Source organism: Ochotona curzoniae, unplaced genomic scaffold, assembly GCF_017591425.1.
Source record: "Ochotona curzoniae isolate NIBS_2020 unplaced genomic scaffold, NIBS_Ocur_1.0 patch16, whole genome shotgun sequence".
NCBI lineage: Eukaryota > Metazoa > Chordata > Mammalia > Lagomorpha > Ochotonidae > Ochotona > Ochotona curzoniae.
This window is the reverse complement of record NW_024466706.1, coordinates 76,379-148,467: the sequence shown is the minus strand read 5'-3', so window position 1 is coordinate 148,467 and position 72,089 is coordinate 76,379. Positions and strand designations below refer to the sequence as shown.

General features: G+C 45.3%; 1 protein-coding gene across 7 annotated transcripts; it reads right to left on the bottom strand.

Moving 5' to 3' along the window:
- Positions 1 to 18,160: 18,160 nt before the first annotated feature.
- On the bottom strand, positions 18,161 to 55,066 carry LOC121166521 (nibrin-like). 7 transcript variants are annotated; one of them, XM_040995681.1, is made up of 16 exons: positions 54,943 to 55,066; positions 52,504 to 52,634; positions 51,312 to 51,460; positions 50,389 to 50,548; positions 48,285 to 48,388; positions 40,088 to 40,205; positions 39,338 to 39,531; positions 33,120 to 33,217; positions 32,319 to 32,448; positions 30,368 to 30,634; positions 28,086 to 28,530; positions 24,446 to 24,532; positions 23,171 to 23,323; positions 21,832 to 21,945; positions 19,386 to 19,435; positions 18,161 to 18,280 (listed from the first exon to the last, which is right to left on the bottom strand). In XM_040995681.1, exons 1-16 carry the CDS (start codon positions 54,977 to 54,979, stop codon positions 18,250 to 18,252), a joined length of 2,268 nt encoding a protein of 755 aa, XP_040851615.1. In that variant the 5' UTR covers positions 54,980 to 55,066; the 3' UTR covers positions 18,161 to 18,249. The 7 variants fall into 7 exon arrangements, with proteins under 7 accessions (XP_040851615.1, XP_040851619.1, XP_040851620.1 ...); XM_040995685.1 differs by lacking the exon at positions 54,943 to 55,066 and adding an exon at positions 54,227 to 54,561; XM_040995686.1 differs by lacking the exons at positions 51,312 to 51,460; positions 54,943 to 55,066 and adding an exon at positions 54,227 to 54,561 and having other exon boundaries at positions 50,389 to 50,507.
- Positions 55,067 to 72,089: the final 17,023 nt, after the last annotated feature.

Here is a 72,089-nt window from a genome sequence, read left to right as displayed (position 1 = left end):
ACCCCAAAACCTGAGAGACAGAAGAGGGAACCCGAGTTCCCCTTCAGGGTGACCTGCACCAAGTCCAACCCCAGCACCAGCTCCTACAGCTCCACCAAGGGGCCCTGGAGGCTCTCAGCAATCAGGGTCCGAGCTCCTGTGTGGGCATCAAAGGCCAAGACCACTAAGGAACGCACTCAGGGGGTCACTGTAGCCTCCAGGGTGCCCCACAGGGATATCCCAGAGGCCAAGGCTGAGGGCAAACCTCTCCAAACACCACATGCCAACACCTCTGGAGATGGGCAGGAGGACAGGGTCCCCTCCTCTACTGAGCCCTGCAACAACCAACAGAAGGCTGAGGGCGAACATGGTGGTAGACTACATGACAAGACCTGCAAAAGAGTTCAGGTTTCTCGCACCAGGATCTTCACAGCAGCACTAATTAAAATACTGCTGGAGAGCTCTGCAGCTAAACCCACCAGTGGACAACATGACAAGAACCCTGACAAAGGCCTGCCAGCAAGCACACACACCAAGGAAGCAACCCGCAGCTGGATCCATCAGAAGAGGAATGATATTGGCGTTCCTGCCACAGCACCACATATCAGGATCACTAATAAAGACATGCAGGGAATAACAACCCCCCTGAAAGACAAGGTAGAAAAAGCATTCCACTCCAAGATGATCAAGAAAAACTCCCAGAAAAGTGTGGGAATTCCTGCCAGGAAAACACAAGCAATGACAGCTGACATAGCACCACAGGATGGCCTCGTAGAAACCAGGGAAGACAACTCTTCAAGATACAAAACAATCTCACAGGGGAAGTCTGTGGCAACTCCTTTTATGATTCCACAGGCCAAAACACCCAGCAAAAACTTGCAGGCTGATGTCCCAGACTCCAAGGTATTCCACAGAGAAGGCAGGCAGAAAAGGAAGGCTGTGGCCGAATATGCATGTATGGCACAACATGCAGAACTGTCTGAGGGAGGCCAAGACAAATCTCCCACTTCTCAAGGCCCGTATTGGGCCATGCCCAAGAGGAAGGTCATGGGCTCACCTTCCTCGGCACAACACGTGCACAACTCAGGCACACAGGTCGGAGCCCCCAAATCCAGCAAGCTCAGCAACACTGTGTACCAGCAGATGGTGGACAAACTCGCCAAGCTGTCTATTGCCAAATCACCCGAGAAACACCCGAGGACCAGTGCCCCTGCATCCCGGAAGTGGCACAGAGACACCAACAGGAACAGGAGCAGTGTGGTCATCTCTGCCTCGGCACCTCTCATGAAGACTCCTGAGGAAGGCTCGCAGGCAGAAAGCAACACCCGGGAAGGCCTGCCAGCAAGGCTCCACACATGCCCCGGGCACAGCTCTATTGCCCATGCTGAGACTACAGGTGCCTCTGGCCTGGCACCACAGGCTGAGCATCCCCAGGAGAAACTGCAGCCTGGCACCACAGCCTCCACTGCCCTGCACAAGAACAAGAACACTCAGTCTAAGAAGCAGGCAACTGGTAAACTCACCTGTGGATCCCAGAACAAGAAAACCGGCAAAGTCCCAGAGGCCAGTGTTGTGGTCTCTGCTGAAAAAAGCCACGTGCCACAGGACACAATTGTGGACGACGGGTCCTTGGCACCATTTGCTGACATCTCAGAGGGAGGTCCTGAAGAAGCAGTGACCATCGCACAAGGCCAGGATGAAAGCGGCAACGCCTCTTCAGATAAGAGCAACATCCCACAGGAGAAGGCTGAGCGAGCTCCTGGCGTAGTGCCACAGGCCATGAGACCTGACGTAGGCCCACGGGCTGGGACCCCAGCCACCACTGTGCTGCACAGCAGCATTCAGGTTGACAAGGCAGTGGTGGGTGACCTCGCCCATGCACCTCACGGACAGGAATTCCAGAAACTCTCCAAGGCCAGTTCCACGGTCTCCGTGGAAAACAACCACGCACCACAAAAGACAGTTGCAGATGACTGGTCCTTGGCACCATTTTCAGACAACATCGACCAAGGCCTGCAGGAAAGGAAGAACTCCCTGCAAGGCCGGGAAGAAAGGTCTTACACGTCTCCACAAGAGAGCAAAATCCTGCAGGGAAAGTCTGTGCCAACTCGAGCTCTGGAGCCACAGGCCAAGGCACCTGGCAAACACCTGCAAGCTGGTGTCCCAGACTCCAAGGTATTCCACAGTGAAGGCAGGCAAAAGAGAAAGGCTGCGGCTGAATATGCATGTATGGCACAACATGCAGAACTGTCTGAGGGAGGCCAAGACAGATCTCCCACTTCTCAAGGCCAGTATTGGGCCGTGCCCAAGAGGAAGGTCATGGGCTCACCTTCCTCGGCACAACACGTGCACAACTCAGCCACACAGGTTGGAGTCCCCAAATCCAGCAAGCTCAGCAACACTGTGTACCAGCAGATGGTGGACAAACTCGCCAAGCTGTCTATTGCCAAATCACCCAAGAAACACCCGAGGACCAGTGCCCCTGCATCCCGGAAGTGGCACAGAGACACCAACAGAAACAGGAGCAGTGTGGTCATCTCTGCCTCGGCACCTCTCATGAAGACTCTTGAGGCAAGCTCGCAGGCAGAAAGCAAGAACCTGGAGGGCCTGCCAGCAAGGCTCCCCACATGCCTCGGGCACAGCTCTATTGCCCATGCTGAGACTACAGGTACCTCTGGCCTGGCACCACAGGCTGAGCATCCCCAGGAGAAACTGCAGCCTGGCACCACAGCCTCCACTGCCCTGCACAAGAACAAGAACACTCAGTCTAAGAAGCAGGCAACTGGTAAACTCACCTGTGGACCCCAGAACAAGAAAACCGGCAAAGTCCCAGAGGCCAGTGTCGTGGTCTCTGGTGAAAACAGCCACGTGCCGCAGGACACAATTGTGGATGATGGGTCCTTGGCACCGTTTGCTGACATCTCAGAGGGAGGTCCCGAAGAAGCAGTGACCACCGCACAAGGCCAGGATGAAAGCGGCAACGCCTCTTCAGATAAGAGCAACATCCCACAGGAGAAGGCTGAGGAAGCTCCTGGCGTAGTGCCACAGGCCATGAGACCTGACGTAGGCCCACGGGCTGGGACCCCAGCCACCACTGTGCTGCACAGCAACACTGAGCTTGACAAGGCAGTGGTGGGTGATCTCGCCCATGCACCTCATGGACAGGAATTCCAGAAACACTCAGAGGCCAGTGTAACAGCCTCTGGTGAAAAAAGCCGCGTGCCGCAGGACACAATTGTGGATGACTGGTCCTGGGCACCGTTTGTCGACATTCCTAAGGAAGCCCCACAGTCTGCAACTCCAGCATCCAATACACCACAGTGCAATATCCAGGTCACGACAAACGATTCTTTCGAACCTGCCAGGACACATGTCTCGTTCCCCAATGCTGGCACACAGTCCAGCCCCTCTCCCTCAATTACACATGGCAACATCCCACATGAAAAGTCTGTGGGCCAACAATTGATCTCTGCACCACTTGATAACACTCCTGAGCAATTCCTGCTCACTGGTGCTGCAGCCTCTTTGGTGCCCCAGGAGGAGAATAAAACTGCTGGTGTTTCTGTCTCAACACCACTTACACAGACCTGTGAAGAAAGCCCTAATGAAACAACGACCCCTGTGGAAGGCTGGCATGACGGAATCTCCAGCTCTGCAGTACACAGCAACAGCGTGCAGAAGGCTGCTGGCACACCCACCCGGGCGTCACAGTCTGAGACCCCTGGGGAAGGCCTGCTAGTTGGCTCCACCACCTCTGAGGGGCCACACAGCAACATTCGCAGGAGGAGGAAGGCTGCAGACAAATATGCCTGGGAGTCACTTGCAAACATCCCCAAGAAAGTCTCTCGGGGAGCAAAGATTTCCATGGAAGCCACACAAGAGAGAGTACCTGACTCCACAGAACATAGGGACACCACGCAGGAGAAAGCTGCTGCCAAACCCACCCAGGAGCCAGATGCCAAAACCCATGAGACAGGCTGGCTGGTTGGTGCCCAAGCCTCCAGGGCACCACACAGTGATATCCCCAGTGGCAGCACCTCATCAGGGTTTAGGCGCCTCCATGCCAAAGAGGTCCTGGCTTCCTTTGTGCCTGGGTCTGAGCCTCTGAGAAGAACCCCAAAACCCGAGAGACAGAAGAGGGAACCCGAGTTCCCCTTCAGGATGACCTGCACCAAGTCCAACCCCAGCACCAGCTCCTACAGCTCCACCAAGGGGCCCTGGAGGCTCTCAGCAATCAGGACCCAAGCTCCTGTCAGGGCATCACAGGCCATGACCACTAAGGAATACCCTCAATGGCGCATCCCAGCCTCCAGTATGCCTCACTGGGACATCCCACAAGGAAAGAATGCGGGTAAATGTCTCCAAACAGCATACACCATGATCCCCGGATATGGCCTAAGAAAAGCAAAGAGCCCTGAGCTAGGCTGGGAGGACAGGTTCCTTTCCTCATTGGAATGTAGGTACATCACACAGCAGGGTTTATGGTCACCCACCCAGGTGCCACAGGCCAAGTCCCGCAAGGAACATCAACTGCTTGGATACCCTGCTTCCAGATTGCTTCACGGCTGTACCCCCCGGTCCTTGGGCCTCAAGCTGCCCAAGATGGCTGGTGACAATGGTCACCTGGCACTCCTCGCACAACTGCCACAGATGCTGCAGCAAGGTCTGCAACAGACTCTGGGGAAGGTGCTGCATTCCTTATGGGTTCCACTGGCCCGCCGCCTATCTTGGGGTCACCAGAGGGCAGCAGTAGGCTGCACCTCTGAGCAGAACTTGAATACAGACAGCAATGAGGCAGCACCAAAGCCTGGGGGCAACCCCACAGTCCAAGATGGACAGGATACACAGGATTACCACACCCAGGACAGTGGCAGTGCCCGTTCTGCCTTTAGGCGCCTTCGTGTCAATGGGGTCCTGGCTTCCTTTGTGCCCAAGCCTGGGCCTCTGAGAAGAACCCCAGATCCTGAAAGACAGAGCAGGGAACCCGAGTTCCCCCTCAGGGTGACTTTCACCAAGTGCAACCCCAGCACCAGCTCCACAGCTCCACCAAGGTGCCCTGGATGATCAGAGCAATCAGGGCCCAAGCTCCAGACAATGAATCACAGGATGGACAAGATACACAGGATTACCACACCCAGGACAGTGGCAGTGCCCGTTCTGCCTTTAGGCGCCTTCGTGTCAATGGGGTCCTGGCTTCCTTTGTGCCCAAGCCTGGGCCTCTGAGAAGAACCCCAAATCCTGAAAAACAAAGCAGGGAACCCAAGTTCCCCCTCAGGGTGACTTTCACCAAGTGCAACCCCAGCACCAGCTGCCACAGCTCCACCAAGGTGCCCTGGGTGATCAGAGCAATCAGGGCCCAAGCTCCAGTCAATGAATCACAGGGCAAGACCCCCAGGGAATGCCCTCAGGGGGTCACCCCTGCGACCAGAGTGGCCCACAGGGACATCCCACAAGGGAAGTCTGAGAGCAAACCTCTCCAGACACCACAGGCCAAGACCCCTGATGCAGGTTGGGTGGACAGGGTCCCCTCCTGTATGAAACGCACCATCAGCCCTCAGAAAGCTTCAGGTCAAGCTGGTGGTACACCACATGCCAAGTCCCGTGAGGAAGGCCAGTTGGTCAGCACCCAGGCAGCCAGGGTGCTCCACAGCCACATCCCACAGGAGAAGGCTGCAAGCACTGCTGTGGGGAAGACTGAATTCCTGAAACCTCCTGCACTGCAGCGGGATCCATCCAGACCCCAGAAGCGGAAGGTCCCTCTGCCGCTGCCGCGGCCCTGCAAGAGACGAAAGCTACTCATCCTGCCCGAGGCACCCGACCTTGGATGCAGAGTCACTGCCAAGGAAGTAGACGATGAACGGCATATTGTGAGTTACTGAATCAACACAGTCCTGAGTGGTAAGCATGGTCCCTGTCCGGCATGCCCCTGCTCCCTGGCCCTTTCCCATTCCCTGTCAGGTACCTGCCCTCCTCCTTGTGCAGGGGTCGGAAGGAAGAGGGCTCTGGCCTGCTCTTCTTGCCTCTGTCCATTGGGGGTGGCCACTCTGGGGCTCCTCCAGGAAGCCTGCCTTGTTGGGCCAGGCCATAGGACCTGGGTGTCCTTTCCTGGGGCCCAGGGCTCCTTACTGTGCCATGAGACCCCAGCTAGTGTCTGGGATGAGGGTTGTGCAAGGTCATCCTGAGTCTGCATTTGAGGGGGAGCCCAGGATACCCCCTACTCCCAGCCAGCAGCCTGGCCCCAAAGATAGTCAGCTCCCACAAGGGGCTTCATGGTACCACTTGGTTGCTTGAGGCAGCAGGGCTGGGCCCCAAGTGGTAGCAGAGGGACAGGTTTCCTGGGTAGCCCCTCCAAGCCTGAGCCCACAGGATGCCTCTTTCTGCTTCTCTGACCCATGCATGGCAGCTTTGGCTTCCTTTGACCCAGCACGCATGTGCACAGGGACATGCAGCCTGAGAAATGGATCACTCCACAGTGTAATGATCACCTGAGAGTTCCAGAAGGACTCACAGCCATGGGCTGGGGGTCTGCCTCTTGTTTGGGCTCTAGGTGTGGCAGATGCAGGCACAGAGGAGCCTGAGCTTTGCTCAGGTGTGGTGTCGCTCTGCAAGGGAGGCAGAAAGTGCTGGAGGAATAGGCTCGTTGGGGTCACAGAAAAGGCACAGTGTCCTGAGATCAAAGGTCAGCTGATGCTCCAATGGTTTTCCAGATAATGTCACTTGTGAAGAAGGATTGATTCATTTGAAAGGCAGAGTTAACAAGACAGAAACTCAGATCTTTCACCTGCTAGCTCACTCTGCACAGTGGCCACAGTGTCCTGGGCTGGACCAGGCTCCAGCCAGGGACCAGGAGCTCCCCTTGGTCTCCCATGTGGGTGTCAGGGGGACCCTCAGGGTCCTGGACTGTCTTCCCAGGCTTTCCCAGGTGCACCAGCAGGGAGCTCAGTGGGCAGTGCTGTGAGCTCATCCCTGTAGCTGGCCTAGGCTGCATTATCCTCACTCCAGCCTATCTTCTGGCCTCTCTCATGATTTTTCTCTGCTCTGCTTACAAAGACACCATTTAATTGTCATACACTAGGGATTTCCCTGATTTTCTGCAGGTTTTGATTGTCAATTTATTCTGCTGAGTTCTCAAATCCACATTTTATGACTTCCAATCTCTTAACATCTCAGGACACATTTGGGGCCATTTTGTTTGCTATGGCTACTCTGTGTGATGACTCTTCTTATTCCCATTTCTTAAAATGTTAGTACATTTGCTTTTGAAAGAGAAAAGATGGATTCATTTCTTTCTTTCTTTGAAGGTCAGTTAGAGAGTGGAGGGTGAGCCTGAATCTTCCATCTGCTGATTTCCTTTTCACATGACCACAATGGTGAGGACAGAGCCAGGATAAAGCCAGGAGGCAGAAGTTCCATGTGGATCTCCCCCGTGGGTGCAAAGGGCCCAAGCACTTGGCTTTTCCCAGGCTGTTAGTGTGGCGCTGGCACAGAAGTGGAGCAGTCAGGACAGGAACCAGTGCACTTACAGGGTGACAGCACTGCAAGTGGCGACTTGACCTGCTGTGTCAAATGTTGGATTCTAGCTGCTTTACGGCATATGATTGTGTTACAAAAGAAGTGTAATCACTGCCTTTCTCTTGGACTTGTTCATGCCTTCACAAACAGTATATTAGTGCCATTGTTGGATTTCACTTTTCTCTTTTGCAAATTAATTTCTATTGATTTGTCTCTGTGTTTTTATTTTTTTTGCTTCCTTTTTGTCTTTTGCCCTTCAGTCCCTCTGTGCTTAGTAGATATGTTCTGTGGATGAGTGTAGGCCATTTTCTTTAAGGGAGCCGGCAGTGTGCTTCAGCACATTACACCCCACGGAGGCACCGGTTTGAGTCCCAGTGGCTCCACTCTGATGCAGCTCTTGACTGCTGATAATTTCCTTTGCCGTGTAGAAACTTCTTAGCCTGATGGAATCCCCGTTTGCTTGAATTGCCTGTGCTTCAGAGTCTTACCCCGGAAGTGTTTGTCTACGTCCATGTCTTGAAATATTTCCATTTAGTCATTTGAGGGAATTTAAGATCCTTGAGCAGTTTAGAGTTGCTTTTTGATTCGAATGAGGTGTCTAGTAGGGATCTTCTTGCATACTTCTGTACAGTTAGGTCCTATTTTCCCAAATCCCTTTGCTAAAGACACTGTCCTTTCTCTCCAGATTGACTTCAGTTGGCTTGTCATCAGTGAGTGGGTTTTGTTTTCCTTGTCTGTTCTCGGGGCCCACATTCCCTCTTGCTGACCTCATGCTGTCAGTCATTTCCTGTCTCCAGGGACTTTGCCTGGGTTTGAGAGCTCCTGTGGGTGAGTGGGTGGGCATTAGTGCTCCCTCCGAGTAGAGATGTCCTTCTGTCCAGACAGGCATGCAGAGTTGGCTGCAGACACTGCAGGTCTGGGGGTTCTTGTCTCAGTGCTGCTTCCCTGAGGGTGAGATCCTGGGCTCCTCATTGGGGAGCTGCTCACGCAGACATCAGTCCTGCGCATGCGGGCACTTGGTGGGCATGTTCTCCTCCACAGGGACTGCCCTGGTGGGCACTGGAGGCCTTGCCTGTGGCCCTGGTGCAGCCCCGGCTTTGTGTTCACAACCGCTCTGATACCTTCTTGTGCACTCAGTGTTGTCTCTCTCCCTTTCAGACAACTACGTTGACAGCCAGATGAGATACGCGAATCGAGGAGGCCTCTTCAGGACATGGCTGCTGTGAGCTGGCCCTGGCCAGCAGCACCTGGCTTTGCTCCGGACATCTGCAGTGACCCCATTTCATGCCGCCACATGCTGACGTGTTCTGATGCCTGAACAAGATACCACATAAATTCTCAGCGCTGGCTGATTTCTCCCACTGTGTTTAGTGTGCCCATGATGCCATGTCATGACTTGAACCCCTCTAGGTCCCAATTGTGTCCCCTTATCCTAGATACCTGCACCCCTTCTGTTTAGCCACTGTGCCCTCTGAGTCAGGTCTGCTGTCCTACTGTCTGTGACAGCCACTATGTCCTCTCCCAGCTGTCTCCTGTCCACCAGCTTCATGGACAGCATTAGTCTTGCACATGCGTGCACATGGCGGGCGTGATCTCCTCAACAGGGACTACCCTGGTGGGAGTTGGATGCCTTGGCCGTGGCCCTGGTACGGCCCCCACTTTGTGCTCACAACCTCTCTGATATCTTCTTGTGCACTCAGTACAGTCTCTCCCTTTCAGATGACTACGCTGACAGCCGGAGGAGATACGTGACGTGAGGAGGCCTCTTCAGGACACAGCTGCCATGAGCTGGCACTTGGCTTCGCTCCGGACATCTGCTGCAGCGACCCCATTCCACACCACTGCCTGCGTGTTCTGATGCCTGAATAAGATGGTCCTACAAGTGCTCACGCCCAGCTGATTCCTCACAGAGTGCTTGGTCTCCACCACATCTTGAATGACTTTGGACACTTACCTCACTCACCCGCTCCTCCCCCCACTTTTTCTTTTGCTATGGGCCACCACCCCTATGCCCTCGATTCACCAGTTTGCTTCCCCACTGTCTGTGACAGCCTCATGTCCTCACCCAGCCATCTCCCCTTCTCTCCAGCTTCATGGAAGGTGGCCTCCTGTCCTTCTCCTGCACTGGGACTGCCCCAGTGCAGGGCAGGCTGCGGGGCCTCAGAACAAAATCCTGTCCCAGGGAGATGCAGCCCCAGGAGGCGAGGAACTGCCCAGTAGGATGGGTGCTGCCAACCACAGTGTGCAGAGTCTTCAGTGACAGTGGCACAAGAGGTGCAGGTTGTTTGTGTCTGTGCCTGGGATGCTGTCCTGGGCTCTGTGGTCTGGTGAGGTGACAGTGCCCTTGCCTCCAGGGCGGCAGGAAGGGCGGTGGGGAAAGATGTCCAAGAATCAGGGTCCAGTACAGCCAGCAACCTGGCACTTGGGCACCAAATCTGTACTCTCTGGGGTCATGGGTGGATAGAGGGGGAGGGGTGCCCCTCCTTTAAAGTAGGGCTTCTAAGAGACTCTCTTCTTCCCCTCCAGCCCCTGCTTTGTACCCCATATTCAAATGGTTCCATGTAGATGTAGAGGCTTCTCCTTCTTAAACTTTTAGAAAAAGCAGATTAAAATGTTTTCCAAACCTTTTCCAAACTTTTGAAATTGATGCACGTCCTTGTATGTGTAGCATAAGTGAGGGACAGAGGAAGTTCAACACCATTGTACTTTTGAAAAGAATGTTTATTCATTCGAAAGACAGAGTTACAGTGAGAGCACGAAGGAGAGACAGAGCTTCCATCCACTGGCTCACTCTCCAAATGGCTGCAAGTGTGGGAACAGGCCAGCCCAGAGCCAGGAGCCAGAAGCTTCTTCCAGGTTTCTGTCATGGGTTCAGGGGTCCGAGGCCTTGAGCCATCTTCCTCTGCCTTCCCAGGCACATTAGCAGGGAGCTAGACTGGAAATGAATTAACTGGGCCTGGAACTGGAGCCCCTATGGAATGTCAGCCTCCCAGGTGGTGCTTCACCAGCTACAGCACACCACAAGAGCCTGCCAGGATGATTCTATAGGGGAGGAGTTCTAGTGGATGCCTTTCTCTGCCCTGCCCTCTCCTGCACTGACAACACAGCTGAGAGCCTGGTGCAGTGCCTAGAGATGCAGCACAGTGGCTTGCAAGCAGGAATCCTGGGTCAGGTGCCTGAGACTCACTCATCCAAAGTCTAACAGTGGGGCTGGGCAAGGGATTCTTGGCAGAAGCGGATACCAGGCCCTTCACTTCTCCGCCCTAACCCCCAAGCCCTCACTGGACCCCATTCTGCCTGTGCTCCAATGCCCAAACCCAAGGGCCTGAGGCACCTGGCAGTAGCTTTCAGGACCCAAGCCCAAGAGAAGCAGATGGATGAGGAGCGAGGCATGGCCTCTCCACATCCATGTCCAGGTTCCCAGAGGGTGCCTGGATGCAGTCCCCAGGAAAGGAAACCCCAGGTTTCTGGGATGTCTCCTCCACACAGCGGGACCAGTCCTCAGGGACACCCCGGCTGAAATCGAACATTCTCTGATGAGCCCAGTGCTTGAAGGAACAAAGCTGTTGGAAAGGGGCAGGCAATGGGCTTTCCTGGACTGAAGTGTGCAGGTCTCAGCTCGTGGTGGCCTAGTACTTGAGGCTGGGGTCCGTGGTGGCTGTGTCAGGCCGGGCATTTGGGTGCATACATCAGGAGAGCTTGTTCTGCGCTCAGCCGCCAGTACCCCAAGGACCATAGCACAGGCACCGCGACCCCCACACCCTGAGAAACCCTGAGCCAGGAGCACCCTCTGAATCCTGAACCAATGTGCAGCGCCCTTGCCTTCAGCTGCTGCCTGCTTCTGGGGTTGGGGGTGGCTGGGTGGGACAGAACAGGAGAGTCTTACGGGGGCAGGGCCAAGCCTGCAGGTTCTTGCTCTCTTGGGCCGCTCCTCCCAGCAGATGCCAAAGTTGTCTTCTGAAGGGTGGCAAAGCACTGGCCACTTCTGGGTGCCATTGCCACAGGTCACAGGCAGAATCCCTGTTCAGGGCTCATCTCCCAGGCAGGGTCCTCAGCTTGGAGAGAGCTGGAAGAGGCCATGAAAGTCCTGCCTTACCTCCTCTGAATGTGACACAAAAGGAGACTGGGTGGGCTCCAGGGGCAGAGTGCAGGTTAGAGCTTGCCCATCTTGGTGGCCACCCCAACCTCCTGGGACTCCAAAGGACACACGTGTCCACCTCTGAGCGATGGCTGTTAAACACAGGTGTGTGATGCCTGCCTGTGGCCTGGTGCTTGTGGGAGCCACAGGCAGGACACTTGGTCTTCAGTGTGGTGATAATGGAGGCATCTTTCAAGGCTGGTTGCTCTTGGGAGGTTGCTGCTGTTCCCTCCCCATCTCTCTCTCAGCTTCCTTCTCTGTAGGTAAACACTGGGGCTGTGATGCCACCTGCCAGGAGACCCTCCCCTTAGTCAGGTTGATGTCTGCAGCAGGCCCTTGCGCCTCCAGAATTGTGAACGGAATGTATTTCTTTTCTGAGTTTGACACTGTCCCAAAGCAGGTTAAGTTGATGCTGCCTATACTTGCATCCCATATGGGTGCCAGCTCCACTGCTGGATTCCGCACATCCATTCCAGCTCCCTAAAGTGCCCAGGAGAACAGCCCAAGGTGGCCCAAGGACTTGGGCCCCTGCACCCACAGGAGACACCTGGCTGAAGCTCCTGGCTCTCAGCTTCAACCTGACTCAGCCCTGGCCATTGTGACCCTCTTCCTTTCTCTAACTCTACCTTATAAAAACTAAAATCTAAAGAAACAAACAAAAAACCCCACCCATTTTCTTTATAATGTACACAGCCTCAAATATTTCAGTATAGCAATGGAAAAACAGACTAAAACAAGAGCACTTCGAAAGTGTTAACCTAGCATGTGTGGAATACAGCCATGCATAATGCATACCCACATAAACAACACAACTTGTAAATGTGAAGTAGGAGAAAAGTACTGAAATAAAGCATTTCCTAAAAAGAAGGAAAAAAAAACAAACAAAAAAAGTTTGTGGAAAATTGAAGTGCATATAAACTTGCTTTTGTGTAAAAAATTTCTGAAATTCCTGCACAGGTTTTTTATAATTGGTATCTTCCAGGGACTTTGTGAGGCCCCTTGTACGCATCTGTTGGAGGGGCCAGATGCCAGGGGGAGTTGCCCTGTGTGTGTGTGGAGGGGGCTGCGGGAGATCACCAACCCACGCCAGGAGCCTTGGGCTGGAAAGGGAACCCCACCTTTCAAGTCTGGCCCTTCAGCACTCCCACACCCTCAGCCTCCCTAGGATGGAGACGGGCCATAAGTATGGGATGAGTGGACTCAGCAGGCCTGGGGGGCTCCCATCTGGCATAATCCCAGAAAGGGGCTGTTTCCAGGACTGACCCAAGGTGGTTCCCTGGCATGAAGGCTTTCTGCTTTTGCAGTTGTCCTGTGGTTTCAGCCAGCAAGACCATCCATGGTAAAGTTTTGATTCTCCTAGTGCACACCTGGACTCCCAGGCTCTGCAGAGCAGCACTCCACAAGTGTTGCCACACGTGACTGCTTCAAGAATGCCACATTTCAGAAAGCTCACGGAAAGCGGAATTTAAAAGACAAGTTATTTGGCACCCTAAGATGTTGAAACCAGAGCATGCATTCTCATCATAGGCAGTTTTCATGTAAGATGAATAAAATCCCCCCTTTTGCACAGCATTCCACATTCCAGGAACTATTTGTGGTGGCCCTGTGTAAGTCCCTCCCTGTGGGAGGGAACACCTGCAAGCTGGGTCCACTTCCCACTCGCCTCACTCCACCTGCTTTTCCCTTTGCTGATCCATGGTCTTTCCGTATCAAACACCTGACTGGGAGGAGGATGCCAGAGAGTCCCAGTGGAGATCAAGGAGCCTGAGACTGGTCTTGGGGCCCCTGCACATCAGCTGTCAGCTTGGCCTATGCCTCCTGGAGCATCTCTGTAGTCCACCGCCACCTGCCCACCTTCATTACTCCCTTGCAGCACAAGGCCGTGCCCCTTTGCCTTCCATGCTCTGAGCTCTTTGCAGGCTTATCTTGTGTTCTGAAATGAGCTCAGGGCCTTCCTCATTCACAGTGGCCCTGCCCATCTGATGCCCCCTCAACCTCCTGCAATTCCAGACCCCAATAGCGCTAACCAAGGAGGGGGTCTCTCTCAGGGCAGGGATCTCATACGTGCTACCATGTACACCTGTGTAGCACCAACTGTGCATGTGAATGGATGCTGCCCCATGGGTGACCAATGACTCCACGGGCCATGGCCAGGTGGGAACCCCCTGCCAGAGCCTGGGGCTGGGGACTTACCTGAAACCACGGGTCAGCACACCAGTGGCCAGGGCACAGTTCCCAGTTGCAGCCCCAACAGCTCTTGGGCTGGTTGTGGTTGTGGTTGTGGTTGTATTGCATTGTTGTTGTGTGGTGTTATAGAGAGGCTGGATGCAGTGCATGGGGAACACCTACATGTTTGTGCAGCTGCAGCTGTAGTTGCACAGCTCCCATTTGGCAGTAACCCACCTGCCTGTGCAAAGCAGCCCAGTTCAGCGCTCTTCTGCCCATGCTCCACCTGCCAGGGCACAGCAGCCCAGCTCAGCACCCCTCTTCTGCCTGTGACTCACCTGCCAGGGCAGGGCAGTATAGTTCAGACCCCCTTGGCCACAACAGGCTGGGGTGCCACACCCTGTAGCCTTGATGAACTAGAATGAAGAGATGGAGCACACCCCACTGCCAAAGCACAGTTGTCTTCTTGCGGCAAGGTGCCAGGAGCCCAGACACTCCCGGGGGGGGGGTGATTCCCGAGCACATCCATGACCAGAAGATGTGGACTGGGGCAGTGGCGAGGGGACATTTGGGGGCTGGGGAGGGGTCATAGTTCCACGTGCACCTGCTCCATGGATCTCTCCATCTGGGTTGGATACCGGCCCAGGCCCTTGTAGGCAGCCAGCCACCTGCTCAAACCATGTTCAGGTAAGTCAGACACGAGTCCCTCAATCTCACTTCTGCTTTCAGAAGTGCCTCCCTGTTCATGTGCATAACTGGCCCGGGTGGCAGGCACAGAGTCCCGACTATCCTTTGGTTCCCACTGCTGCCCATTCTAGCAGGGTACACCAAGCCACCTGACAACCTGCAAAACCAGACCTGATGTGATGTCCTGGCTTGCTATGGGACCGCTGGCCCCTTGTGGAGATGAGATTATTTGGGGAGGGGTCTCCTATTTTTCTGGGGAAGGATTCAGGAAGGTGTGAGGGCGTCCCACTCCCTGGGGTGGGGCTTAGGGAGATCACGATGTGCACAGGGAGCTAAGGAAACCTTGAAGCCCCAGCTAATGCTGTTCCTGAGGCTCAGCAAGAAGGGGCAGAACAGAAGGAGGGGGTCATGGCGTTTTAAGGTATGGCCTGTGACATTAACATGCCAAATGGGCACCAATGCATGCCCTGGCTGTCCACTTCCAATTCAGCTTCCCATTTATGGCCTGGGAAAGCAACAAGGGTGGGCCATGTGTTTGGGCTCCTGAGCCACATGAGCGAGCAGGAAGAAGTCTCTGACTCCTGGCCCAACCCAGGCTGTTACAGGCATCTGGGAAGTTAACCAGCACATGAAAGATTTCTCTCTCTAACTTTTTTTCTTTTTAGATTTATTTATTTTTAATGAAAATGTGGATTTATGGAGAAAAGGAAAGACAGATACAGAGATCAAAGAAAAGACGTTAAGACAGAGGCAAAGATGTTCCATCTGCTGGTTCACAATGGCTAGAGCTAGCTGAGCAAATCTGAAGTCAGAAGCCTGGCACCTCATCTACCAATTGGTGTGGGAGAAGGGGCAAAGGTGGTGCCACAGAGCAAGCTTATGGGATGGGGCAATTGTGTCAGCCTGGTCCGGGCCACTTGAGTCGACTCCCTAGTTATGCAGCCAGGGGCTAAGCAGTCAGCAGACAGTGTGCGGAGGAGAGCAGGGCCAGGGGAAGAGCAGTGATGCAGATAATTAGTGGATGAAGGTGGTGGGGGCACGGGTATGTCCATTTCACTCACACACCATACACAGGTGTGTCCATCACACACACACACCATCCTCCCCTCCCCTCCACCCCCGTACCTTTACAGAGGCCCTTGGGGGACAGACTGGAGATGAACCATTACATCATGGTCCATAGTCCATGATCAAATGGCTTTCTGGACACTTCTCTGAATATCCTCACACATTTATAGACAACTTTAAAGTGCTTTTTTTTAAAAAAATAAGATATCCACATATTTTTTTTTTTTAATACACAAATTATCAGGATACAACAGTGAAACCTCACCAAAGGACCATGCTGGACAAGAATCAGCACCTCCTGTTCCAGGTCTAACAACTGCTGCCTTTCCGTTCCACTCTTCTTACCTCACACTGTCCCCAGGCACTGTGTGCACAGGCTTGGACCAGGGGGTGATGCTAAGGTGACCTGGGGGAGCCCTTAGAGGGTGGGGCCTCGTGGGAGGGCTGAAGGCCCTCTGTAGTGCTTGTTGCAGAGTGGGTTCCAGGCACTGGCTTGGCTGCCTGGCTCCCCCTGCAGTCTTCCCTGGGCCATCTACTACCCTTGTGGGAGGCCAAACCATGGGACTGCCTGATCTTGGACTTGAGTTCCCTACAGCCACAAGCCAAGTAAAGCTCTTACTGCACCTGTCAAGTTGCTGCTGGGGAATGTCAACATCTGGTCAGCTCCCCTCCTTGACTGCAGGTGTCAGGAAGCATTCCAGGTGCATGCAAAAGGCTACCGGACTTCTACTTAATGAGCCTTATTATATCTATTTCCTAGACACACTGTATATATATATTTATTCATCTGTTCTTTTCTTGCCCTGATCGTGCAGCCCATTTGACAGCATGCAGAAATTTCCTTTGATGGAGTGTTTCCTCCTTTGTAGTAAACTAGAGCTGCTCACTTACACAAGGGCCCACGCCCCCTGGCTCCTTTGGAAACTCACTTGGAGCTGTCGGCACCTGTGCCGCCTGATATGAAACTCCCCAGATCCCAGAATGCAGCTCTTCTACTTTACCACCTCAGAGTACCAAGTGATCGACAGATTAGTCTTGCTCACTTAAAAAAAAAATAATCAATACAAATGGCTTCTTGACCTCATCGTTAAATAAAGACATGACATCTTTAAACAGGAGTCAGCCTCTCCACGCCTGTGTGGATACACTACAATTCACCTCTTCTCCTGTTGATGGAGTTACGTTTTCCCCTCATGTGGAGGAATTACTGCAATGCACAGCCCTGTGGTCTCTGGCACACACATGCTCTCACTTCTGGCAGGTGCATGTCTAGTTGCTGGATGAGGCGGCAGTAGCTTTAGCTGACACAGCTAAGTTTTTCCAGAGGAGTTGCCTGACTTATTCCAACCCATGGAGAAGGAGAATTTCATTATCACACACTCGCCAAGTGTTGTCACTTCCATCCCCCTTATGTATTTTAATGTTTATCTGTTTACTTCCATCTACTTGAGGATCAGAATAAGAGAGGAAGAGAGAGAGAACCAAAGATTTTTCCATTTATTGGTTCACTCCCCAAATGCCTGCAACAAGCCAAGACTGAGCCAGACCAGGCAGCAGCAGCAGAAACTCCCCCGGGGTCTTCTACGTGGGTGACAGGGCCCAGGGACTTGGCTTCACCTGCTGCTTTCCCAGGCACATCAACAGCAAGCTGGCTTGGAAACAGACCCGTGGAAACTCAAAGCAGTGCCCTAACACAAGATGAGCATGTGCTACTGTTGCAAGGAATGGCTTCATCTCCTGCACCACAACACTGGCCCCAGTTTTTCAACTTTAATCCACGGTTTCCAAAGAACCAAATTTGGTTTTGCACCTAACCCTTCAGCCTTTATCATCTCAATGTCCTTCCTTGAGGGGGCTTAATTTGCTGCTCTTCGTCTAATTTCTTGGTAATGATGTGTCAGGAGTGATTTTACTTTCTTCATGAATGCACTCGAGGCTCTGAAGCTCCACCCGACCACTGGGCTGGCTGTCTCCACAACTTCTGCTCCGACACTGTCATCATCATTCAGATATTAATGTATTCCCATCCACACTGTGATTTCTAACTTGACCCATTGATTACTTATTGACTGTGTCATTTAGTTTCCAAACACAGTATTTCTTGTCTTCCTTTTCCAGTGTCACCTGAGGCTAGTCTCTGTGCAATGTTTTTCATTATTCATACTTTGCTGGGTTTTCCCTGTGGCCAGCACATGCTTGCTGGAGATTTCCATACAATCCTCAGTCCCTACTACTAGAATAGCCATTTCATCTGGGTCCCTTCAGTTAAACATGACAGCAAGATGGAAAACAAACAAACAAAGAAGTTTAAAAATTATACAAATAAGCGTATGGTCATATAAACTACTAAATGGAAATGGGCAAAGTGCAGAACACAGTAAACATTATGCTCTCACTTGTGTAGAAAATTACTGAAAATATTACATGCGCAGGAATTTGAATAAGTATTAATACTCTGCACACAAAGGGCATGGTATCATGGATTTCTCTCTCTCTCTTTTTTCCTGAGGGGAATCAAATAATGAGGACTGCAGCAGAGTTACACAAGAAAGGAAGAGTTTTGTCCATTTTATTAAACAAACTTAGGCCATAAAATATTTGTGGCTTAAATTTCTTCTATATACTAAATGTATATAACCCAGTTAGCGTGAAGTGTTTGCTAGAAATCGTTCCTCACAGCTTCTTTTTAAAACCTTCAGTTATCTTCTTCTTTTTGCATTAGGATTATATCTGCAAGGAAAGAATTGGCATTAAAGAATGTTAAAGTAAGGGATCATCATTTACTTTGAAAGCTTAAGACACACACAATAGCCAACAGGATGGAAATGCCAATTTCATCCTTTATTAAAGGACTGGCAGTTCATTTTCATTTATGCCTTTGATGTTGCTTTTATGAATATATTGTAAACTGAAACAAATCATTAACAAAAAATGTTATAAAGCACTAAAATAATTAAAACAATAGTTTAAAAGTCACGGTATGTTTATACTTCTTTCAGTAGGGCTTGGAATGGATCCCACACACCTGCACTCAGAAATTAAAGCATACCATTTGCACAACAGAACAGAATGAACCCCAAATAGAATTATAACTGTAGAAAAGTTTCTGCTACAGCAATTAAACAAATATAATTGGGCAACCTGACAGTCGCATTTAATCCTGAAGAAATCAGTATTAAACCAGTATAAAAGGCATTCTCATCTAAAAAAAGTGGATTGTATTTCCAAAATTAGAGAATCAACCAAACTGACTGTGAAAAGTACATGACTTTCTTCTGTCTTTACGATTAGAGAAAAAAAAAATTAGGAAAATGCACCCTCACACTGTGTTTCTCTTCTGTTTAGTATTTGAGCGTCAACTAAGACTTGTTTGGCCTATTACATTTTCAACACTCATTACACTCCTCTAAAACCTCCCACAAACTTTGAAAACTCCAATCTATTTTTCTTTGTTTTTATCTATGTGCCAATTAAAGTTAATGTCTGTCATTTTGTCTTAATGCAAAGCCCCTTTCATTCATAAGTCTAATTAAGAGTTGAAAATAAATCTCAGAAAGTGGTCAAGTTCAGCTAGCTCAGGAAGCCTCCTTTTCCCTGCATGAGCCAATACGGATGTTAACTACCTTGTGTTACAGCACAACTGCATCGACCCCAAATTTGAAAGCTATACCCAATAAGCCCAACTGAGAGGTGCTCAAATAGTACAAGGAAATAGGTATCCTAAAAATAAAACATTCCCGTAGTGAAGGGCCTATTTGTCCAAAAGGGCAGAACAACAAAAAGGAATCTATATAAATAACAATGCAAAGTTTAAGAAAGCTGAATTAAACCTTACCTAAAGAGATCATCAGCAAGCGATTCTTCCTTGGCGTGCTGAATTTGCACCTGTTGAAATGAACACACTTTCAAACATTTGCTCAGGGGTGAATATTAAGGACATGAATATCCAGGCTGACGCGTCACAGTGAGCTCTGGCCTCCCGACCATCTCCCCCTCCACAAATCATTTGTTTTCACTTCACACTGAGACTATCATTGCCCCAGTGCTTGAACAGAACAATTCTACCCGACCTGCCTTCTACAGGTGTCCCACACATATTATTAGTTTGTTGAGTTTTTAATTGATCTTTCCAGCAGAACCCTTCTACTACATGGAATTCCAGTGCACTGACACAAGACCACTCCTGAGCCTGAGATGGGGGTGCTTCCCCAGCAGCAAATGGGCTCCTTCCGTTTAGTCCCAGCTGAGCATGCTGAAGTGGCTGCTGAACTACCCCAGCCAGGCAGTACTTTTCATGCTAAAGTCCTCAAGCTTCTAACACATTAAAACAGAAAAACCATGTGCTGAGGGCATTTCCTCAAACCCGCCTCTGATCCCTTCATTTGCCATCCAAAACCCTTCAGTGACTGAGTCTGACCCTTACAAGGTGCAAATCCCTGGAGAACCTGGCTTCCTATCACCTTCCTAATCATATCCTGCATCTCCAGACCTGTTCTTGGGCCCATGTCTTCACATCACTTAGCTGTGGATGTTGTGGCCATTTGGAGAATGAACCAGCAGATGGAAGAACATCCTTCTCTGTCTCTCCTTCTCTCTGTAACTCTGCCTTTCAAATAAAAATAACATAAAGCCTAAAAATATGCAAAAGAAGTAGAAGTAGATAGCAATAAGACAGTTATGCCTTAAATGTAGAGACCAATAAATAAGAAAAATATTTTAAAAGCTTTCACAGAGACTCTCCTAAAACGAAGCTTCAGAACTATATTCAAAAATCAGAACACTTATACAGTACTCTAGGAAAAGAAGTGGAGAACATTCGACAATGGTATATATTCTGTTTCCTACTGACTTTCAAGCTGAAAAACGGATACTTCAAACACGCAAGTCATCCAGAAAGTGGAAAAATTGGACTATCAAAAGATAGAGCAGGGGAGCTGGACAGAGGCACAAACAATACCCTCTGTGTTTACAGCAGAGACAACAAATGACACACTTTCTGTGATGTTGGCAGGGACACAGAAGAAAACCCAAGGGGAGGATGAACTCAGCACTAAAGGGAGAAAGAAACGTAAACTACAAAACACAGGACAGTACACAGCACTGTGCGTGTCTCGACTCTGGCACCTGATAAAAGAAGGAAATAAAATTTTACTTTAGGCTTCTGACTCCAAATACATACTGAGTGCTCCAAAAACAAGTATCACAAGAGACTGTAAAGTGGTCACGTATTGGTGAGCAAGACTGGCATATAGATGCAAACTTTATTTTTCTGGAGGAAATAAACTGAACCTACAATCCAAAGAAAACACACAGATAACATTCCAAGGAAAGTGATCACAATCAGAGCATACAAAATAGATACTCTGGAAAAAAAGGGCAAAACAGATCAAGGATCAAGAAATACCAGGTACTGATCTCACAGGCAAAGGAAAGAGGAACTTAAAAGAATCAGCAGGAAACAAGAAAATTTACAGAAGAATGCAACAGACTCCCAGTGATCCAACAATACACTAGGCTGAATTAGAACTCAATGGACTGAGGACATACCAACCAGAACTGAAGAAAGAAGCTGTAAATGGGGAGATGATCCGAAGACATCGCCAAAAATAAAGTTCAGTGACATAAAGAAAGAAAACATGTAGAAAAGTGGTCAGGATGCATGGGAGAAAACAGTGAAAAAATCTAACTGATGCCAAATTGGACTTTCAGAAGAGAACAGGAAATAAAAACTGGACTCCAGGTGTTAGGAATGTTTTGTTCTTAACTTGGATGGTGGTTGTGAGCACAGAAACACCCACTGATCTGCAGCTATCGTGCACTTGTTGGTAGGCACACCATATTTTAATGGTTTCCAAAATGGGCACTACTCAAGAAAATTCCCTATGATAAATGATCAGGTATGTTTACTCACACACAGTTCCTGCTTTAGAAACAGCAGGCTATCTATCAAATTTATCACTGATAGATTTGTAATAACCTACAGAAGTCTACACACCCATACTTTTTTTGTGGCTGAAAACTTTTTCCTGTTTAGATCAGAATGTTAACTAACCCACTTGCTTATGTACCATTTTGTAAACTAATACCAATAAAGTAGAATTTTCTAAAAGAAGTGATCCAGAAAGTACAGATTAATCTCAAGGCTTCAGATCTCACGTTTCTTGAATGATCTCAGGCCAGTTATCCTTGTTTCTGGTTCTAAGTAGTTGTTTTTAAGAGCTCAATCTTAAGAAACTTGCATCTGTAGTTTATCTCAGTTTGTGGGCTTCACTTGTACTAACCTCCATCTCCTGCCTTAGCCACTCTTCCAATTCCGCATTCTTTCGAGCATTATGAGCTATTAGATCTGATCCTCCAATGATGTGTGGCAGTTTTCCTGCTCCGGGAAACGTGACCTGTTAATCAGTCAAAGTAATACGGTTTTTAACACTTAACTAACAAATACAATGATCAATTCATACTCTAAATGACCTTTTAACTATTTACAAATGAACAGTTTGCACTAAAAACATTCTGTGTGCAAATGCATTTTTCAAAGCACAACAACCACCATATTACTGATTTAGATAGAACTCAAATTCATTTTAATTAGAGGCAATTCAGTACCATTTCCAAATAAATTTGGTTTGAATACCATTTGTAGCTTAAAAATAATTTTTAGCATATCAATATTTCTCATGATTTTTATATATTCAAACTACTTTCTAAATATTTAACTACTTACACTGTTTTATACTTATTTACATACCAATAGCAAACACCACATTTTTCCCTGGTAACTTAATCAATAATAAAATCTCGTCCCTTTTGAGTTTCTATTCACAAGCCACAGCTGTGAGTTGGGAAAGAGCAAGTGCACCACTAAAAAGGCGTCATATGAGAGGGATCTCGTCTAAGCAGAAGAGATTGCTCCTGTCGGACGGAGTTCAGACCCCTCTAGAGCATCATAGCAGGTACAAATCAACCTGAGAAATGACAACAGTACACGCTCACATCACAGACAAAGAGCTACACTATGTCAGTTACGGCAGACACTGAAATAATTACTGTCCTCTGATCAAATGCAGAGGGCAAAGGCCACCAGTTAGTGTTAGGTCTGGATCAAGAAACAAATCCCCAGAACAGATAACAAACTCGCACTGATTGAACCAGTGATATCCCATTAGTTGCGCTAATCAAGTTTATGTAATGTCAGTTCCTTAATAAGCAGGAATTCAGATCTGATGCAACATTCAGTGTCCATGGAGTAATGTGTATATTATGTGGGTCAATAACACACTTACATTATTGACACTGGTTCCAAACAGTTTTAATATATAAGCTAGATACGTAGTCAGGTGATATGATCTACACCATGGTATCGCACAATGATGAAACTGTCTCCTCAGAATGTATCTCAGTGTTGTTAAGGGATACATGACTGGGTTTCTATTTGGTTTTATAAAGGCATGAAATAATAGAATGCCTGCAGCCTTCATTACTGGTTGTGCTCAGCTTTTAAGTAGAAGAAACTGCATCCATTTTGAACATAAACTGCTTTCATTACCATTTAATCTTAACAATATTTCTAAAAACATTTCAAACACTGCCCTCTTGTGATACACTTAAAGAAAGAACTACCTTTTTGAATTTCTTGAAATTCTTCCGTTGACCATAATCAATATTTACATCCGACAGATTTCTGGAAGTGGAGATAACCACCAATGATCTAAATTCAGTCAGTAACAGCTTCTTTGGAAACTCCTCGCCATCTTCCCGAAGTTCATCATCGTTCTTAAATGGAGTCATAAGGGATGGAAAAGGAGAAATAAAATTACTTGTTATTTAGGAACTTATGGCAAAAACTTAGAACGTCTGAGGAGACACAAGTTTGCTTTTGGTGCCTGCACTTTGTATTTGGAACCAAATCATATCTTCCTCAAATCCCCAAAATTATTAATTCAAATGCTTTATAACTTTGGAAACATTTCAACACATTGGCCTGTAATAGGAGACTAAAAATCATATGGGATTTTAAATTTAGTATCCTATCCTAATAAATAAACAGCTCACCTTCGTGCATATGTTCTCAATACAAAACCTCAGCACTGTCTGCTTCTCATTAGAACGGCTCACACAGATGATTACATATTCTACATGTTCCACAGGTCATCTACCATACTTAGGCATTCATGGATTCTCAGCACTTTTTTATTTTTAATTTCTTTAATACCTCAAAATAATCAATTTTTGTTTTCAGACGTTACCTCATTCACTCACAAGCCATTTCTTTTTCCAGATGAAGAGTTCTAAAATCAGCCTCAGGATTCCTTCAGACATCCTTCACTTGCTAACAGTGACCTCTGATTCATGACATTTGCTATTAGCTACCTAGTCAGTCACACAGCACCACTGTTGCAGCTGCTCCTGAAGCTGCTAAACTGGAAACAATAACAGGGGAAAGTGCTAACAGGTCTAAATTACAGGCAGTCAGGAAGGAAAGGAAAACCAGAACAGACAGCAAGCAGGGGTTCCTGAGACAGGCAGAGCACTGTCAGGGACTCTTTCTAAAAAGCAGTAGCCTAATACCTCCACAGTTCACAAATATCTCACATTCTCCCGCCCTCCAGGTTTCACCCTCATTATTTAAGTAAAGAACTTGAATTTTATGAGTTTGACAATGTCTTGCTCCTGGTCATGTACCTACTGATGTCACAGGAGGCAAGGAATGACTCCATACTGTCACAGTTAACAACAGCATTCATTTCCAGAGGAGGCACAAGGAAGAACAGGATCAGAATTGCAGAAAGAGAAACAATTAATTCCAAGAATGTACAATGAAGGAAACAGATGACAGTTGCTCCCTACACGTCAGATCTTGTACAAATAAAATAGAACACATAAAAATTTCCTCATGCAAGCTTCTTCTTTGATGGACACTTCTTTGGCTGACCACAGTGATTCTTGCTTGAGATCACACTTCTTCCCAATTTCACTTTCTTGCTAAAGGAATAAAATTCATAAAATATTGTTCATAGGAGTTACAAATACATACATATTTACTTAACTTGAAAGGCAGAGTTACAGAGAAAGAAGCAGAAAAAGATCTTCCTTCTGCTGGTTCACTCACCCAATGGACACAACAACTAGGATTGGGCCAGGTCAAACCCAGGTTCCAGGAGCCAGGAGCTTCATCTGGGTCTCCCAGATGGCTGACAGCAGAAGATGGCCCAAGACCTTGAGCTACTTGCCTCCCACCTGGAGTCCTAGAACTTCCTGGCTTCACCTGCCAGTCCTGGAGGCTGTGACCACCTGAAGAGTGAACTAGCACATGCAAGCTCTCCTTGTCTCTGCCTCTCTGTAGCCCTGACTTTCAAATCAATCAATCAATCCTAAACACAAGCCACTGTCCACTGGGCAAGCCAAAGAGACTTTGTTCAGGCCTATAGTAAGTTCTAGAAGCACACTGAGTTCCCCTAAAAATCATTTGCCATTGTACCACTGCTCCCTTCTTCTCCCCTTCCCTGTGGAAAAGCGGGACCTATGTTTCTGCATAACTGGGATTGTGGTAAACACTTGTGTGGCCTTGCCCCATGATGTGAATCTTTCCCCTTCTTTAAATGCCTTTCCTCCTACTTCATTCTGTCACTTTATTCCAGGAAAGGTTCATAGGGCAGAGGGAAATTGTTCCTTCATTCCTATAGTGGGAATACCAATAAACTGTCACTGTGCTTCCCTTTGTCTTCCACATTTCCTAATTCTAGCAAATGACTTGTATAACCAAAAGAAAAACACCTTAATCCCAATGTTACATTGGGATCTTAACTCATATTTACAATTATAAAGTCACATTAACTGTTCAAGATACTTGTCTGCAATGAAAGTGGAGAGTGTCCTGTATAGAATCACAGTATCTTTCATGCTGAGATGTCCAGATCATGTTCTAGGCAAAACCATATTACATAAAGAGTTTCCTAAACTTTCAGTAATACTACAATCCCTTTAGATACAGTGCACGACATATCATTTTACATAAAGTTTTCAATGTTACAGCAATAAATATTCACATCACTTTTGAAAAGGAGATTGGAAAGTGCATGTTTAGGAACTAAAGAAAATTAATGCTTCACTCACCAATTATTACGAGTAAATATGTGTCTTCAACCTTACTAGGCATGACTACTTTAATATACATCCAGTTGCTATCACCTTCAGAATATTTTAACTTCATTTAGACACAATGATAACATACATTCAATATATGAACCTTCTCCTACCTTCCTCTTCTCTACATCCTTCAACTTGCTAATTCTCCTAGGGTTTTATTTTTTTTTAATAATAACATTTATGTAGTTATTTGTAACACAGTTACTGACAGAGAAGGAGAGAGATATCTTCCATCCATCGGCTCGCTTTCCAGGTAGCTGCATTGCCTAGAACTAAGCCAGGCTGAAGCCAGGAGCTTCACCCAAGTCTCACACACAGGTGGCAGGGGTCCAAACGTTGGACCATTCCCACTGCTTTTCCCTGGCCATTGGCAGGGAGCTGGATCAGAAGAGGAGCAGCAAACACAAACCAGTTCCTATATGGGATGCAGACATGGCATGCAGTGGCTTAACCCACCACACCATAATACCAGCCTCTAACTTTTTATTTTGTAACTTAGAGAATCACATAATTATCAACGTGGATTCTCAGAATGTAAGCTTGGGGATGACCTATACTTTTTCTCATGTGTCATGTAAGTCTATCACCAGGTCAGAGATCTTACTCAAGGCCTATGAAAAAATAACATCTCAGATTGCCTTTCATATTTGCATGTTCAGTGTCCAGTATAACTAACTAAATGAACGAATGACATTCTGGGAAAGCTGACAGAAGAGATCAAAATCACAGGGCATCAACATAAGTCCCAGTATCTGTGAGACCCAGTACAGTTAGTGTCCGCCCATGTTCAATGGATATTTACTACTGCACTGTAGGTTTATTGTAAGTATAATGATGGTATCTCCCAAGTAATAGCTATTATGACAGGGTAGTAGAAAATGATATAATTTTAAATGAGAAGGAAAACTTTGGACTAGGTGGATATAATGAGGGGAGGAAGAACTAGACCACAGACGCAGTGGGTGCTACTAAGAATGTTACCATTGCAGGAGGCAATTGCCTAGATTGTCTTGGACCTAGACAAGTGTTCTACTGTTGGGAGAAAAGCAGCCAATAGCAGGTGGGCATTCTTGGCCTGGATAATGCCAATCCAGTGTTATGTAAATCAGTGTGCCAGCATAGCTGCTTATTTTATCTTATTCTTATTAAAGATTTGCAGCAAATGCCATGCAGTGGGGGGCAGGGGACAGACACTAGGCTGGGAAGCCCCCTGCACACACTGGCCCTCAGGCTTACTGTGTGCTGCTCAATGGCAGGGGTGCTGCAGACTACCTGAGGAAGGGGGTCAGGGGCCTGTTGCAGTGGGGGGCCCTGAGAGCATGCCTGACAGATGAGGAGTGACCTCATAAGACTTGGAGCTGATAAACTTTGCAAATTTTCTCAACCTCATGCAACGAAGCCGACACAACCCAGAACTAACACAACCACTCAAGTTATCAGCCTTGCAACATTCTTCCCCACATCGGGGTCTCTAATTCTCATCAAATGACTGGCCTCCATCCCTAGGTGCTGATGTAGTTTGACAGCAAGGAGTGACTGCCTTTCTTTCCCACTGTGGACACATGAGAAAAAAACAAAAAAGAACTGATACATTTGTCCCACCCTCCTCCCTCCCCACCCTAACTGGAGGCCCACATGCTCTACATTTCCCTCAATTTTGTAAATAACATTGAAAATAAAATAAAAGTTCAAACAGAATAGAAATAACTGAAAAAGGATAAAATCATTGCAGGAATAGCACTAAGTTTTCCATTTTAACTCACAGTAAATCTATGGACATACTAGAATCTGTATTAAGTCCCAAAGTAGAAAGAACAGTTCTAGGGGCTGGCATTGTGCTAACGTGGTTTAAGCTGCACATTGTGTTACCAGTACACCATACCCGAGGGCCAGTTCAAATCCTCCTGCTCCACTCCTGTTCCAGCTTCCTGCTGACACGCCCACCTAGGAAGGGAGCAGCTTAAGTACTTAGTCCCCTGTCACCAATATGGAAGACCAGGATGTAACTCCTGGCTCCAGGTTTTGGCCGTAACTGCTATAGCCATTTGCCAAGTGAGCTGGCAGCTGGAAGGTATCTCTCTCAACAGCCCTCTCTGTTACTCTTTCAAACAAATACATACATTTTAGAAAAAAAAAAAAAACAAAGCACAGAATAGTTCTACCATCAACATCGTTTAGAAACTACCTTTTGGAAATCCAGCTCAGGCTGGATTCAACATGTCACCACGGGGAGACCTGCATGGAATTCCTATTGCTGAGATTGAGCTTGCCAAGTCCAGGTTGTCATGGCCACCTGGCTGCAATCTCTCTCTCTCCCCACATCCTTCCCTTCTTGTCACACCGCCTTTCAAATAAATAATTCAGTACACAAATTTTAAAAGACACTTACAGATCCTTTGTCTCTTTCTAGTGCTGTTTCATCATTGCGAGTGCTGCCTGTTTCCAGATCCATCTTGGTCCTTTTTCTCATATTGACATTGTCCTCTTGTTTATGAACATTCACTTGCATTTCCAACTCTGGTTTTCTGTTCTTGAATAACTCTTCCAAGACTTCATCTTCTATGGCCCGATCATCCATTTCTTTTCTCTTTTTAGTTATTAGCTTTTCCGGGCAAAGAGACTGATGAGCAGAATTTTTCACATCAGATTTGAAATTGTTCACTAGAATCAAGTTATCTGTTTCTTTGTCAAGAGGCTCATTCTGAGATAGATGCTGCTGTGTGTTTTCCCATATTAAGACTGGGGCAGGTTGGGTTTGTTCTAGAAGAGAACAAGACATTTCTGTTCGTGCTGACTTGGATGAAGACATTTCTTGATCTTCTCCATCTCTTTCCCTTAGATTTCAACAAAGAAAAGACACAAACAGATCATGAGTACAGTTAAGTAATTTTTCAGTTAGGTAAGATTTACAGTTCCCTCCATCTAACTCACAATGTATTCTTGATTTTCATAATTAATACTATCACTGGAAACCAACCACAGACATTTGAAAGCATTTCATATTTATACACATTCTACAGTTGTGATAGGAATAATGGACCTTGTGGCTCAAGCAATATGGAAATCCATATTTTCTCTGCTGAAGCAGAACTGATTAATCACTGCCGAGAAAAAGGTAAAAACAACAACAAAAAAAGTCTAAAAATACTCTGCTGCCAGGAGACAGCAGCTGATGTGTAATGTAGGGAATTGTGGGCAGTGAACATTATCCAAAGGATAAAACTTGACAGGTTAACTCACTTTAAGTTAACAAATCAGAGTAACTAAATCTTAAAGATGCTACTGATGTTCAGTGCATTTACTGTGTGACCGGATCACGAAAACAAAAAGACCTAGGTCCCTGCTCTCACATGCTTACTGGATTAGTGCTGAACTGGACCCGTGAAGGAGATGTTTAACACTGATTTAATATAAGGGTGTATGGTGGGCAGAATGACTAAGAGAATTTTATAGTAATTTATGTGATCAGAATTCAAACCAGGGAGCCGTAGCTCAAACAGGAAGGGAAGGACTGAAAAGATACTGAGAAGAAGCAGCAACACATTTATCTTGAGAGGCACAGAAGAGTTAACCACAGGGAAATGATCACAAACAACAACCAAAAGAACCCAAAAAACCCAGAACGACCCCCCAAAATCAGAATGCTTAAAAAACATACAAAAATGTGTGAAGAAACTCTCAGGGCCAAGTCAGACAGATCTAAGAACCTGGATAGGCCACTATTGTGAAAAACAAATGAAGACTACAATAAAGAGAAAGATTTAACTGTTAAGCACTAGACAACTGTGTCCAAGGATGTCACTTATAGATGATGCATTGCTGGTTAAGAGACAAGCCCTACAGAGTGGCAGAAAAATCAAGGATCTGTTTTAGAAAATATTCATTGATTGAAAGGCAGACACACTTCATGACAGAGTGATATAGACAGATCTCTTTCATACATTAGTTAATTCCCCAAATGGCCGTGCAGGCCCAAGTCAGAACCCTGCAATGCCATGCAGCTCTTCCACGTGGGTGGCTCGAGACCAAGCACTAGGGACCTACACTAGCAGGTAGCTGGACTGAGAGCAATGCAACCAGCACTACGACAGAACTCTTGATTATCGCAAGCAGCAACTGAATGCACTCTGCACAACAACGCTAGTCCAGCAATAATCATCTTGAACAGCTTCATGGTGACTTTAGAAACAAAAGGGAAGGGGCCAGCATAATGGCTCAAGTGGCTAATTCTCTGCTTGCAGCGCTGTCATCCTGTATGGGCACCGGTTCATGTCACTGCTGCTCCACTTCTCATCCAGCTCCCTTCTTGTGGTTTGCAAAGGTGGTGGAAGATGGCCTGCATCCTTGGGACTGTGCAACCCCACATGGGAGACACAGAGGAAGCTCCTGAGCTTGCCTTCAGATCAGTTCAGTCCCAGGCACTGCAGCCATTGGGGAATGAATCAGCAGACAGAGGATCTTTCTCTGTCTTTCCCTCTCTCTGCAAATTTGCCTTTTCCAAGAAAAATAAGCAAAATCTTTAAAAAAAATCCACAAAAAGTAATTTCATCTAGGAGAATTATTATCCACAAGCACACGCAGAGGCAAAATAGGACTAAAGAAAATGCCAACTATATAATAATAGAAAAGCAAGATTTTCTAGAGACACAGGAAAGTCATCTAAACATTTACCTTTTTTTAGGCAATGGTTGAAAGTAGCTTTTGATGGAGTTAGTCTGCTGCTGAGAAGCCCATTTTCTACCTTTATGTTCACCTGCAAACTTTGTTGGTGAACCTTGAGAGTCTGACATTTGCTTCCTTTCCAGAGTATTTGATACTTGATTATGAGAACCTGTTTGGGGAGGTTCCTTTACAATGGATCTTTCCTGTGCAAGTGTTACAGACTTTTGTTCCAATCTGCACATCTGGATTTCTTTTGGCCTTTCACTCAAATCCATACTGTAGCAAAAGAAAAACAAATGCAAGTAGGTAATCAAGTTTACAGCAAATTTATCTACAAATAAGGATGTTGGAGAGGTCTAAAGTGATGTAACTTTAGGAGCAAAGTCCTGACTGACACTATTTCACTGGACTGATGTTACCGTCCAAGGGAGCAGCTAGGGTCAGACAAGCCCCAGGAGGAAGAGTTTCATCCTCACAAGCATGTATTTTCAGGCATGCTCTAATAGATAAATAGCCCACACAAGGAAAATCTACCTTGTCTCTTATTATAGATCAAATGAAACGATAACCGAAGATAAATGCTTATTTTCTTTCTAAAATTATTTCTAAATAAATGTGCCATAATAAAAAACATTGAGAAAAATCTGTCATTCCAATATCACATGTAAAGAACTGTTAATATCAGTCTAGATGGGTTGATGTTGATATTCCAGCCAGATGGCATCTCTAGAACAGAACAGAACTCCATACACTGGCAGAAAATAGTTTAAAGACACAGTTTTACAGCATATGGTTGGATAATGCCAATGCTATGATTTTCACATACACACATTCACCCATAGCACAACAGGTAAACTTGTCATTCAGCATCCAAAATAGTGTCTCTGTTTAAAAAGTTAAATCTGACCTCAATATAAATGTAAGTATAGCAATAACTAAATACAGTCCAATATATGAGTAGGGATAGCTCAAATACTTAACACGAACACTTCATTGAGGAGTATTTAAAATAAAATAAATTATCTTGAATAAAAAGTATAACAGAGCAAGCTAATCTAATGCATTCCAAAGAAAGTCATCTCAAAAAAATAAAACCCCCAAATGCTTAACAAACATAAAAGCACTAAATAAGCTATCTTTATAGAGAAATATTTCAATTGTAAGTAATTCTGTCAATGGGAGCATCTCCTTTTAAGAAATCGAGGTAGTTCTATGGGATCCCTGGATCCTTGTCCCTTCCCTCTCCTCCCACTTCTTCCCTTTCCCCTCCCATTTCCTCTCCTTCTCTGTCCCCTCCCCTCTCCATCCCTCCCTTCCCTTCTTCTCTGCTCTCCCCTCTACACCCCTCCTTTACTCTCCCCTCCTTTCCTCTAACCTCCCTACCTCTCCCCTCCTCTCCCACTGCACAGAAGAATGACAACCATCCTGGATGGGATGGCGTGGGCAGCACAGACTTCATCATGCTGAGAATGGCACAACATTTGAAGCTTACAAAATGTTTTTCTGCAATGTTCCACTTAACCATTTTTGATCATAGTTGACTACAGATAATAGAAGCTCCAAAGAGAAAACTATGGATAAAGGAAAACTACCATTGTTTCAAACTTATATCACAAGTGACAAAGCTGTGTAATTCTTTCTAGTCTACAAGACACAGCTGAAGGAAATGAAAAAAAGAAATTCACCATAAGCCAAGCATCTATAGTGCTGGCTTCCATGCCACAAAGGCAAAACTGAGTAGATGCAACAGAAAAGCCCAAAGGCTAAAATACTTAGTTGCTGGTCCCTTACAGAAAATTGATGACTTCTATTCTGTCACCTTCCCTGCCATCCTACTTTCCCACGCTTCATCTCCTAAGACATGATGTGATAAAGGCACTGACTATTTCTTCATCATACTAATCTATCATTAATCTAGTGGCAGCACATTGGCAAAAGCTTGTTAACACAGATGCCTTACCACGTATCTACTTGCTCTGACTCTGTGTCAACGACATACGTTGTAGTGTTCACTGGGAGACTTGGCCTTAGTTTTTCATCAACCAATAAGGCTTGTGAAAGGCTTGGCCCTGGAGTCGTTGTCTTTGCTCCTGTAAATCACACAAGTGAACAAGTGGAAACAAAACAAAGCAAAAACAATCACAAGGGCTAGAACCAAGAGAGACATTTAGTCTCTGCATTTCCACAACTACCACACTGGACCAAAGCACCAGCCTCTTTTTCACCTTGAGCTTTTCACTTGTACCCACCCTTCCACTACAGACTTTAGGAATCCATTCTCCACACAAATCCAGGCTAATCCTTCTTGTCTACCTGGACACTCTGTAACACAGACATATAATCTGCCTTCTCCCTCGTTCAGGATGCACTTCAGTGAAGCCCTCCACGCCTGCCTCACTACAAGAGCTTGTCCTCAATCACTTTCTCTTCACCTTGCTTTACTCTTCTCTTTCTTTGTACGGCCCTATCTGAACTGAGGCAGTAGACTGATGTTTACTTTGGAATCCTGAGCTTTAGGATATAAAATTCATTAAAAGAGGCCTGCATTACTTTATTCACCAAGGTGTCTTCAACACCAGAACAGAGCTTAGTACCTGATAGCCACGAATATTTACTAAGTTAATAAAAGTATGCATGTATAAACAAATGTTTTCAAGACTACAAATGGAATCAGTCTTAGAAAGCATAACAGTACCTAGCACATACACAGACTATGACTAAATGATAAAGTTGCTAAACCACAGAATAATGTTTTAATTACCTAAACTGGGCTGGTGCTGAGGATCACAATAATTCTCTGTAGTCATGAAAATAACTGCCAATCCAATTTCTGCTTCAGGAATAGGTCGAAGACCCTGTCTAGCAGGACAAAATATTAAGATTACATCATGCAAAATCAATCTTATGTTTCTTCCTGAAACCATAATTTTTTGGCATGAACAGAATTTCAAACACAGACCTAGCTTCCATTAATAATAACACTGCAGCAGTATATTACATTAGACAAGTCTATCGTACTTTATGAAGTCAGGTAACTATCTGCAAAATGAAAAAAAAAGTCAGAAAAAGATACAGATCTTTATAGTCATAAATTTCTATAATTTTTACAGTAGCAGAAAATAGTAATTCCAAGATGAAACAATAAGACAGTATTATAAATTACTCTATGATGACAATGATACAAGAAAAAGGGAAAAAAGAAAAGAAGTAGAAAGGACTACATACAAGCTATAGCTATACATGTGCTACTTCTGCACTTCAAATAAACTTCGACAATCGAATGTATTAAAGTATCCCCTTTTGGGGGGCGGGTTATTTATTTTTATTGGAAAGGCAGATTATCTTCTGTCCTCTGGTTCATTCCCTAAATTGCCACAATAGCCGGAGCTGAGCACATCCAAACTCAGGAGCTTCTTTCAGGTCTCCCACATGGGTACACAGTCCACAAACTGGGCCATCTTCCATTGCTTTTCCAGGACATTAGCCCGGAGCTGGACGGGAAGTGGACACCAACTGGCATCTACAGGGGATCCTGGAGCTTGTAAGGGGAGGATTAGCCACATGAGCCACTGCCCTGGGCCCTGAAGTATCTTCTTAAAGGAATCTCGTGGTATACCAATTTGCTGCTATTTTACACTGTGAATGACTGATTTTATAAAACAAAGATAATTATGAACTGAACTTTAAAAAGGGTTTAAGTACAGGTATAATCCTAAAAATTTTATACTCAAACATTTTGAAGACATTACAACCAGCTGATCACAAATACCTATATATCTTTTAGGCAACTTAAAACTAGTATTTAAATGCCCTGTTAAGTTTTTTAAAACTATAAATTATAATATGCAATTTGTTCTGAAGAGTCAGTACCTGAAATATTGCGGGAAGACAAAAGAAGCATCTTTCATATTATTAAAATTGTTGAATATTTATCTGAGAGGCAGACACAGAGTTTGCAAGCTTTGACCCACTAGCTCATTTAAATAGGCACAATGACTGGGGCTGGGCCAGTTGCAAGCTCAGTAACTGAGGAAGCAATCCAGCTCTCCCATGGCTTTGGCAGCGGCCCAGTTACTGGACACTGTTGCTTCCCAAGATCTGTACTGTTGGGAAGCTAGAGTCGGGAGGCAAAATAAGGAACTGTATGCAGGCACTCTGATGTGGGAGAGTGGCATCTTCATTAAAGCATTCAGCTAAATGCCTGCCCCACTGCTTCTGAAATCAATAAAGAGAGTAATGTGGTCACCATTACTACATTTATTCAACACTGCTCTCACAGCTCCAAATAGAACAAAACAAACAAGGAGAGAAAAAAAAAAAAACAGATCAGAGGCTCAGGGATTAGGAAAGAGAGCAGATGTGTTATTATCTGTAGGTACAATTTATAGAAAACAGGAATAAATGACTAAGGGTTAAACGGGAGTCTAAGGAGGTGGCTGCACACAGGATGAATATCTAAACGTCAGCACTTTACAAACATCAACAGCAAATAACCAGAAAGTACCATCAGGGAGACAGTATCATGCATCTGCATAGTACCATAGGGTGCCTACTATCTACAAATGAATCTAACAAAAATATTAAAATGTCCACACAGCAAACACAAAATTATAGTGATTTATAAGGGTCTTTAAAAGGCCTAAGCGAATGGTTAGGGACATCATATCCACAGATACTAATCAACACCTAATTCTACTTCGTGCACATACATTCAGTGGAATTCCTAAAAGTCCAACACAGCTTTTGAGACTGTGATTCTAAACGTACATGGAAAATTGAGAAGCAAATAATAGCTGGGATGCGTCTGAAGAAGTGGAGAAAAAGTCTCCCAGCAGAGAGGAATTCACTGAAGTGACAGCAATTACGACAAAGTGGTAAATGTGGCATGACACATTCATCAGTGGAATAAAACAAAGGTAAAAGCATAGCTGCACATGTAGGAACTTTGTTATGCAACAGAAAAAAAAACAACCATGAAAAGCAAAATAAGACTAGTAAAAAGTCAATAAAACATGAGCATTTTCTGACCTACAAAAATATTTCTTAAACATAAACAAAATCACTGACTACAAAAGTTGTCAATTTCACTACAATAAACTTAAGGGCTTTTTATTTATCATCACACTAAAAACATGTGCTCCAAAGTTACAAGTTACAAAAAATTAACAGATTTTGCAATACTCCTAAGTAAAGAAACAAACAAAAAAGAATTAATAAAAAGTTTCTATAAATGTAAAAAAACACAGAAACATGCAAATACTAAGATGGTCTGTGGGCTCAGCACGATGGCTCAGTGGCTAAATCCTTGCCGTGCAAGCGCCAATATCACATACAGGCACTGGTTCATGTCCCAGCTGTTCCACTTCCCAGCCAGCTCCCTGCTTGTGGCCTGGGAAAGCAGTCCAGGATGGCCCAAAGCCTTAGGACCCTGCACCCATGTGGGAGACCAGGAAGAAGCTCCTTTCTCCTGGTTTTGGATCAGCTCAGTTCTGGCCGTTGTGGCCACTTGCTGTGTAAAGCAGTGGAGATAAGATCTTTCTTTCTGTGTCGGTCAGGTTGCCTCTGTAAATCTGCCTTTCCAGTAAAAAATAAATAAATACATGAATCTCAACCAAAAAAAAAATGGCCTGGTATTTGCACCACATCTTTATTCTCCAGACATTTATTCACAAATTACTCTTTACATGAAATGTTTCTAAAAGTCTATTTTTTTAAACAAACACTGTAAAGAATGCAAATATTCTTTGATAGTTCAAGATGTAACCAACAATTAAGATTTTTTTCTTTTTTGAATGTGAGAATGAGGGCAACGGAGAGTCCACAGCCAAGTCTGTGCCAGGCCAAAGCTAGGAGTCAGGAACTCCATTCTGGTCTCCCATATGGGTAGTAGCTGCCCAAGTACTTGGTACATCTTCTGGTGCCTTCTTACGTGCCTTAGCAGGACGCAGGATCTGAAATGGAGCAGCCAGGACTGGAACAAGCCCTCTTATAAGGCATACTGCAGTGCTGCAAGCATGGTTACTTAACCTGCAGTGCCACAACACCAACCATCTTTTTCAAACTCTGAGACTTCTCTGCCTATCCCAGAGTCCTTCACCCTTATCCTGGCCCCAAAACAAATAACAGGGGCAAAGACTATAGAAGCAAATGTCACCGTATGACCAAGGTTGTCAGTCCAACCTTGTACTCCACTGAGGGTTTCTTCCCAGCATTTATGTATGCGGAAAGCAACATGCACTGCTGAAGAGCCTGGACTAGAGAACTAGACGCCTGGATCCCTATTCTGGTTATGATGCTCTACATCTTCTAGTCAAGTCCTTTCATCAGGTACCTCATCTACATAATGGAATCATAACAGTAAATAACGCTTGTGAGGATTACAAATTTGAATATACTAACCTTTTCTATAGATTTATGTAATTTTTAAGTGATAAATGGTATCACTCTTTTTCTGCTTGGTACATTCACTACCTGGCTCTCTGTCACAGGCTCTCTCATCACAGGTAAAATGTTGCCTGAAAGTGGCCTTCTCTACTTATTTTGTCTTTATGTTAAAAAAACAAACAAGAAAGGTTTAGGCTTTAATTTATAAGGCAAAGTTAGAGAGAAGCAGAGACAGAGAGATCATCCATCTGCTGTTCCCCTAACAGCTATAATGGGATGCAGAGCTGGGTCACTCCAAGGACAGAAACCTGGAGCATCTTCCAAGTCTTCCACATGGTGCAGGGGCCTAAGTACTGTTGGACAATCCTCTGCTGCTCTCACAGGCAGATAACTGCACTGGAAGTGGAGCCGCCAGGATTCAAACAGGCACCCATCTCAGATGCCAGCACCACTGGCAGTGTCGTTAACCCACACACCACGGTACTAGCAGGAGGGGCCTTCTATATTTAGAATGGACTTTTCCACTTAGCCCTGTTACCTAGTTTCCTTCATGCACACACATAATTATGGGCCTACTTTATCCTTCTCTCTCTCTCTAGACAGTAAGCTCCATTAATGGCAGAGATTATGATTATCTTGCTAACCATTAAATTCCTAGTATATAAAATATAATGAAACAGTACATTTCTGTATTAGCAATACAATGATAATTTTGCTTTTCTTAAATATCTTTTTTTTTTTTTACAAAAAAAAAGATTTACTTCTTTTTTCTTTGAAAGGCAGAGTGATAAAGAGACAGAGATCTTGCATCTGATGGTTCACTCAGCAAATGGCTGCAATAGAGAGCTGGGCTGGTCTGAAGAGCCAGGATCTTCTTGCTGGTACCTCTCATACATGCAGGGGCCCAGGGACTTGGGCCATCCTCCACTGTCTTCCAGGCTTAGTAGCAGGGAGCTGGATTCCAACTGGAGCAGCAGGGACGCAAATCTACATCATGGTGACGGCCCCTGAAATTTATTTTCTATTTAGCAAACCCACATGAGGAAAAAGAAAAGCAATTGCCATCGTCAGAAGGACTCTGGGAACAGGACAACTGAATCTCTAAGAGAGCTGGTGATGAATTTCTCGGGCATATCTGCACTCAAGGTCCCAACTATGTATCTTCTTAGGTGAGTATAAATTTAGTCAACAGACTAGCAAACCTGGTATTTCCATTGTGAGAAGTTGGTGTGATGGAGGGGGTGAACAATTCACTAGAGAGAGTGAGCAGAGCTAGGGTAACTGAACTCACCCTGCAAGGAGGCAGGAGACAGGCAGGTCCCCACGGAGTGGCTGACAACTGTGGCCACACAGATAGTGACCTGAGGGGTGCACCTGCAGTGCAGTCCCTTATTCCTTATGCCAACTGCCACCACATGCTCGGAAGGGAGCAGTGGGTGGAACGCCTCAGGCTGTCTGTTCCAATGTTGACCAATTAAAGAAGCATACTTGTAGCTACAATTGGATCCTCAGCTGGGATGAGCTTTCTCTGGTCCACCACATTTTTCTGGTAGGTGATTGGCGATTTTGCCCTGTGCTGGGGAATCTATATCCTCCGTCATCCTAGAGGACTCCACCGAGTGCTCCAGGAACACCCTCCACAATTTCACAAATCCTTTTAAGCTTCAATAACACTGAGACTGTGGATCCAGTGGCACGGTGGCTAGGTCTGAGCTGCTTCACTTCCAATCCAGCTCCCTGCTGATGTGCCTATGAATGCAGGGGAGGATGGCCCCAGTGCTTGGGCGTTTGTACCCACGGGGAAGAAGCTCCAGGTTCCTGCTTTTGGATCAGTCCAGCTGCAGTCACTGCAGCCACGTGGGAAGATCTCTTTCTGTCTCCCCCTTTTCCCTTCTATGACTCAACCTTTCATATAAACAAATCTTAAAATAAAGATAATAATATTGCTAAGATTGTTAACCAATAAAAAGCTGATGGCAGAATGGCAGAAACCCTTGACTGAACGTATCTATTGACTCTATCAGCACTACAAATACTAAAGTATCTGACCTTTATTTTTTTTCTTGTCTCCTCAAAATTACATTATACAGGAAGAAAAAATTTTATATGACTTTTAATATGTCGTTATGAAAGGATGAATACATTTCAGCTTTAAGCAACTTCAGAAAGAAATTATCTTGAATTTTAAACTTAACTATATCATATTCAGCAAAAAAGCTTAATATGACTTTATTCAATCAGACAGGCTAAATACAAATTCTATTATTGTAAAAAAAAAAAAAAAGAGGCAGAAAACATGCTGATAAAACTGTTCCTAGCACACCAAGTCACACTCAATTTTCAAGTAAACCACATGACATAACTATCACAAAAATTCTTGTATCTAGGAAGCATCGTCAAAAGTTCATGGAAACTGTGTTATGAAAACACTACCTATGAATTTTCAAGTGCTTTTCCCAAATGAATGTCTTTTAAGGTCATTTTCTCCCAGACTTCTCAAGTAAGCTAGTACTTTTACATTACTAAATGAAGTGTAATCAAAATGTCACATAAAACTTCCCATTTGCATTTTAATTTAAAATAATAGTGCTGTACCTCTGAAGCATCTCCATAATTGAGTGAATCCATTTTTTCTGAGAGTCAGGAAGTACCATTTGTGTACTGGTTATTGCTATATCAATAACACACGTTCCAGGAGCTGAAAAGAAGCTATCCTCTTCTTCATTTTCTTCTGTTATCAACTTAGCTTCTCCACCTCCAAAGACAACTGCTGAACTTAGTTTCTTATACTAAAAATGGAAAGAAACATGTTTTGTTAGCCAAAGTGTCCTGAGATAACTTTTACTATGTAAAAATTGAATTTGGAAAATAAAATTGAATTGGAATTAAAAAAGAATGGGTTCTACTCCTAGAATAGATCATTTGAGATTTCATTTTGGGCAGAATCCTTACTCAGAAGTTCTCCATGCAGCCCTGGAACCATTACCTTGTCCACAGTAACATCATCGTCATCATCAGACTTACTCTGTCGGCTTACCCGCATGACTTTCTGCAGTAACAAAGTTAGGACCCTTGTTTGGTACAGAGAAGACACTCTATGGATGCTTACTGACTGAATAAGCTAGGACAAAGTTTCCTGTCCTCTGTGTTTACATATTTATATAAACCAGCTCAGTTACCAGGTATTAAGAAGTATAATTATATACATGACCACCTGGCAGACGCTGGTGCCTGCACTTCACAATTCTGTACAAAAATTCTCAAATCAAATACCTTATCAGTGTGAGAACAATAGCACGTGTTGATTTATGGTCTTCTTTAGGAAAGTATAATTTCTAACATTACCTGCTTGGCATTTAAAAATACAAATGTTTTTCCTTTGAAGATCTCTTTTCTTTCCTGCCGCCCCGACAGATCAATATTATTATTTCCAATGGCTGGTTCATCAATAGGTGGGTAAAAACTGTAAAAGTTTGTAAAGCATATTGTAGTTACAGACTACTATGCTTACTATTAAATTGATAAATTTCTGCTACCAGAAAAGCATAATTTCCATAAAATCACAACAAGTTCTTTTTAAAGTAAGATTTTGTTTTAATTTGGTACAAAATGACCAAAAGCCACCCATGTGCCTTTTCAGGAACTATAGTGAGAGGTACTGCACAGCACAGCAGGACTGGCTTTCAGTTCCTCAGAATAACCAAGGTAGACAATCATAATCAGACACATGGGAAACACACATGACTCAAACAGTTAATGTGAATTGCAAAAGGGTGAGAGAGAAGATCAAATTCTATCAGCAGCTCGTGTTTACTGGGAGCCACTCTGTGTTACCAAGGCTCACATTTAGTTCTGTGAACACTACCATAATATTGTTTCAGAGCATTTTAGAAAAGTTCACAATAGTTTAAAACTTTCTCTAGAGTAAAGAACCTATTTTTCTGCTCTTTAATAAGATGCTATAATATTTTTTAAACGTCTGGGGAGATGAGAAGAAAGCAAGGAGGAAGTAAAACTGAACAGATAATTCTTAAAATCTCATTAGGCCATTCTTTGAATTCCCTAAGAGATTTTGTTACAGTTGATGCAGCTTGTCTCTTTAGCTCCCGGGAAAACCCAACATAAGGATGACTACAGGGAACAAGACAGGAAGAGGCAATTCACAACATTTAAGGGTTAACTCTCTTCAGAGAGCAACAACCGGACAATATTGCAATCTTAATGGTGATCAAAGGAGGTAGAACTGATTTCCCTGCTTCCTCCTTCCAGCTGCCATCTCGCTCCGCCTCCATTTCTCCTTGGCCACACAGAATATGCATCTGCTAAAGTAAAGCTGAGTCTTGACAGAAAAGTGGAAAATTTATCAACTTGAAGAATAACCATTTCTCCAATCCATCACAACAAATGCTCTAAGTGTATCCTGAAATGATTTCTGCAAGCCAAAATCTGGGGAGTGACAAGTAAAATTCGAGCTACCATGTTAACTTCTGTTCTAAAAACTTTTAAAATTACATAGTTCTTTTAGCAACTGTACCTAAGAGAGTTTGTGTTCGTTCAAAGGATTTAAGATTCTACACTGAACTAGGTCTAAAAATAAGCATTTTTCAGCCCTAACACTACAGGAACAGGAAGACTTCAAAATTTAACCCAGGAAACAAATGACAAAAATCAAACAAAGGAGGAACTGTTGACTTCCTCCTTATCGGCCCTTGCCTCACAGAATAGATGCCTAAAGTAAAGCTGATCTTTCATCTGTGGAAACAATGGATTCACATCAACAAATGATCAATATAAATTGATCTGCAATTGATGGGAACTGGGGAGAAAAAGTTTCCTGTGTTTTTCACTTGTACAGTTTACTGTACAAAAAAGTTAACTGTAATTTCGTTCAAAGGATTTAAGATTCTACACTGAACTAGGATTGTAAAAATAAGCATAGAATTTACCTTCAGCTTTTCCTAACAATACTATGAGAGTACTAACTATTTCTGAGTCTAGAATATTTGGTTCTTCCACTAAATACGATGAGGGCAGAAATTAATAGTTTAAAAAATTAAAGATTTGAAGGATAGAGTTCCAGAGAAGGAACTCTGGGAGGGAAGAGAGAGCCAAGCCAGAGCACTATCTTCCATCTGTTGGCTCACTGCTTTCACTTCCCAAATGGCCTCAACAGCCAACGTGAACCAGGGTGAAGGCAGGAGCAAGGAGCTTCTTCAGGTCTCCCACATGGATGGAAGGGTCCCAAGCAGTTGGGTCATCTGCTGCTGCTTTTCCCAGGACATTAACAGGGAACTGGATCTAAAGTGGGTAAGTCAAGACATGAACTGGTATCCATATGCCATGCTCAGCACTGCAGGCAGCTGACTGCTGCAACCTGCAGTCCCTGAGCTTTTGCTTTTTCAAACTTCAATGTTCTTCTGCCTCTTTAATTTCAACATGACATAAATATAAATTATAACTTTGATACATATACAAAGTATAAACATCTCTCAACTTTTGGACTACAAATTTAGGTAAAATTCTGGGATTAAAACAATGTACTGGGGACAGCGTGGCTAGCGGCAAAGCCAGCCACACTGGCATCCTGATATGGGCATCGGTTCTAATCCCGGCAGCTCCACTTCCCATCCAGCTCCTTGCTTGTGGCCTGGAAAAGCAGTCGAGGATGGCCCAAAGCTTTGGGATCCTGCACCCATGTGGGAGACCTGGAGGAAGTTTCTGGCTCCTGGCATTGGATTGGCACAGCACCAGCCATTGCGCTCACTTGGGGAGTGAATCATTGGATGCAAAGATCTTCCTCTCTGTTTCTCCTCCTCTATGTATATCTGACTTTGTAATAAAAATACATAATAAATATTTTTTTAAACCCACAATGTACCTTGGTTTACTTTAAACACTGTGTAATTTGAAACTCACCACTAGGTACAATCTACCTTGACAAAAAAACACATATAGGGAAGAACTACCCTGAGCAAAGAACACCGATACATTAGGGTAGCTGGAGAGAAAGCCGTACTTGACCTGGCACACAGACTGCGATCTCAGCTTCACCCCTGTGCTCCAACTCCAGGACAAACACAGATGATTAATAACACAGTGAGAAAAAGCGAGCCATGTTCTGAACTTCATATTCCTAGATGAGCCTTTCATTTCTCAGTGTACTGATGAGAACAGAGATTAGTGAGAACCATACAACTAATTAAAGTCACTATTTCTGAAGTAATGTTTTCAAGAAGTTTCAAAGCATTTCTGGTGCTCCAGTGACAGCTGGTAAGAAAACTAGAAAACACAAATATAATCTGATAGAAATATAGATTAGAGGCAGGCTGCTTCAATAGAAGGCTGCCAAATACAAAGTGGCATAAAAATATTTAAAAATAAACTTGGCCTGATTGTATAAAATGTTAAGAGCCATAAGTAAAATAATGTTTTCATAGTAACTGGCACACATTATCCACATATTTATGTAAAGATAATCAAGAAATACTTTTTACCATTTACATTATATACTTGTACATAAATGTTTATCTCATCTTCAATAAATATCTTCTAAACCACAATAATTCATTTTGCTTTTGTCTTTTAAGATTTTTCAAACACACTGAGCACGGATTTCTCCAAACACACTGAATACAGTGAAATCAGTATCCCCAGCAACAACTACCAGGACCAGCACCTGCACAGCTCCCTGTTTCAGTGTGCTGGGAGCATGTTCCTGCTTTCTCGAACACTTACTACACTGCTTCTTTACATGATCTCTAAAAGCTTAGCCCAAGGGGCAGCTACAACTTGCAGGTGTGCGGCACAATGCTTTGCCTTGGATTTTAACTGATTATATATGCTGTTCTCTACTAGTACAAACTTCCTAAATGTTCATGTACTGACTGTTTCAGATTGGTGTGTTTATTAGGCCTAAAACCTAATGGCAAGCTAGTGAGGTCAAATTGTTCCAGTTTCACACTTGCAGGCAATAGACAGACTGCTGGCTCAGAGACAAAGCAGGCAGCATAAGCATCACTGTTTGTAGGTCACGTCCCTGATCAAGGACCGTGGCAGGATAGTCAGTATCTTGTGTGGACTGTGCTACCAGGGAGAGAACACTGACCTTGGGCCCGCCCGTTTCGTAACAAGCAGCCAAAAAGCCTGCTGTTTGAGAACAGGCTCGTGTAAAAGGCCTTCAGAGCACTGCATTTTTGGCACACCACACAAGCTGTGTAAGAATACAGGGTACTTGGGCCCGTTGCAGTGGCGCAAGTGTTTAGGGTCCTCGCCTTGCACGCCCGGGATCCCATATCCCATAGGCATTGAAGGCTAGTTCAATCCAAGCAACCTACTATCCAGCCCCCACACACACACTTGCAGATGCCTTTCTGTCTAGCCACCCCTGTCCCTGCCCTGGTTTTCATGCTCTCCAGTGGGAGTGGTTACCCACAAGGGAGGTGCCCACTATCTTCCTACTAGGCCAAGCCAACTTCCGGATTGTGCACTCTCCAGGTGGTTCTGGCACTTAACTTAACAGAATTGGACTCCAGTGCCAGCCTCTGCCATCTGATGATGTGGCAAAGCCCAACTAACCCTCACCCACTCTAATTTTTGCTTGCACCAGTCAGAACAGTCAGCCAAATATGGCCCTTCCCCAATCTAGCTCACAGGAGGCCCACAGGTGTTGTAGCCCTGCCTAGTCTGGTCTGCCCCCATCCCAACTCATGCTCTCCAGTAGGAGTGGTTGTCCAGCAGAGGAGCCCACATTCCCCTGGCGGCTTTACCTCCTCTCCCCTTCCCCCCGCCCCACCCCGGTTCTCAAGTGTGCTATTTGGGCACTGCAACCATATCTGGTATGGCTCACCTCACAGTGGCATTCCTTAATGTGCACTGGTATGTGTTGTGACCGAAACTGGCCTGACCCACACTCTATGCTGGTGCTCAGATTCGCCAGCAGTTGATGTGAATGGGTTCAGCCTGGTCTGCCCCCAACCTATGCCATATTCATGATGTAAAGATTTATTTCATCTTTATTACAAAGTCAGATATACAGAGCAGGAGGAGAAACAGAGAGGAAGATCTTCCATCTGATAATTCACTCCCCAAGAGACTGCACCAGCTGAAGCTAAGCCGATCCAAAGCCAAGACCCAGGAACTTCCTCCAGGTCTCCCACGTGGGTGCAGGATCCTGAGACTTTGGGCCATCCTCCACTATTTCCCAGGCCATAAGCAAGGAGCTGGATAAGAAGCAGGGCTGCCAGGATTAGAATCAGCACCTATATGGGATCCCAGCGTTTGCAAGGCGAGAACTTTAGCTGCTAGACCACCACACCTGGCCCAAGATAAAAATAAATATTAAAAAAAAAAAAGCCTACTACTGCCTGCCTGCCTTCCTTCTTTACTTTTCTCCCTCCCTCCTTTCTCTCTTTTCCCTTCAAGGTCACCAGCACTGGATAGTCTTTGGCCAGATCTTCAAATATCCACAAGGTAACATGGGCAGTGATTCTAGGCTGTTGTGCCGCCTCTGTGTGTATGCTTTACCCTGATCCTCTTCTGGCCACTCTGGAGGAGGTCAGCACCTCATTGGGCCACCAGGGCAGAAAATGAAAGGCCACGTGGATGGGGCCAGCAGAAAAGCAAAGAGCAAGCTACAAAGGAGACTCAGCATCTCAGACAACGTCCACAGAAGCCTGCTGACAGTGGCTCTCTAAGGTTCTGTCACCTGCCTACTTCTGCATTTCCCCTGGTGACCATATCCACACTCAGGACCTCAAAGGATGTGTATTAGGCTGAAGGTGACATCAAAAGAGGATGTGGAGGCCCGGCACAATGGCTCAGTGGTTAAATCCTTGCCTTGAAAGCACTGGGATCGCATATGGCTAAATCCTTGTGGTGCATGCCCTGGGATCCCATTTGACTGCCAGTTTGTGTCCTGGCTGCTCCACATCCCATCCAGCTCACTGCCTGTGGCCTGCACAAGCCTTGGAGGATTGCCCAACATCTTGGGATCTGCACCCACATTGAGACTTGGAAGAAGCTTCTGGCTCCTGGCTTCAGGTCGACTCAACTCTGGCCATTGTGGCCACTTGGACATTGAACCAGGGGAATGAAAATCTTTCTCTCTGTCCTACTCTCTATAAATCTGCCTTTCCAATAAAATAAATAAATTTTTGGAAGTAGAAGGACAAAAATCACAAACTACCACTACTACCCAGTACTTCATACCCATCGTGATGTAGCATAACACATAACCATGTGTTTATGGTGATGCTGATATTAACAAATCTATATCTGTCAGTCCTATAAAACATAGCTCATACATATGTATGCAATAAGACATGCTTATAAACATGAACCACTTTGTTACTCCTCTAACAATAAAATGAGTGGGCCCAGCACAATGGCTCAGAGATTAAATCTTTGTCTTGTAAGCACTGGCATCCCACATGGGTGCTGATTTGTGTTCCAGCCGTTCCACTTCCCATCCAGCTCCATGCTTATGGCCTGGGAAATCAGCAGAGGAAGGCCCAAAACCTTGGGATCCTGTGCCCATCTGGGAGACCCAGAAGAAGCTCCTGGCTCCTGGTTTCAGATCAGCTCAGTTTTGGCTGTTGCAGCCATTTGGGAAGTGAACCAGCGGATGGAAGATCTTTGTCTCTGTCTCTCTTTCTCGTCATAAACCTGATCTGTCTTTCCAATAAGAATAAATAAATCCTTATAAAATAAAAATATTAGTAACACTACAACATGCTGATAAAAATACTTTGGAAATTCTTAACTTGCTTAACACTCCTAAACTTAAGGCCATTTGAAATAGCCAGTCATTCTATAGAATCAATGTAAGCTTGTAATCGTACAATCTGGCTGCACTGATGGCTTTTGGGCAGCAGGTTAGGGGTCTAACAGGTTACAGGCAGTCGCACCCATGGCAGGAAATGTGGGGTGATCCAACCAACAGCCTTTGGTGTCACCAAGAACCCCAGGCTTTCGGGACTGGTTAGTCCCAGACAAGGCAGGATCCCCAATCTCAGGGAGCACAGAGTGGGCTGTGTGTCCTAGTGCTGAAACACACAGTGCATGCTGTGCTGCCTGCGCTGACTCCAGTGCAGAGGAGGGGAGCATGTCCAGGTGCACTTGAATGAGTCGGCCTGCTCCTACAAACCAGCTGAGGTCCTCAGATGCCACCTCAAAGACAAAAAAGGCCAGAAACTTCTCAGAGTTAGTGACAGTAATCTATGGACACAGCCAACAGAATCAGCTAAGTTTTCTATGGCTCCTGAGATGTAGCCATTAGGTGAGATGCAGAGAGCTTTCTGAACCCAGGACATGAAGACCTTCACACCTAATCAGTAAGAAGCAGCTACAGAAGATGAGACAGATGTATATCCTCCAGCAGCCCTTAAGAAAAGGGGTTGGAAATCTCTTAGTGGGAGAGTGAAACAGGACACATAAGTAGCAAGCTTAGCATCACCAACTGGAAGCCAAAGCCCCCCTACCTTATGCAATGTGGTCTATCTACTTGTCAATCAGATGGCCCCTTCCTCAGGAGGCACTCCCCTCACCTGGGACTTGGGGTGGTATTAGGTACTACCCCTCTTTCCAGGCTCAAAAGAAGCCAGTCAATGGCAAGCAGCACTCTCTCTTCCCCACCCAAGATAACAAGATTAAAGCAGAAAATCTCTTTACAACCCTTCCTCTCTCTGGCCACTCTAGCCCTAAGTGTGTGTCTGTGATGTCCTTATCTTTTAAGTAAACCTTACCAAGAAAAAAAATACAATCTATTTTGTCACATACCCTATAATTCACTGACTTGTATATTTTGAGTAAACAAGCTCTTCTCCTACGTAACTGACTAAAGACATTTACCATTTTGTAATGCTCAGCATTTTGATCATACAATTTGGAATAAATAATAACAAATACTTTCCCTTGTAACCCTAATTCTTACTGCTTTAAAGCATCACTAACAATATCCATAAACAGATCTCCAAGTCTAGTGGCTCACAAATCTGTCATGTATCATCCACATTTTGTTGCAATTACCAATAATCAACATTTCTTTTAACAGGCAAGTAGGATGAGAGCAAGCCATGTGCTCAGATTTTATAGATGGAATTACTAATCTAGAGCTACTACACTGTGTCAGTGATCTCATTTTGAAATGAGGTAACAAAAGCAGTGCCCAGTGCCGTCAACATTTAGGTCCAAATATGTGGTTCTCCAAGAGGGTTACTGCAGCCCCACTACCAAGAGTACCTCACCCATGACCCCGACACTGGCACATGAGCAATGCTGACCTATTTACCATGCTACAACAGTTTTTTGTTATATATTAGCAGTTAACATCTGTTTCACAGAGCTAAGAAATAACCAATTAAGAATTTGGGGTACTCTTTCTTTACATACTAACTGAAAAAATCTCATTAACATGGAACACATACACACACAAGAAAAACGTGGAACACAGCAACTATCACATCTAGAATTCCAGAGAGTTAACCGAAAGTCAATGCGCTCATCTTTTCTGTCATATGTTGTTAATTAGAAACACATAATATACCTTTCTATTTGTGGAGGCTGTTTCTTGGACTGAACTGCTTGGAGAAATTCAGTAAAATACTCTGGCTTTACAATGGGGCATCCACAAATGAGTGCACAAATCGTCTAAAAGAAAGAAAATATATGTGGATATATATATATATAGTCATTATGATAGCTTCTTCTAAAGAAAACATTCATGTTATAAACTACAAACATGCCTTTCTAATAATTGTTTTCTTTCCTTTTCTTAATTTGATAAATGAAGTCACAATCTGTAAAATAGAATTTCATATTTGCTCAGTTTTATACCACAAACCAGAACTACTCAATTATCAGAAGCCAATGACACAGTAGTCCTTTGGGATAGGCAGAATAACACAAAGACTTTAAAAATGCATTCCAATTGGAAAAACATTACAAGTACACGTTCAGGCTGAAGAAATATAACCCATCCTGCAGAGGCAATACACATTAAGAGATAAATGGAAATTTCTTTGGAGCCTTACTGCTTTCAGAAGGAGTAAGAGTATAGAATAAAGCCTCTTCAACACAGTAAATCAAGGAGCAACTGGTTAGGCTCAGTGGAAGCTGATGCACACATAAAGAGAGAACGAAACTGTGAACTAACGTGAATCAAGCTATCAGCCTCAAGTAACACACATCCACAAACTCATAAAGGACTAGAAAATACTACTGTGGGCAATTAAAATAAGAAAGAGCTGGCATATTCTAGGAAATAATCCAACTATACAGTTTATACATATGTTTTCAATAATGCAGGTGTTAGGAGCGACCAGATTGAGGGTATCTCTAAAGACTGGAATCTGACAGATCCCAACTTCCTATGTGAATGAGATCATCCAAATGCAACATAGAGTATTTAAGTTCAATCAACACAGGACTGAATAAAACTGCAACACGCGCGATTCTGGGCTAAGCACGTAACTGCTCCGAGTCGCAATTTCTCTTCAAAATATAAAAGCTGAACTAAATACTCCTCAGGTTTCCCTCTGGTCCTAACATTCAATAATCTAAACAAAACAAAAGCAAAAAGCAAAACAAAACAAAACAAAACCCTATAAGCCTAACTATGCATTGAGAACGCTGAGCAAAAACTAATGATCAGGGTTTATTTTTATTGTTTTTAGCAAAAAGTGATCAGAAACACCAAAGAAACGCTGCACACTCCATGGTGGTGTCTCTAATGGTGGTCATTAGCATGTCAGGTACTAGAAGTGTCCAGCTCTGAGGACTTGGCAAAATCTCCCAAGACAATCAAAGCATCTTTGACCTTATTTCAGGCCTTCTAAACCCATGTATCATTACCTACTCCATTTGAGTAACTTAATATCTTAAGGGGGATTATGCTGAGCTAACATTTAAACATCAGGTCCCCATGCATATTTTGGTTTTACAAATGTTTTATGAATCTATTACCTGTGAGTTTATCAACATGAGTATTTTTTAAGTTAGTCTTGCTGCAGCAGCAAAAAAATCAATGTCCTAAATTTTCTAAGAGGGAACTATCTTTGTTCAGGGTAACTTCACCATGGTACAAATTTAACTTCAGGTTCAATCTGGGCAGTGAGCCTTTCTCTTTGACAGCTATTGCATACACATATATGTACACACATAAGAGCCATTTATGTATAAATTAGAATATAACACTAATATTTAATTAATTATAACAAAAGGTTTTTGCATCTTCAAACACAGGAATCAAAGTATTTGTTGCTTTTCAGCCTAAAACAATCCCACATATCTTTTGCACAGTCAGCCTGTTTAACGAATCACATCTTAAATGCCATTCTTCAATTACCTTTGGATATATCAAATCTGATGAAAATGCAAAACCTGAAAATATACCAAAATACATCACTGCTTTAATGACTAGTCAGCATCTTTGGAAGGTACATATCTATACATCTCAGGGCTTTAAAGATACAGCAAAGATTTCTTTGTGTGATTATAACTTAACTGAGGGAGCATGAGACCATGAGACAATGTCAGAGACTGGAGGAAGACAATCTGACAGAAGAGACACATGGTGCTAACTCTGTGCTGTGGTGAGTTCACTCAAGGTCCCAGAACTTGTTTTAATATGGGAACACAGTTCAACTTACTTTAATGGTGACTTTCACTGACATCATGACAAGGTGAGTACATTCTTTTGTCCAGCTGTTCACAGTGAGTCCTCCAAGTTGCAACACAGCTTGATTTAGAGCAGTTTTCCCAGACACATCTAAACAAGAAGAACAGGCAACCAAATGTTCATACTCTACCCTGTGAATGACAATAAAGTTACGTTATCACAGTTACAAAGACTTTACAACTTTACAATACTTTACAACTTTAAACTTACAACATATTATTCGTTTAATTTTGACACATTATAAATTTGTAACTTAGGAAATTCTTACCTCCTAAATCTTGTGTTCCCAAAGAAGAAAAAGACATGGCCAACATCAACATTACATTTTAACTTATGAAGCATCAAACAAACGAGGCTCCTATCACAACTCACAGGGACTAACACAAACTTTTACTCACCTGTCACCCCCCACCTGTGATCCACAAAATGTACCAACCACACAAAGTTCACTGCTGTGCTAAACGGAAAGTCAATTATACTGTCATCTTATAATCCTTAAATCTTTTCTTAAAAATTCAATTGTTGTGAAATAAAACTGTCCACTTTAATCTAATTTAAAAAGTGTGGGGCCAGTGCCATTGGTTTGGTAGACTAAGCTTCCACCAGGATTCCATATGGCCAACAGTTCATACCCCAGCTCCCCAACTGTGGATCCAGCTCCCTGCTTGTGGCCTGAGAAGGCAGTCAAGGACAGCCCAAAGCCATGGGACTCCTCAGCCATGTGGGAGACTCAGAAGAGGCTCCTGGTTCCTGGCTTCAGATTGGCCCACCTCTGGCTGTTGTGGCAACTTGGGAGTGAAGGCAGGATCTCTCAGTCTCTCCTTCTCTCTGTTCATCTGCCTTTCATGTAAAAGTAAATCTTTAACAACAAAAATTAAATAAACAAATCCATACCTGAATTTACTTTCAAACACTCCAAAGGTGACTCTATCCCCTGTCTTCAAAGTTTGGGGAAGGTGATTTTGCATTTTTGCCTCATTAACAAAGGTACCATATTTAGAATTATCTTTGATTGTCAATACAGGGATTTCATCAGTTTGACTCTGAAAATTAGAGAAGTAATTACAAGTCTTTTACAGCTCAAGCACATACAATCCAGGGGGAAATGATTCACAGGAGACATTTGATAACTTTTGAAAAGGGTAAAATAATAAATAGCTGCATATCCTGCCACCACAGGGAATGACAGCTACTGTTCTGGCTGCCTTCAAAGGACTAATTAGCAATTAACATAAATATCTCCCTTTAAGAAAATCTCTGAATTTCAGAATTATAACTCTTGGAACACACATTTTTCTTTATTTCTGTAAATCAGTTGGGACTTTCCCAACCCTTCCATTTCACACACTTGAGAATTTTATGATTGGCAGCAGTTTGCTTCATGCATAACATGACAGCTTCAGTCCTAAGTTTTCGTTTTGTTTTGTTTACATTATCAAAAGCACATGGTAAACACTGGGCGAATGAAAACAAGGCATAAAGCCTAGAGGTTCTGACTTTTGGTAATAATTTTATTTTTTCTATTGCAACTTCTATAATAATGCTTTTCTACAACACAAATAGACACAAAACCTAAATGCCAGTAAACTAATCCATCACTTGTGCATTTGTCACATTTGTTCAAACTAACTGCTTACTTTCTTGTTCCTACCACGATGATTTTGAACGTATTTATTCATATATTTTTATCACTCTCATCACCCGTGGTTCTGGTGAAAGCTAACAAATACCTTCCAAGCCATTCAAAAGAGCTGTGGATCAGAAGCAACAGTTGTCTTCCCCGGGAAAACCGTCATTCCCACTGCGGAGCCTCCCTTTACACACCCAGACTTTGTGTCCATCAGTCACATACTCTCTTTAAGAGCGAGCATCATGAATGTATCACAGCTAAGCCCAATAACTCTCACCACGGAACAGTCAATGTTGTTAAGTAAACAAATACAAATACAACCTACTTTCTCCAAGTTTCTAAGTCACTGAAACAAAAGCATAAAATGCTCAAACAGCTCTCTCTCTCTCACATCAAGGCAATATGCTGTGATTTCAACTCTCACTGCAAGCTAGCAAAATACAATCAGGAACATACCAAGTTGGTCACAGCAAAATTAGCGGTTAACACTGCATGATTTCGACTGATTGACTGATCATCTTCAATTAGAATAGCACAGTTTTTCCTTCCAACGATGTACTCAGTGCCAGTCAAAAGTCTGTATGGTTCTAAGAGGAATAAAATCATGAGACACAAACACACATACATAAATGTGTACATTATATAGGATAAAATTCATGATGTGTCAAGAAAACACTTTGCTATTTCAATGTTCATCAGTTTTACATAAATTAAACTCCCATTTTCTATTAAACCCTTATTGAGGAATATCAAAAGATCACCTACATTAATGCAAGGGCATACCATTTCTCTCAAGGAATAACAGTGAAAGGAATTAATACTTTCCCAAAGTATACATTTACTGAAATCCCAAGTAAAGTCCCAATATGAACTTGACTGGAGCTTCCATCCATTAGTTCACTCCCCAAATGGCCACAACAAAAGAGCTGTGCCGATCTGAGACCAGGAGACAGGAGCTTCTTCCAGGTCTCTCATATTGAGTGCAGGGTCCCAAGGCTTTGGGTCGTCCTGGACTGCTTTCCCAGGCCACAAGCAGGGAGCTGGATGGGCAGTGGAGCAGCTGGGATAAGGACCAGTGCCCATATGGGATGCCAGTGCTAACAGTAGAGGATTAGCCAGTTGAGCCATCACACCAGCCCCTATTCTTTGTTTGTAAATTTTTACCTTACTTTACTTATTTGGGGGACAGGGATACGCGTTCTGACTCACTGCCCAAACATCCAGGGTATCTGAGCCCTGGACTCAAGCTAGGTCTGCCCACAGGTGGCAGTAACTCAACTCTCATCTGTGGCCAAGGGTGCACTTTAGCCAACAGCTGGAGACAGGCTGAGCAGGACTCCCAGGCTAGCCCTGCTACACAGTGCCAAATGTCTGCCTGGTCTGAGCAGTGCTATCCCTGTAACAGATGGCTAAGTCTCAGCCTGTCACCTACTCAGACCAGGTCCTGCAGGGCAAATGCCTTCTCACTGCACACTCAGACCAGGCCAACAGTGAGCTGCAACTAACCAATCCCGCTGTTTCTGGAAGTCACCTCCTACCGTCTGCTGGACTGTTGGGTACTGCTCTCTCAGCCTCCACTGGCTCGGGCCACACCTTGATTCATGAAGCCTTTCCTCAGGTATGCTGTGCCAAACTCAATTTGTCTCAGGTCTGTCTTCTTTCCACACATCCACAGGAACTCTGAGAGCCACAAGACAAACTGAAATCTCTATGGTCTGGCCTTGCACTGGTGCAAGTTCATAGGGATGCCTATGTTGGTGTTTACAAAAGTCCTTCAGAGGCCAGATCATATTAATTCTCAGTTTGCATGCTGGCATCGCATGTGGGCACTGGTTCAACCCCAAGCTGCTCCACTTCCCATCCAGCTCCCTGCTTCTGGCTGGGAAAGCAGTGGAGCATGACCCAAGTTTCCTGCACCCCTATATACACATGGGAGACAAGACGAAGCTTCTGGCTCCCAGCTTTGCACTGGTCCAGCTCTGGCCATGGAGGCCATCCCGAGAATGGAAGACTTCTCTGTCTTTCCTGCTCTCATTCAAGTGAAATAAAGAAATCATCTTCTTTTTTTTCTTTAAACCTCTTACATAGCCAGTCAACACTGCATCTTGGGAGACCCTTTTTTTCCCAATCACAATTGAATACCCTGAGCACACAGGCAATCATGGCTTTACTGGCTTACCCTTTCTTTTATCAGCCAATAAGGACCACAAACAGCAGGCAGGCAACTAGCAACTTCCACTAGGGAAGTGCAGACACACAGGAAAGGGGCGGGGTGAAGTGGCCTGGCTTTTGCTGCAGCTCCCCTGGGACACCAGCATCCCAGGTTTGTGCAGGGGGTCCAGCCCAGCACCGCCAAGGCGCACTCTGACAGACAGCAACTGAGGCCCTTGCATCCCGGGGTTCCTGGCTTGGGCCTGACCAGCCCTAGCGTTGGACACATCTAGGGCAGTGAACTCGGAGATGCAAGATTCTGGTCTCTCTTTCAAAAAGAAAAAGTCTGGGCTGTCCCCTCTTGCTGACAGCACGGAAACGCGTCTGAAACAACAGACAGCTGCTCCGTGCACCTGTTTCTCCTCAGCCACCTCAGCCAGGGCTCAGGGAAGGGCCAGCCGCCCCACCGCCCATGCCCACTGCACAGCGCCGGGGTCCCACGGCCACTGCACAGCGCGGGACAGGGCCGGGCGTCCACCCGCCCAACCCCGGGGCCGAGGACAGCCGGCCTTCCCCGCCACGGCGCAGCCGGGACCACCACGCGCGTGCCAGACCCCCGGTTTCCTTCCCGTTCCGCCGTGCCCCGGAAGGTAAGGGGACCCGACCGGAAGCGACCCTCCCCGACTTCCTTCCCCGCGTTGGCGCTCCTCCGAACCCGGGCCCTCTGTCCCTCTCTGTCCTTACCTCGGGCTGGGCCCGCGGCCGGGAGGAGCTTCCACATGGGCCCTGCTGCCGGCCGACGCGACCGGCGCCAGCCCGCCTGCCAGCCGCCCGAGCTGCGGGGCGAGCGCTCCCGGGCCGCGCGAGCCTCTGTGCCGCCGGCGGGATGCAGCGGGCGTGCGGCCAGGGCGCGGGGCCGCCACCTGCTGGGGAGCCAGGAACAGCGCTGTCTACAAGTTCACCAGGTACTTGTTGGCAAGAATTGCAGAGTCCCCTAAGAAAAAGCTCTGAGAAAAACTTTGCAGTGTTATTTGCTATACGTTTAATAAAATTAATGCAAAATCAATCAAGGAGAAAAGATGTGTTTTAGCCAAGTATTTTTGGAGACCATTGGAATGTGATTCCAGTTGACTGCTGTCCAGTTTTGGTTTATGTCAACTCTTAAGAGTTAAGTCCAGCATGAAATTGTCTCCTACTAGACAAAATAATTGTGGTAAATAACTGACAAATTTGAAAAAAGGAAAAGAAACTGGATGCCTATATTGTCGTAGTGCCACTTTGGTAGAGTCTAACTTAGTGGGTTGCCTGTCAGAAGCCTGTTCAGAAGGCATTTTTTGGTATTGCCTTTTGTGCATTTTATTATGAAAATGCTGCAGTCATATTTAGTGAAAAAAGATCTGAATTACTGCTTATAATAGAAATAAAAGCAAGCATTGGTTGCTTAAACTGGTTTCTCATGTCCAACCAGAGAAAGAGAACTTCAGTTAAGATAAGATAAGTAAATGCACACACATACACCATATATACTTTTTTGAGGGGGAGGGGTAGCTAAAAGGAAAAGAATTGTATGTAATACTTTAATAAATTCCTAAATTATTTGACAACTGACATTTTCATTTTGGAAATTCAACTAAATCTAAAAGCATTGTAAAGTTACTATGGTTAAAAACTAATAAGAAATTTAAATTCTCTCTGTTTTTTTTTTATAACATGTAGAGCTGCTATTTTACTACTTGGGGAATGGGAAGTGAAAATTGGACCCTGGAGGGTTTCTACACGCTTTCATCACTTCTCTTTTAGAGAATATTAAAGCATCCAGTGTTAACTGGAGTAAAACAATTACTAAGTACCATCAGCAAGGAAAGTCTTGAGTTTGTTAGCATTGTGACCTCCTGGAAGGAGAGATGTTGAGGGTGTTGAGAACAGTGCTTTTCCATGTGTCTGGTCTCTGATCCAAGTTATACGCACAAACAGAAGCTATGAGCTTTCAGGGCACACACTGCTTTAAATGTATAATGCAACTTGCTGCCAGAACCAGATGTGTTGAAGAAAGAAAACAAAACCACCTCCTTTCTATAGCCACCTTTCCATAGCTATTAAAGTCAAGTTTACTGTTCTGTTTTAACAAGTTTGTATTTTATTTTGCATAGCCGCACATCTGCTTATTTAAAAAATATACTTACACTTTGGTAGTAATGGTTCAGTACAAGTGAGTATTACAGCTTAATGTCTCTGTGTTCTAATTCTAAGTGTTCTTTTATTCCAGGTCTTATAGAGCAGATAAGACATCTGTAAGGTCATTTTTTGAAATATATTATAAAATAATAAAAAAGCTAACATAATTAAAAAAAAAAAAAAGAATTGCAGAGAGAGCAGGAGAGACAGACAAATCTTTCAGCTGCCCTGTGGTTCCCGAATGGCTCAAAGATCAGGGCTGGACCAGGCCCAAGTCAGGAACTTCATCAGGTTCTGCCTTGAGGGTGGTAGGGGCCCAAGCACTGGGGCCATCTTCCAGCTGCTTTGGAAAGATTTTTTTGTTTAATCAACAACTTGAGGACGTTGTTGATTAATGCATTAAGATACCCCATGCATTTGGATTTCCTTGGTTGCAATGATTCATTTGTGTGGATCCCTAAGGAGAGTGTTAGCAGTGAGGATGATGGTTTCATGCCAAAGTAACTCCTTGAGATTTTCTTTATCAAATTCAAGTCAACTTATCCTAACTTCTCCATTGCATATTATGCTCTCATCTAATCATACATGAAGTATGGGTAGTCTGCCACTATGTCAATTTTTTCCTGTTTCAGGTTGGTTTAAGGTCTCCTAATGTATCATCATCTAACTGCAAGTCTCATCTTTTCTTCAAGCCAGGACACCTCCGACTACTTGAGAACACACGTGTGATGGTGTAATTTCTGCTTTTCTGAAAGAACTCGGAGGAGACCTGATAGAGGAGCTTGGGGAACATCTCCGTCAGGACACAGTCCCTGCAGGTAAGCACAAGAACCAGGGCAGGGAGCAGCCCAGCCCAGGCCCGATTACAGTACCCACCAGTATACCTGTAGCTCAGATATGGGGGCAGGCCAGGCTGGACCCGTTCTTGGCACCCACTGGCAGAGCTGAGAACCAGGACAGGGTGCAGGACAGGCCTAGTCGGACTGTAACAGCAGCCAGTTCACATTTAGGATTGTGACTGAGGGCTGGCTAGGCTAGGCTAGGCTGCAGTACCCACCAGCATGAGCTGGAATTAGGCACACAACATGCCAGGCCAGGCTGCAGCATCAGCTGACAAATGCCAAGATTAGGCAGACCATGCCATACCAGGCTGCCACACCCGCCAGTACATGTGAGAGACCAGGGAGATGTGGGTTAGCATGATAGGGTGGCAGCAGGGGTTCGTACTGGTGGGAGTGAGAACTGGGACTGAGGGCAGACCAGGCCAGACCAATACCCATAGGGCTGCATGTGAGCTGGGAAAGGCAGCAAGGCCGGGTGACTATAAACACTGTGCATGCATGAGCCAGAAGAAGTGCAGGCTGCCCGGGCTTTGCCACAGCGTCAGGGCTGGCAAATGCTGGGACTAGGGGCAACTCCTGTCAAGCTAGACTGCAGAACCACCAGGAGAGTGCAAGATCTCCCAGTAGGGAAACTGTGGGCTCCTCTCTAATGAGCTGCGACTCCCACAGGTAAGCATGAAAAGCAGGGCTGCAGGTGGGACTGTCTGGCCAAGCAGTGGCATCTACTGGGATGAGTGTGGGCTGATAACAGTGTTTGTTGGGTTGAACTAGGCTAAAACGCCCATTGATGTATACAAGAGTTGAATGGGATGTGTGTCAGACAGGACCAGTCTGCTGCACATAGTGAGAAGTACATTGATGGTGATTTTGGGGGGTCGCTCTGACTAGGCTACAGTTCCTGCTGGTATGTTTGAGGATCAAATGTGTAGTGGGCTGGGTTGGGCTGGATGAAGCATCCATTCTTTGTGTAAGAGATGGGCTTGACACAGAACTGACCCAGCACAGGCTAATGTGTTGTCAGACTAAGCCAGACCCTGTACTGGCAAGCACACACAGAGTCAGGTCTGGGTTCAGCAGAGACGAAGTCTCTGTGGGATTCACCCAACTGAACCACTGCACTCAGAATTCCAACCGTGTGTTGAATCCTAGGACCAGTGGACTGACTGTGGAGTGCAAGTATCAGAAGTGGGCCTCCACAATAGCTAAGGCAGAGCAGTGGATGGCATACCCAGGTGCACATGGAGGATATGCCAGTCCACTGGGAAGTGCAGTGGACATCTGCTACCACAGCAGAGGAAGGAGGGTAAAACAAACTGTACAACTAGCCCAGCCAAGTGTTGACAGCATATATCTGGGCAAATGGATACTCTCAGGTGGACTGTGTCAGCCAATGGTCCTTGGAAGGATTTCCTCATCCTTGAAGCAACAAAACTAACAGCATTTCAGAACTATTAAACCACTTGAGCAGAACCTTCAGAGCATGCTTCCCATTGGGACCCTGGTATGATATTGGGTGGCCATTCCCCATCCCAGGTACTGAGGCAGTTGGAAGGCTGAGTGCAGCTTCTCTTCTCATCTCCTCCCTTGCCCCAGAGACAGGAGGAAGAAAAGGAAACTTGCAAACAATGATCTCACCCACTTTCCCCTAACCCTCAATCCTTCCCACCCCCAATCAACCCTGTAAACATCACCATAAAAAAACTGTGATTTAGGGAGCTAGCACTTAACATAGTGGCTAACATAGTGACCTCCTTCCAACATCAGAGTGTTTGCTTGCTGGCTTCATCTCTTGAGTCAGACTTGCTGCCAGTGCAGACCCTGGGACAGATGCTACTTATGTTTTTCTTTCCTTCCATTCTTTCTTCGTTTCTCTCTCTCTCCTTCTTTCTTTCTTTCTTTCTTTGGCATTGTTTTCATTTTGTTGTTGGATATCTTCAGTTTATTTTCATCAGTGTTTTTTTAATTTTCATTGCTAATCTCTTTTAATCCTTATTTGTGCCAGGGTGTATATGTATGTATTTTTTGTATGTATTTTTGAAAGAAATTATTTTACTTGGAAAGGTAGAGTTACATAGAGTTTCCATTCCAAATGGCTGCAGTGGCCAGAGCTGGGCCATTGTGAGATTGGGAGCTAGGAACTCCTTCCTTATCTCCCATTTGGGTGCAGGTTCCCAAGGACTTGGGCCATTCTCCACTGCTTTCTCAGTCACTGGGTTGGGAAGTGAAGCAGCCAGGACATGAGCCAGTGCTCATATGGGATGCCAGTGCTGCAGCAGAGGATCAGCCTGCTTCACTGCTCCTGCCCCTGTGTGTGTTTTTGTAGCTACTGTGACTGAGATTGTTCTCATCAAGTTCTTTCTCAGCCAAGAAAGAGCCTGTTGGCCTATCAAAATACTACTGGAGTAATTCAAAACAGTTTGACAAGAACTGGTATTAGCTGTTTCTTGGAGGTTTGGGAGAAGTCATTAGTGAAGGCATTTGGTCCTGAGCTATTGCATTACCAGTTATTTGTTCAAGTGACTCAACTTTGGTAAATTACATGTTCCTGTAGATTTATCAGTTTCTTTCAAATTTCCTGATTTGTGGGTATATGTTCTTAATAGTTCTGACTGATTCTATTTCTGTAGCAACCATTGTTTTCTCTTTTGTGTCTCATTCAAGTGACTTTTTAAAAAAAGATTAATTGTATGTATTTGAAATGAAGAGTGACAGAGAGAGTGGCCAAGATGAAGAGATCTTCCATCCCATCTACTTGTTAACTCTCCCAATGGCTGTAAAAGCTGAGCCTGGCCAGACCTAAGACAGGAGCCAGTCTTTTTTAATGTCTTGAGATTTGTTTATTTTTCTACTGTATGATCAGTCCTGTTGTTCTATGTGCTGATGAAAAGGATGTGCATTCTACAAGTGTGAGGTGGGATAGTGTACAAGTGTGTTGGGTCTGTTGTAGGGAAGGAGTTAATTAGCACTGGTTAAGCTGAGCAGTAACAGGAAATGGGGTTGTGGCTAAAAGCACCTGGACTAATGGGACTCATTGGCATGCTGTTGTCTGGCTAAAGAACTTGCGGGAAAGAATACTGAAAGGAGGAAAAAGGGAGGCTTTGGAGAGACTTCCACCATGACTGGTCTCTTGGTGCTTCATCCTCAGACCCTCTCCCTGTCCAAATTACTGGCTCTGCTGACAGGAGCTGGCTCCACTTGGTCCTTGTGTGTATTGAGTTTGTTATTTCTTGGTTGACTTTTTTGTCTTGTTGATTTGTCCATAGATGAAAGTGGAGCTTGAATTAACCTGGTATTATTACAACTTAAGTCTCCTTTTAGATCGACTAAATTATATTAAATGGTGCCCTAGCATTAGGGGTATATGTACTTGCAGTGGTTATATTGTCTGTTAAATTGATTTCATTATCATTGTGTAGGATCATGGTCTCGTTAACCATGTTTGTCTTAAAGTTTACTTTGTTTATGATAAGCATGGTTAATCCCTGCTCATTTTCAATTTCTATTTACCTGGAGTATATTTTTTGCTTCTTTTTTTTTCGATTTATTTACTTTTGGGCCAGGGGAAGTGTTAAGGCAATTAAGTCCTTACCTTGGACATGCTGGGATCCCATATTGGCACTGGTTCTGATCCCAGCAGCCCCACTTCTCATCCAGCTTCCTGCTGGTGGCCTGGGAAAACAGTTGAGTACAGCCCAGAGCATTGGGACCCTGCACCCTCATAAGAGACCTGGAGAAAGTTCTTGGTTCCTGGTTTTGAATTTGCACAGCACTGGCGGTTGTGGCCACCTGGGGAGTGAATCATTGGATGGAAAATCTTCTTCTCTTTCTCATCTCTTCTCTGTGTATCTGACTTTACAGTAAAAGAGCAAATTTTAAAAAAATATTTTTTTGTTTGCTTTTTATTGGAAAGTCAAGTTTACAAAGAGAAGAAGGGACAAAGATCTTCCATCTGTTGGTTCATTCTCCAAGTGGCCATAATTGGCTATCTTCAACTGCAGGGAGCTGGATGGGAAGTAGAGCAGCAAGGATATGAACTGGCATCCATATAGAATCCTGGTGCATTCAAGGCGAAGACTTTAGCCAATAGGCTCCCATGCCAGGCTTATTATGGTTTTGCATTCTTTCGCTTATACTTTGTATTTTTGCAGACGAATTTTGTTTGTTGTGGGCAGCCTTTTGCATATTATTGTGTCCTTTTATTATTATTTTTAAATTGATTCATCTAATCTGTGTTTCTCAGAATTTAGTCCATTTACATTCAGTGTTATGATTACTGGTAATGAGTTGGTCCTGTTTTATTTCAATTTTTTATTTCTTCAGATATTTGTTGAACATTCCTAGTAGAATTCAAATTTTTACAATGAAAGTAGGATTTTTTTGCTTTGGTGTATAATACTTTCTTAATTATCTTCTACCTTTTGGAGAATGTATCTCCCACCTAAGCCTCCAACATCCTTGCCAGTCCTTACTCATCCATTTGAAACAACAGCAATGCATTAGATCTGTGTGTTCTTTTCCTTTTAATTTTATTTTGCTCATGTTTACCTAGTTGAGAAGGATGTATACACCTGTGGACTGCTGATTGTGGTGTGGACAAAGGAACAGGGGAAAGTGGATGAGACCATTTTTTCCAAGTGTTTGTTTGTTTCTTTCTTTCTCTCATTGTCTTTGTCTCTCTTTCACACTGTCTTTCTTTCTTTCTTTTCTTGTTTTGTTTTCTTTCTGTTCCTGGGTCAAATGGGAAGGAAGGGAGGAGGGCCACTTCCAGCAGCCCAACTGCATCAGCACCCTGGGGATGCAGGACGGCCACTTGATGTCATCCCAGGGTCCTGATGTGGAGCATTTTCCAAGGGTATTGCTCGTGATTTCGACACTTCTAACACATTGTTGACTTCATTGCTCCAAGGTTGAGGAAATCCTTCCAAGGTCTGCTGGCTGAAATAGTTCATCTTAGAGACTCAATTTGCCTGGATACTTGCTGTCAAAGCTTGGCCAGGAGAGTTGTCCAATTTATTCTGTCTTCCATCCTCTGCCATGGTACCAGACGTCCTCTGAAGGTTTCAGTTAGCTGTCATGTCTATCATGTGCTTCTAGGCATGTCATCCACTGCACTGCCATTAGCAAGTGTGGGGCCCAGTTCTAACACATGCATTCCACGGTCAGACCACAGATGCTGTGATTTTCCCTGTGCTTGGTGTTTTGAGTCCAGTGGTCCAGTCTGGGAGTATGGGAAGGAAGTCCCCAAAGAAACCTTATCTGTGGTAACCCCAGACCTGAGTCTTGTGTGTCAGCTAGTGTGGAGTCTGGCTCAGTTTTTGACCCACCTCAGCACTGCTTCCCCCCACCCCCGGTGGTTGCAGTTTCTGAGTCAATTCTGTCCGCAGTTCATCTCTTACACAAATCAATGGATACTGTGGCCCAGCCCATCCCTGTGCACCACACACTTGGCCCGCATGTAAATCAGTGGGAACTGTAGCCTAGTCAGAGCAACCCCCAATAACTGCACCAGGTCCACCCCAAACTTAGTTCCTGTGCTTGCCAGCATGTGCAGCAGACTGTCTAGTCTATCCCGCATCCCATTTGACTTTTGTACACATGAGTGCGAGCTGCAGCCTAGTTCACTTGACCGGTACCATGTCCCACCCATACTTATGCTGATAGGTACAACCACCTGTCCAGCAAGGCCTGCCTCAGCCCTGGTTCTTATGTTCACTGGTGGGAGCTGTACCCCAATAGAGGGATATCCAAGTGTCCCAATTAGGCCTGCTTCCAACCCCAGATCTTGCACTTTCCAGGTGGTTCTGTAGTGTAGTCTCACAGGATTTGTTCCCATTCCCAGCATGCCAACTGATGCTGCAGCAAAGCCTGAGCAGCCTGCACTTACTCTGGCTCATGCATGCCCCAGTGGATATAGCCAGTTGACCCAGTCTGACTCCTGCTAACCCAGCTCAATGCAGGCCAACAAGTGTTGTAGCCCTGCCAAGTCTGGTCAGCCCCATGTCCTAGGTCTTCTGCTCAGCAGTGGGTACACTGGCCTAACAGGGGAGCCCCTTCAGTACCCCTCCTGGGATTTTCCTCCACCACAAGAGGTCTTACATGTGGTGGTGGGTGCTGTGGCTAAGCCTGGCATGGCCTGCCATGTAGCCTGGCTTGACCTGGACTGCTCCCAGTTCTGTCACTAAAGGGAACTGGCTTATGTTGTGACCCAACTCAGCCTGTCCTGTACCCCATCCTGGTTCTTACATCTCCTAGTGGGTGCTATGAACTGGCCCAGCCTGGCCTGCTCCCAGCCCTGACCCGCGTTGGGAGAGCTGCCCAAAGCAAAGCTGCCAGCCTCTTACCAATCTAGGGATCTCTATAGCAAAGACGACCCCATGACAGTGGCCCTAGGTGCTGTGGCTCCAGCACCATCCTTACCAATCACCCACCCTCATCCTGCACCTTCTCCTCAGTAATGCTGCCATGCCATCACTGCTCCATTGGAACCACTCACAGCTCGGGTTCACTAAGCAACTCTTGAAAACCAGAGTTCCAAAGAGAGAGAGAGAGCGCTCTTTCTTCATTGGTTGGTCCCTCAGGTGTCCCCAAGAGCCAGCTCTGTGCTAGCCTGAAGCCAAGAGCTTTCTCTGGGTTCCCCCCCCCCCCATGGGTGCTGGAGCCTAAGCACTTGGGTCATCCTCTGTTGGTTCTCCTGGAGCCATTAGCAGGAAGCTAGATCATAAGTGGAGCAGCTAGGACATTTACCGCCTTCCATTTGGATCCCATAGCACAGGAGGTAATTTTACCCGCTATGCCATGAAACTAGCAGCAAAAGCAACATTTCTAATGAGGGACTTGAACATTGTAGATTTTTGTATCTGTAGGGGTTTCTGGAATCTGTACCCTGTTGCACTGTGAGGCTGAAGCAAACAGCTTAAACACAGCTTTGAGGAGGATGGAGGATACAGCCAGGGATCAGGGCCAGCTGTGGATTTTGTTCTGTCCACAGAATAAATTTTGGTCAGAGCCAACATTTGCTGTTGAGTAGGATGGTCATTATAGATCCAGAGTTAACGGCTGGCTTGACCTGCCCTCTATGGTTGCTGATGGGGTGTTGCTGGCCTTGTTCTCCAGTTTCCTGTGAGGTGACCTTGGTCTCCAGGGAGGAGGTGCTAGGAGACATGTAGGAGGCAGGGAGCCTCATCTGAGCTATGCAGAACAGACTTACCACTGTTCAGAATGATGGTAAACACTGACAGCGTCCATGGCTTGCTACAGCCCTCACTGCTGCCTGGTGCTGCCCTTCCTTATCCCACGGGGAGGACTCCTCAGGGCCCTGCCAGCACAGCTGAGCAGGTATAGGGCTTCCTTCCTCTCACATCCTGCTGGCAGCATCTTCTCAGGTCCTCAGGAAGCCCAGCCACAGTGGGTGAAGCTTCTACTTGGCCCTAGCCTGCTGGCATCACCCCCTTGTGCCTGGCTCTGCCTTTGGCTGTGTCCCCTGCCTGTTGGGCCTGATGTTGGAGTGTGTAGCCAGAGCTGTCCTCTCTTGGAGTGGGACATCACAGCTGGTCCCTAGGCTGGTGATCCCTGGTCTCCACAAAGGAGGAAGCACATGGCTCTGCTCTCGTATCTATAAGGAATAACAGCAAAACTCACAACCAACTCTTGTCACAAGAGAGATTTTTTTTTTTTTACCACAAAGAGATTTCTAAAAATATTTAGTGTAGTTATTTGAAAGGTAGAGTTATAAAACAGAGAGAGATATCCTCAATTTGCTGGCTCCCTCCCCAAATGGTTGCAATGACTGAGGCTGGACCGAAGCAAATGCAGGCCTGGAATTACCAATTAGAAATCTGTATTTCCAATGTGGGTGATTGCCAGGGGCCCAAGTACTTAGGCCATCTTCCCCTGTTTAGCTCCACAAATTAGCCTGGAGCTGGATCAGAAGTGGAGCTATTGGGTCTTGAGCTCCACTATAGGATGCCAGCATTTACAAGTCACTGTACTCCCGTGCCAGTCCCAGGAACTTCTTGAATGAGACCTGTCGGAAGCAGGCAGTCTCTAAGGCAGTCTTGGTAACCCTACTTTTGGGAGCTTGTGGCCTGGCCAAGTCCCACCCCTGGGCTTGGACCAAGTGTGATTAGATTACACAGACAGTGGTTTTGTCTTGAATGTGTGACCTCTCACTGTCTCCCTGGTCCATTGTGTTGGGAAGCAGATGGCCGCATGGGACAGTCCCACTTGCCTGACCTGGTGAGGAGCCCTGGGTCCTGCTCATGGCCATGTGTGTAAGTCTGGATGCTGACCTGTGTCCCGCAGCAGCGGCATGCTGGGCAGGCTTCAGGCTTGGCTGGATGCAGGTACTTGGGTGAGGAATCCGGGAATGAATTTCCCTCTGACGTAGGCACTGCCAGTTTGTCCTGGATGCTGCTGCTGTTTGGATGTGGTTGTCGCCCAAGAGTTTGGGTGTTGGGAGTCTCAGAATGTGGTGATGGCCCTTCTGGGTTCTCAGGGGTGGCCCACAGAAGGGATTTGGTAAATTGTCATGGGATGCTGCCAGTTCTCACAAGAGGCCAGAGGGATATTAGAAACAGGGCAGGCCTGGCCCTCCCTTGCTCTGGGGCCTATTTTAAGATGTGACTTACATGCCTCGCTCCCCTGTCCCACCCCCATCATGTACAGATGGAACTATTTTCAGGTAGCACCTGGCTTAATCTGAGGATGATGAACTGCAGGTGTGGAGGGCGGGCTGTGTTTTGTGCTGATATAAAAGCAGGCTTTAAAATAAATGAGTGAGCCAATGGAGTTAAAATACTTTCCAGGGCCCGGCGCAGTGGCGCAAGTGGTTAAAATCCTGGCCTTGCATGCCCGGGATCCCATATGGGCTCCCGTTCTAATCATCGCTCTCTCTGATGGTTGCAGGTGGTAAGAGCAGAAACCAAAATACCTGTGGTAGAGATGCAGCCCCTCCCCTTGCCGAGACAATTTGGCACGTGCTTTATTTATACATTTATTTAAAGATTATTTTCTTTTTTTGGAAAGTGAGACATACAACAAGGAGAAGAGACAGAGAGGAATATCTTTCATCTGCTGATTCACCATCCCAAGGGGCCGCTATGGCCGGGGCTAAGCTGATACAAAGTCAGGTGCCCAGAGGTGCTTACTGGCCTCCCACGTGGGTGTAGGATCTGAAGGGCCTGGGCTGTCCTTGACTGCTTTCCCAGGTCACAAGCAGGGAGCTGGATGGGAAGTGGGGCTGCCGGGACATGAATTGGTGCCCATGTGGGATCTTAGTGCATACAAGGTGAGGACTTTAGCTGGTAGGCTACAATGGCAGGCCCACATGCTGTATTTAGAGAGAATGTTTTAGACAGTGGACAGAACGAGAGTTGCGTTTCTGGCATCCTGGTTTTGAGTTCAGTTTCTCCCTGTCTGTACACCCTGGAACAAGCGACTTCTCTGAGCCTTTGCTCCCTGAGAGTGTGGGCCAGTGCTCCACTGTGCATGGCAGGTGCACAGGCCTGGGGGTTGGGGAGGAGTTCTGTGGCTGACCTCAGCCACTTGGGGTTGGACCATCTCAGGACGTTCTTGTCCCTGTGTCCCTGTGGGATCAGCGGCTTATGGCCCTGTCCCTTACATGGCCCATGGTTCTGTCTCTTGTAGTTCCCTTTACCATGTTTGTTTTGTGCCTGGTAAGTGCCTTCAAGTGGGAGAAAGGCAAGGCCTTCGCTCCCTTCCTCTGGGCTTGCAGGTCTGACTGGGCCTTCCGGTCCCCTGCACCTATATCCTGCCCAGGGCCCACTCAGACTAGGGGTCTGATACAGCGGCCCTCCTGCACCTGGAGGAAGGTGAAGGGACTGTGTGAGACAGCTTAGGAGTTTGGGCTCAGTGTCTTCCCTGAGAACCCAGCAGGGACTTCGTGTGAAGGTGCTGGGAAACCCCTCCTTATTCAAAAGAAGGGAGAGCAGCGGGAGTCCCATGCTGAGCTGGCCTCGCCAGGGCACTGAGGGCCATGTCTCTCCAACCCCAGTTGGAGGGACCATGCCAAGCCTCTCCTCAGAACCCCCCTTTTCCCTGCAGTCCTTGAGCCTCATCAAGATCAGGAACCCTTTCCAGAGCCTGGAGAATGTCTGCCACTGGGCTTGCCTGCAGCAGAAGCCAGACACAGACCACGACAAGTACCACGATCATGCCATTTTCCTCACTCGGCAGGACTTCGGGCTGTCAGGCATACAAGGTGAGCTGCCCTCAGGTGGGGAATCGTGGGGGAAGTGCAGTGGGAGGAGCATGATGTAGGAGTCATTGGCTTTGCCAGATGCACCTGTGCACTTGGCCCATCCCAGGAAGGAGTGTCCAGTGAGGGCCTCTAGGCCAGTGTTGGCAATCCCACCACACCCCAGAGGTGGTGAAATGGGAAGGGACTGGGCCAGGCATTGCTGAGACCAGATTGGGTTTCTCCAGGTTTACTTTAGAGATTTCAGGAAAAAAGATTTGAACACATTTCCAACCCTTGCAGATTGAGCTTTTATTCAAAGACGTAAACTGTATGAAAGGGCAGATCTAAAAGAAGAATTGAGCACATCTACAATCCCCATTGAAGAGATAAAGGTGTCTTTTTCTCAGTAAGTAGAACAGATGGGAAAATCGGTAACAATGTAGACATTTGAACTAAGCAACTTGACCCACTTGATGTAGACAGAATGCTACACCACATCATTAGAGAATGCAAAGTGTCTGAGTGCACATAGATACATGCCCAAATGGGGAGACCTTGTACATATGCCTGCAGCTCTCTTACCTGAGCTGAGTATACCTTTGCTGAGATTCCTGAGTCCTAGTTTTTCTTGCTTTTAAAGTGAAAATAATGCAATAGTGTGTGTGTGTGTTTTGTTTGTTTGTTTTACCTTAAAGGGATGTGATAAGGAAATGTGATTTTTTTTTCCAAATCTTCTTAGATAGACAAGCCCCTTTCAACTCTTGACATTAGAATAGAGATGAAATCTGTTAAAATCAACTCTAAAGCTTGATGCAATTTCTTTTACAAAGTAGAACAAGCGCTTACCCTGAAGGCTTCCTAATCTGTGACCCTAGCAAGTTTACTCTTTTGGATTGTTAGTCCATAGCATGAAAAGGTAGCATCTCAGTTAATACGTATTGTTGCTGTATCTTTGTGTTTCTCCATAATGGATTAAGGCAGGTCACCTCATGTAGTATCTGACTAAGATACCCTCCTCCTTTGACCAGCCCCTCCAGCATACTCTGTGTGTGGAGATTGATTATGTTTGTTTATATTGTTTATATGGATGTGATGTGTTCTTTGAATCCTTGCTGTATTCCCACCCTCCATATCCTTTCAGATGTTTTGTTTAGCAAAATCACTGAACTCACATGCAAAGCATTGCCTTCTGGAACACTGGCAAAAGACAAGGTTAATGAGAAAAGGTGTCAGCTCTCTGGGAACTGACAACGTGAGTTGATGATTCCCTCTAAGTGTGACTTAGCATAAAAAGTACTATTCAGTAGAAGTTGTCACTGCTGAGCATAGATGGTTCAGCCCTGCTCAGGCTTTGCAAGGCTCTCAGCTGTGTTCTCAGCTCCTTCAGTCCACACCTGCCCAGGTAGGGTTCCATGCCTTTCCCCCCAACTGTGTTGTGAACTCTTTTCTTTGAGCCTTCCATGGGAACTGTGCCCCCTTTTCCAGGTGAGCTCAGCAGCCTTTCTGGACTGCCTGACTCTTCCCCTTTTCAGGGTCTGTCTCCCTTACTGCTTAGGAGTGGTTCTGTAGAAGACTTCTTCCTGGTTTAATAACTGAATCCTTGTGGTTGGTCACATTTATACAAGTCAGCATCTGGTTGTCTGGATTAGGATCATGACCCACATTCTTTGTTAGCAGACTGCAAAGAGGGCCTGGCATGATAGCATACCGGGATGCCATACAGGCAGCACTTCTCATCCCGGAGGCTCCACTTCCCATCCAGCTCCCTGCTTGTGGCCTAGGAAAGCAGTCCAGGACAGCTCAAATCTTTGGGTCCTTGCACCCGCATGGGGAACCCGGAAGAGCCTCCTGGCTTCGGATTGGCTCAGCTCCAGCCGTTCTGGGCACTTGGGGAGTGAATCATCAGATGGAAGATCTTCCTCTCTGTCTCTCCTCCACTCTATATGTCTGCCTTTCCAATAAAAATATATAAATCTTAAAAAAAGAGAGAGAGATTGCAAAGAGACTGGGTTAAAGTCTCCTCTCCCCTCAAGTTGAACAATATTGCTGGAAATACTGTTTTTGAACATTTTTTTGGCCTTTGTGTCATGCTAGCAACTAAAAGGCCATAACTGTTGGATTAGCCTGTTTCCATTACAAGATCATGGAGGGAATTTCTCTGTCCTAAACCATGAACCTGAATCCCTTCTTGTCTGCTTCTGTAGAGGTTGCCTTCCAGCTAGCAGGCAGAACTTCTTTAAAATGGAGTGGCATCAGTTTTGTTATCAAATTGAGAAAACTTTAAATGCCATGCCAGAGGGGCTGAAGCATATTCTGGAAGCAATTGAGGAGTTGGCGATTTCTGACATGGGGCAAGCCTGGTGAGCATGAGAACCAGGACTTGGGCAGGCGTGACTAGACAGAGAGTGGCACTGTCAGCAAGTATGTGGGATGGATAGTGGGGCTGGTTGGGTTGAACTAGGCTTCGATGCCCATTGACAAGTAGGAGAGCTAAATGGGGTGTGGGAAAGACTGGACCAGTCTGCTGTACATACTGGCAAGCATGGAAACCAGGGCAGGGGGTGGGCCTGGTGAGGGTTATTTGGAGTTGCCCCAACTAGGCTGCAGCTCCTACTGGTTTCCATGGCCAAGTGTGTGGTGGGCAGAATCAGGCTGGGCGGCAACACCCATTAGTTTGTGTGGAAGATGGTGCTGGAGGCAGAACTGACCCAACAATTGCAATGACTAGCATATGCATAGGCTGATAGGGACGATGGACTGTACCGGACAGTGTACTGGCAAGCACACCAAGAATCTGGTCTGGGATCACTTCAGACAAACTTTGTTTGGGGATGCCCCCCTATCAAACTGCTGGACTCAGAACCCCAACCATGAGGAGAAGTGCAGGTTCCATGGTCTGACCGTGGAGTGCATGTGTCAAAGCTGAGGCTCCTCAGTGTCTCAGACAGGGCAGTGGACAGCATATCCATCCAGGTGCACATGGAGGATATGATAGTACGTGGGAACCTGCAGAGGACACCTGATACCACAACAGAGGACAGAACAAATTGATCAGCTAGCCCAGCCAAGTGTTGGCAGTGAAAATCCGGGCAAGTCGAGACACTAAGGTGAACTATGTCAGCCAGTGGATTCTGAAGAGATTTCATTGTGCTTGGAATGGCGAGATTGGCAGCAATTCAAAACTGTTGAGCTACCAAAACCACTTGAGCAAAGCCCTTGGAGCATGCCCCACATTGGGGGACCCTGGGATGACTGGAAGGGTAGGTGTGGCTTTTTCCTTTGTCTTTCCCTTTTCCTCAGATATAGGAAGGAGAAAAAGAGAATGTGGAAGCAGTGGTCTTATCCACTTTCCTGTAGCCTGTAGGCCTTGGTCTCCCAAGGGTTAACTCCACAGTTTAGCTTGTTTTTTAAGGTATAATAGGTTGGGCAATCTTGGCCTGATATATTTAGGTCCTGGCTTGACTGCAAGTTGCTTCCTTCCTGCTTCCCCTTTTTACATCCCCTCAGGGGAGCTTAGGTGTTGTTTAAGCCTTGGGAAAATGCTGGGAGGGGCCAAGCAGACTATAAAAGAGCAGTTTGACTTTGAGTAAAGGGCCTTCTGTTCACAAGAATGATCCACTGTGTGTTGTCTGTTTTGTCTGTCTGGTAACCCTAGTCCCTCCACTTGGCTCATGGTGGTAGTATGAACACAGAAAAAAGTGTGAAGCCTCTTAGACATAAAAACACGTATTGATAAAATGTAATACTTTGAGTCTGCTAAAGGTTTTGCTTCATTGTTAGCCAGTAAACTGATTAAACAGGAAGAGAACTTTAGGAAGTTCTTGGAATATGAAATTAAAATGCTTCTCTTACTGCCAAAAAAAGATGTGAAATTCTTGCCTAGCTTTTCCATAATGTGTGTTTTCATAAATTTTATGAAGACCTGCAGTTGTGGCCACCTTTTTAGAAGTTAGGAATATAATGGGCAGGTTAATAGTGGTTTCTGTGAGTGCTGACGGTTTCTGTGAGTGCTGACAGTTCCTGTCTTTAGACTGCTCCCCACACTAGTTTTGGTGTCTGCCTGTGTATAAATGTAAGGAACGAGTGAGCAATCCCATCATTAGAAACATCAATCCTGTCAGTGTTTTCTCCACTTCAATATTATAAAGTGTAGATGGCCGTCCTGCATTTTGGTTTTAATTTGCAGTAACCTAATAACTATAATCAAGTTGCAGTTTTACATGTAGTCTGGCTACTTGTCTTTTTCTCAGTATTTGTGTTGAGAATGTTTCTCCTCATCTATTTGACAGTGAAATTTGACAGGCAAATTTATCCATTGTTCTGTATTGGTTATTTTTCTATTCTGATAGCTAACCCCAAATGTCCTCTGTTTTACTCTCCAAATGCCCATCTTGAATTAAATTTTGATAGTGGTTTAAGTATGGGCCAGGGTTCATTTTTTTTCCCTTTGCGAATATCGAGTTATTTAGTCTAATTTGCTAAAATAATTGCATTTTCCTCATTAAATTATTCTCTTTGGTCATCTTTCAGCATTTGAATGTCAGTGTAGGCTTGCACAAGTCTCAGGTTATGCCTTAAATACTTAACTTTTTTGATATAATAAAGGGTACTTCAAACAAAATCTTAAAATCCAAGTTTTGTAAAATCCTTTATTGTATAGACTGAGTTTTCTATAG

Bases quoted from the DNA above. Each gene is read 5' to 3' on its own strand.
- LOC121166521 (XM_040995681.1), bottom strand. From the start codon at position 54,979: ATGTGGAAGCTCCTCCCGGCCGCGGGCCCAGCCCGAG. The intron at 39,532-40,087 runs GTAATGTTAGAA...TTCCATTTTTAG, and splicing joins TATTTTTAAATGCCAAGCAG to TATAAGAAACTAAGTTCAGC. The intron at 19,436-21,831 runs GTTAGTACAAGT...TCATTTCAACAG, and splicing joins GGCTAAGGCAGGAGATGGAG to GTGCAAATTCAGCACGCCAA.